The sequence below is a fragment of the Nelumbo nucifera genome, chromosome 7 (genome assembly GCF_055504915.1).
Source record: "Nelumbo nucifera cultivar China Antique chromosome 7, China Antique-T2T, whole genome shotgun sequence".
Lineage (NCBI taxonomy): Eukaryota > Viridiplantae > Streptophyta > Magnoliopsida > Proteales > Nelumbonaceae > Nelumbo > Nelumbo nucifera.
Window position 1 is genome coordinate 10,384,142 of NC_142655.1, and position 71,910 is coordinate 10,456,051.

Sequence of the window (71,910 nt, forward strand, 5' to 3'; positions counted from 1 at the left end):
AGGAAACTCAGTAGCTACGGACTTCAAGGTTCTCTCCCAAATTTTACTGCCTTGGATACTCTCCAACTAATGTAAGTAAATTAGAAAGAAACAATTGTGAAAACTAAACAACTAGAAATTTTACTAATTTGTAGTTTGCTTTATCCTTTCTTCTTGTGGTTTGCAGAGATTTGAGTAATAACAGTTTAAGTGGAGAAATTCCTAGTTTCCTAGGAAACTTTCCTTCCCTGAACACACTGTAAGTATTTTCTAAATAGGAGCATTCTTCCAATTTTATGGAGTAATTTTCTTAACATGGAAATTCTTATTTTTATCCATCTATTTGTTTTTTCTATATCTTCTTTATTGTAGAAATTTGACAAATAACAACTTCAGTGGATTAATACCCTCCTCAATCACCAATAAGACCAACTTAATATGGGAGTAAGTAAACCCAGAGCTCATATATTGCCCTTGTTTTTGTTGTCTGTTTTGTCTTCACCAGCAACAGTAATGTTTGACATATATAATTTGTTACTACTAATATATAATTATCATCATCAACTTATATTATTTCATGTTTGTTTTGTCTTCTAGTGTAACAGGTAACATGTATTTATCATGTGCTTCCAATCCGTCTTGTTCTTCTAATTCCAGCAATGGAACTTCGATTTTGCCACCTCCGACCAACAGCCACCGCCAAAGCAGGATTAGTAAAAATTTTCCTATCATCAATGGGGTTGTAATTCTAATTTTGGTTCTTATTTATTGATGAAATTCGTGTATAATTTTATATGATACGATCTGATATGGATTCGGCACGGCCTGGCCTAATTTGTGTACAATCAGTTTATTGCTTTACCGTCAAGGTTGTAGAGTCTGAATAAGGCCCGGCCTGGCCTGACCCCTACTATTATTCCCATTCCCAGGCATATATTTTAGGCCCAATATGTGGACTGGGCTGGGCCCGGGAAACTATTGAATAAAACAACATTTTCATCTACGTCAAAATGATAAACGAAACCATCACAACCGCTGTTGCCGCCATTGTCACCGCTGCAGCCTTCAAGCCCTCCCCTCCTCTTCTTTCTTCTTCTTCTTCTTCTAAACTCTTTCAGCCTCAAATACCTCTCATTCTATCTTTATTTTCTCTTATATTTATATGCATCTTACTTTAATTGGAACCATGGACTCAAAAACTAGTGGCCAGAAGGGTTCTGTTTCTGGGTCAGTTTTTAAAACCTTTGACTTCAACCACTAAAAGGAACACATTATACAAGACATATGAAGAATCCATTACAGGAAAAAGTCTTAAAAGTCTGTTTGGTAAGAAAATAAGTTTGTCAATACAAAACTAATCCAACTTTACAATTTATATGGACCATTTTACGGTCTACATATTTGCATTTACACTAATTATTTGCATCGTTTCCAAATGCAGCCTAAACATAACATACGCAAAGAAAAGAGAACTCCTCCCTCTCCTCCCTCACTTGTCTACATGGCGTACGTGAAACACCCCACAACGATGCTAAAGACGCCTTTATTTCTCTTATCCTTGTTGCTAAAATCCCTCTTGAGTGATAGCCGTCCTTCATTGAAAAAGAAAATTAAATTAAAAAATATATATGGTATATCACCATCCTTTACGTCCATGGCACGATGTATTGATGTAATTGGCGTCGATGTTCACACCACTGTAAGTTGAAGTCAATGGGACAAAACGCAAATGAAAATTGCAAGTGTGAAATCGGAGACAACAAATAATTAAAAGCTCAATTTGGGATCGATCTCTCTCTAGCTATCTCCGATCGCTAGAGGAGAGACCACCAATCACCATGATCAACAATCTTATTCTTCTCCTGCAAATAATTTTGGGCCACTTGGCAGTCCTGCCCATGCCAACGCTGGCCGCCGGTAAGTTCGTAGGTTCTGACCTCCTTTTCCTAGCATTCAGTATTTCTACTTTTGTGATTGACTGATTGTTGATAATAATCCAATATGCGATCGAATGCAGTATTCCTGAGCATAGACTGTGGCTCCTCGGATTCTTTCACTGACGCGAACAATATCACATGGGTCAGAGACCATCCCTACATCACAAGCGGTGTAAACCAAATCGTTCAAAGTGCCGATAACTCATCAGTTGCTCGTCAATACACAACGCGGAGAGTATTCCCCATCAGAAAGAAGAACTGCTACTCCATAGGCGAGGTTGGGAAGGGAGAGCGTGTTCTTCTCCGTGCATACTTTTACTACGGGATTTACAGGGATGAAACATCGTCTGCACCGACTTTTGATCTTCAGTTCGACGGCAACCACTGGGCTACGGTGGATAATAGCAGTGCAGACCCATTTTACTACGAAGCGATATATCTCACAAGGTTTGCTAGCATAAGCGTATGCGTTGCTAAGAATGAGGGATATCCTGACGACGTACCATTTATTTCTGCAATTGAAGTAAGGAGCTTGCATTTAGGCATGTACAGAGGAGTTGATTCGACTTATCCATTGTATATCTACGATAGATCAAACTATGGCGAAAATGAAACAGTGAGGTACTATAATCAACTCGATCGAGATATCTTTCAAACTCCTTTAGTCTGTGTTTGGTCTTTGGATTGGTTTAATTTGGGAACTGGCCGGCCGGGAAGGGGGTTGAAACAGTTTCAGGTGGATTAATTCCAGAACGACTGCCCCTCAACCCCTCAGATATTCATTACGATTCAACTGAAACAAGTGATTTGGATTTGAGGATCCTTTCTTACTTCTTCCATCCTGCTTTTCCGTCTTCCTCCGTCACCGGAGTCTAAGATCAATCCAATCTGGATCTCCTGGACTTTATGATTTGTACCAAAAGTTGTATACTAACCTTTCTTTTTTGGTAATAGTAATACTAACCATTGAGAAATTCATCTCGGGGTGGTTTTTACTGGTCAAACTCTATAAAAATGAAGTTTGATGAGTTTAATTCATCTCGGGGTGGTTTAAAACCACCCCCTAAATTTTGATGAATTCTCATTATTTTTTATAGGGTATAACTTGGTATAAATCGTTACATTTAGCCCTCCAACCTTCTTTTCTTGTTACCTCTGCCCAAACCAGATGCATATTTTGCACACGGCTCAGCTATGAATCTATTTGATGGTAATTATGATTAATTCCTATTTAATACAAAATTAATTTGCACTTTTTATCTCATTTATATTCACTACATTAAAAAAATGATGCAAAATTTGCATCACCTTCCTCCTAGTATTTTTTTTTTTTTTATAATTTTTTGGCAAATCAACTTCCTCCTATTTTCAAAGTTTAATTTTGTGTCATATAAAATAGGGACCACATTATCTTGCTTCCTACCTCAAATTCCGGACAAAAAACTCCTCCAGACAAAATAACCTTCCATTATTTTTTATAAGGTGGGACCCTGGGACTACATTTTTCTTCTTTACTTTATCAAACAAACAAACAAACAAGAAATTAAAGGTCAAATCTAAAGCAAGTAAATACTGAAAGTGCTGCTCCCCTTAGAAAGTAAGATATTTATATCATCTATTAACGGTTTGGATAATTTCCCCTAAGGCATAGCCTATTTGCAACGCAATTTTAATTGTATTTATGTTAGTGCAAAAGCATGGGAATCCAAATGAGTTGAAAGCAAATTCTGATTTATTTTTGTTTTTAAATATAATAATGCTTTTTTTATTGTATTCCTCTGCAATTGTATTAGTGCAAATGAAATTGGATTGCACAAAACAAGCCTAAAAGATTTTAATTTTTATTTTTGAAAAGATGATATTTGGTGAGAAAACCATACCAAGTTGAAGGTTCTCTCTCTGTCTCTCTCCATCAAACCAAACATAATCTTAAGGTGCAGAAAATTCTAAGTCATCTCTATCCGTTGTTTTTTTCTTCTTGTAGGTACCCTAAGGACAAATATGATCGCATATGGTACCCACTCCCAAGTGCCAAAGATTTTGTTACCGTCAAGAACAACATCAGTATTTCGGTTAAAAACCTTCCAGATGAGCCTCCAGAGACTGTATTACGGACAGCACTTTATAACCAAAACTCGTCCGATTCTTATCTTTGTATAACCTTCTCCAATTTGACAGCCAACATGTACACCATTTTCTATTTCTCCGAATTGTTGAAACTCAATTCCTCAAAGCAGCGTTCGTTTTCGATCTACATGAATGGAGAAAATATTTCCCCTCAGATAATCCCACCTCATAAGAAGGGTTTGGAGTACAACTTCACTACAAATAAATCTGCATCTGGGGACGAATATAACGCGAGGTACTGTCTGAACCGCACAGCCAACTCCACTCTACCGCCAATAATCAATGCACTGGAAATGTATGAAATCGGAAGTGTATTAACAGATGGAACAGACATTAAACATGGTGAGTGGACATTGATCTCCATCTATTCTCTCTCTTCTTAGTTAGGTCCACAAAGAGGCTGCACTTAGATGATTTTATCCCACTTCCCATGTTTCCATGTTGGGAGGGATGTGCCAGGTGATCATCTCAGCTATTTACTAATTGGCAAAAGCAAAACTTTTTAAATTTCTTCAAAATCAAAGCTTAAACACCTTCATCAGAGTACATCATCCCAGAATGCTGGCTTTGAAATTTCCAGTCAGGGTTTGCAAGTTTGGATCTCCTACTTAAAAACTCTTTCCAAATCCACATGACCCTATAAATGCTCATGGGGAATATCTCACTTTGTCATTTATGTTGAATGATCGTTTTGCAAGTTTGGGAATGTTTCCACCCTGGCAAGATGTGAGATAGCTGGGACCAAAATTGGGCACTGACCTCTAGCTTATTTGGTTTTATGCGAAATTTCATAAATGAAACAGAATAGACAGAACCAGAAGTTGAAATTTTCCAAAGGATTGTGGCAGCCGGATATAATCTCTGGTCTCTCCTACATCGACTCTCACATCCTACCAATTAAGCCACCTTCAGTTAGTTAATTTTCCACTGTACTGAAAATATTATTTAGGCTTTTATCTAAATACAACTTCCTCCCTCTTTAAGTTGAAATTCTTCAATTTTCAGCTTAATCGAAATCACTATTATTTATTTACTTTATAAATTTTCTATCTAATGTAAAGAGATTTGCAGGAATTGAAAATTAATTTGGGTTTATTTCCTCTTTTTATGCCAGTAAAAGCTCTGTCTTTGCTACAAAAGTTTTTTGTTCAACTTCAAGATTGGAGTGGTGACCCCTGTCTTCCAAACGGATTTCCCTGGGACTGGGTCCAATGTACTGATAGCGATACACCTCAAATAATAGCACTGTAAATCTTGTTTCCTCATATTTCTTTTCATTAGTTTCTGGTTCACCAGTTATCTACCCCGTTTCATTCTTTATTTTCTTGTGTTTTCTCTGTTAATGTTTCTTTTTTTTACTACCAAAGATAATTAAATTATTTCCACAAGAAAAGAGGTAATTTAATTATCCATTCTTTTTTTTTTTTTTGGAACAATTCATAGGAATCTCAGTAACTACGGACTTCAAGGTTCTCTCCCAGATTTTAGCGCATTGGATACTCTCCAAATAATGTAAGTAATCTGGAATGAAACAACTGTGAAAACTAATTAAACTACTGGAGGTTTTACTGATTTGTAGTTTTTTTGCCTTGTCCATTTATATTATGATTTGCAGAGACTTGCATAACAACAGTTTAAGTGGAGAAATTCCTAGTTTCCTGGGAAACTTCCCTAACCTCACCACACTGTAAGTATTTCAATTCCTAATTAGGGGCATTCTTTGTGAAATAATATTCTTAATTTGAAACTTTGTATTATTATTTGTTTTTTTATCTTAGAAATTTAGCAAATAACAACTTTAGTGGATCAATACCCTCATCAATCACCGATAACACCGAATTAAAATTTGAGTAAGTAAATCCAGACTTTACATATTTTCCCATGTTTTTGATTGTTCTTTTTTTATTCATTGACATATATTGTAGTATGATATATCATTATCATCATCAGCTTATATTATTTCGTTATTTTTGGTGTAGTGCCACAGGCAACATGTATTTATTATGTACTTCCAATCAGTCTTGTTCTAATTCTAGAAATGCAACTTTGAGTACTCCACCGCCACCCGGAACTTTGATTTTGCCGCCCCCCACCAACAGCTACAGCCACAGCAAGATTAGTAAAAAATTTTCAATCATCAATGGGATTGTATTTCTGCTGGTGGTTCTTGTTTATTATTGAAATTCCAGTATAATTTTATTTGATATAATATGTATCAGTTTTAATCCCATTATTAATGGGAATAACAAGAATTGTGTGTTTATGTGCAGAAAAATTTGGCTAAACCACCTTTTTTTGTTTATATAAGGTTCTCTCCACATGACATGTTAGTCTCTATAGGCATTATTGGATTTTGCGTTTATTAGAGATTAACTTTGATTAATTAATTATATAATTGGGCACATTTATACATACACTTGATTTTTCAGAATGGGTTTTCAAACTCTAACCAAAACTTGTTTTTTTTCTTTTATACCTTGTTCCACATTGGAAAATAGATTTGTATTAAGCTTTTTTAAGTTGGAATTTATATATACAAAAGTATGAAAAAGAGAATATAGAGACTTGCTATTGCATATGTGCATACTTGCATACATGTGCCCCTTTCTCCATTGTGGTAATTAAATGAAATCTTTAAATTCCAAAATAGTAAGAGAATTTTGAGCAGTGTTTTAGAATCACACTTTGAGCCTGAACCATTTTTTCCTGTGTATAGGTGACTAATTCAACCACCCTGGTGAAATGGATCAGCCTGTGACATGTTATATGATATCCATAATTATATAACATATACATAACAATATAATTATATACATACTTTTTTAAAATAGATAATTGTTTACCGTATTGTATATTTTTTATTATAGAGATTTAAAGCTTAAAAGGTGCTTTTGGCAAAAAATAATGGGCTAAGGTTGCATTTGGCATTCCTTATTTTAAAGATTTGTCTCTTTTTTGCTGTTAAAATCCCCTATCAACACTGAGTTTTTAACTGCAAAAAGAATACAAGTCATTAAAATAAGCAATGTCAAATGCAGTCTAAGGCACCTTTAATGCTTTGCATTGCATAGATCATGAAAAGTTATCCAATATTAAAAAAGTTAAAGATAACCCTAATCTGACCACCAAGGGCAAAGTTATGGCCTTGAGAATAGATTTCATATTTAAATTATAATTTGCAATTCTTGATCCATTGACTAGGTCAAATAAGTTAACGGTTAAACCACTTGGGTCAACAAATTGCTGAACAAGTCAATAGCTTTTATTAGGTTTGAATATTAGATAAAATAGGTCTAAAAATGGTAAGATATGGCCCAGTTGCTTAAAACAGTCAAATGCATTTCAAAGCTTAGTCAAAGTCCTAAAACTTTTTGAAATAACCTGTGTTATTCCTTCATTTAACCCAATTCGAGCTCTAATTCAGGTTCTTTCCTCTCCATAACATTGTCTTTCTCCGTAATCGATTATGACACTAAGCTATTTTTCTTGTAGTGCCAATAAGCATTGTAGGCATCAACGGTGATGGTGGTGTTCTATGTCATTTGCAAGTTGAAGAGGAATGGTGGCTTTTCTGTATTTTGTCAACTAAAAGGGAAGCTGAGGAAGAATGATAGGACGGGAGAGAGAAGATTAAGGAGAAGAGAGAAAATGGGGAGAGGAAAGCTACCGCCATTGGTTTAATGTCAATGGCTGTGATGAAGAGGGGAGAGAAAGAAGATGGGGAAGAAGAAGAAGAAGAGAGAGAGAGAGAGAGATAGCAGTATTGAAAAGTTGAAAAGAGTATGGACAGATTCTCAGGGCTCTTCATTATCCACTGGGGAACGAAGCTATTTAGTAACTTGAGTTATTGAGGTCCAAGGTTGGTGATGAAGAAACAAAGAAAAAGAAGAGTAAGAACATCCAAAATAGCCTAGTTCTTGGGGTAAAATAGGTAATTATCAAAACATAAAATAATATCTGCTACTTTTTAGACTTCAAATTTGAAAAATATTTTTTTAATTAGCTTTGACAAATCATACTTCAAAATGGGGTCAAGGATGGGATTGCTTTGGCGGGGCGGGGACGAGGATGGGGATTAATAGGAATCATTGATCAAGGTCAGGGTCAGGGATGGGGATTGAGGTCCCTACCCCACCTTAACCCCGATTATATATATCAAATATTATATATATACACTACAAGAAAATTGACCTTTGGCAACAGTCCAAATATTGTTTCCAACACTGTTTTCAAAACTGGACCAAACCAGACGGTCGGACCGAAAAAATCAGGAACTGATCACCTGACCAGTTCCGTTTTCCTCCAAAACCACTTTTTCCCCAAAACCGTTGATTTTGGTCAACAAACCGCTGAACCGGACGGTTAACCGTTCAAACGATTTTGACCATTTTACAATTTTTTAAATTATTTTATTTTTTGTCAAGATGGGCTAGCCATTCGGGTCAAATTGGTTGGACCGTTGGAACTGGTAACTGGACCCCTGACCGGTTCGATCACCGGTTCGTTTTTAAAAACCATGGTTTCCAATATAGAAAAAATTGTTGCCAAATGTTTTACTTACAACTGAACGAACTGTTACTAACGAAGCCATTGTTAAAAGTGTTCTACAACAACCAAGTCTTGCGAAATATGTTTTTTACGACAATCGGTCCAATTGCTGACAAAAAATAGTGTTTTGCAACAACCATTTGAAACCATTGCCAAACAAATTAATTTAACAACAATGTATAAAAACTGTTACCTATATAGTTATTTAGCAACAACCGATTACTTGTTGCCTAATGGTACCATCTCTAACAATTATGTTAGCCATTGCTAATTGTAAATTTGCAATAGTTGAAGAGTTGTATCTAACAATCATCTTAGACAACAACCTATATAAACTGTTGTTGAATGGGCAACAATCAAACAATTGTTGATAATCTTGTCTGAGAAAATTAAGTAAATGAGTGTGAAAACCCAAGTAGAGTTGGGTTAAACAATAAGAACAACATTGGACGGAGCAAAAAACTAAACAAACAAAATAATAAATTAATCTAAAAGAGGACACCATTTCTACAGTAAATTGCATTCTATGAAACATAAATTACATACATATAAGCATGCTATAAAGGTGAAGAGATCTTACACTCCTTAGAAGTTTTTAGAAATCCTCCTAAGCATTTCTTTCCCAGTCTCAAGATGAGCTTATTGTTCTTGATGTAGATGCATACCAACCTAAATTTTTTTTTTTTTTTGATCGATAACAGAACTCTTTATTAATTAATAATACTTGTCAAAATTAATTACAGAAAATGGGGAGGTAAACTATCTGAACTCCCCAACATCAAAATGGTAACAAAAAACTAAAAATGTGCCCAAAACAAAGAATCCTTAGCCACCCCTTGCTTAGCTAACCCATCATCCATTGAGTTAGCACTTCTCTTCACCTAGTTGCATTGCACCTCTAAGTCCTTATATAGCCAATTAAATTTTTTCTTATTGTTGTAGCTCCACAAGCCACTGATATCTCCTTTCAGCCACCTAATCACCACCTTCGAGTCCACCTCAATCACTAAGCATTTAATGCTTAATTCTCTTGCTCTTTGGATTCCTTCAAGAACTGCTAGAATTTCGGCCCTAAGAGAGTCACCCTCTCCAATTGGCCTAGAGAACATGACAGTAATATACCCCTCCTCATTCTTGAAAACACCCCCTATCCCAGAAGGCCCTAGATTCCTTAAGGTACATCCATCAAAATTCAGTTTTATGAATCCGGCGGGAGGGGGGGTCCAAGTGGGACTACAATTCCTTTTATACATAGCAGTAGTAGCAACCTCTTTCCACTTTCTTAGCATGTCTGCCATAGAGAATTCAGAGAATATCTCCATTGATTTCAGCCAATGAACAACCCTTGAAAGTATCAAATCTGTTAGGTTTTCTGTGGTTCTTTCCTTATCTGAAAAAATTTGTGAATTTCTTTCTTCCCATATTGACCAACACACTACAGCCCTAATGCTTCTCCACATAATCTTCCCCCTTTTTTTAGGCCAACTAAAGAAAGAAGAAGAGAACAAGCATTGCACACTCCCGGGGGGATTCCAAGTATACCCAAAAAGGGAAAACACCCACTCCCAAACAATCTTAGTAACTGGACAAATAACCATAATATGATAACCCGTTTCCCCATCAGCTTTGCAAAGTATACACCTATTGGGAAGTAAACAGCAATTGGGCCTCTTTCTTTGAACCAAGTCATTTGTGTTAACTCTTTCCAGGAAAATTTCCCAACAAAAACTACCAACCCGAGGAGGAATGGGTTTGCTCCAATCTCTTTAACCGGGAATGACAGCCCAAGCGGAGTAGTAGGTTGGACTAGTGTCTCAAAAAACGAAGCACAAGAGAAAGAACCGAATGAATAAGGGGCCCAGATTCTGGTGTCTCCCTTATTAGGGTTCAAGAAAACATTTTCAATGATGGTTAGCAAAGATGACATACACCCCAAATCTGTATCCCTTATTTCCCTTCTCAAGCCCAGATTCCACCTAAACCCAGAAGAAGAATCAGAAGGAACCAAGGAGGAAATGGGTTCATTTTTCAAATCTGACAAAGCAAACAATGATGGAAATTGGTCGTTCAGGGGTAGGTCCCCAACCCAAATTTGCTCTCAGAATTTTATTCGATTGTCGGAGTTCAAATCGTACCTGATCCAAGGGGAGAAAACTGGAAGCAGATCATGAATGGATTTCCATGGAGATGCGGCAGTAGTCCTTGCCAAAATTCCAAGATCCCAGTCATTCTCATCCAGCCCATGTATGCTAGCCACAATCTTTGTCTACAATTTGTCCCTTTTCAATGGGAATCTCCACAACCATTTCCCCAACAATGCCATGTTCCTTTTCCTGATATTCCCAATCCCAAGCCCCCCTAGCTTCTTGCTCCTATTTACCACTTCCCACCTCACCCTATGGTCTTTCTTCTCCACTCCTGGTTCCCATAAAAAATCCCTCATTAATTTGTCTATCCTATTGGAGACCTTTGTAGGAATCTTGAACACTGACATGAAGTAAATAGGAAGGTTGGAAAGGGTAGACCTAATCAAAGTGATTCTCCTCCCAAGAGAAAGATAATTTTTCTTCCAAGAAGCAAGCATTTTCTCAAATCTCTCTACTACTGGGTTCCAAAAGCTTTCCTTCTTGGGGTCATCTCCTAGGGGGAAGCCCAAATAAGTGATATGCCACTCCAAGATAGCGCACCCTGATACACCTACACAATCACTTACTTCCCTTTCCTCCAAATTCACTCCCACCACACAACTCTTATCAAAGTTCACTTTAAGATTAGACATCTGCTCAAAGAGTTGTATTGTCAGTTTTAGGTTTCTGATCCATCTTATAACCTCACCCTCACAAAATAGGATTATGTCATCTGCAAACTGCAAGTGTGTAAGTGGTACTTCCCCCCTTCCGACTCTCTAACCTCTTATTAAGTCTCTAGAATCAACTCTATGTATCAGTCTCCCCAAGACATCTGCAATTAGAGTAAAGAGAAAGGGGGAGAGCGGATCACCTTGTCTTATTCCTCTCCTGGCCAGAAAGAAATCCACCGCAGTTCCATTCACCAATATCGAGTAATGACAACTCTTGATACAACCCCAGATCCATCTACACTATCTGTCTCCAAAACCAAAACTTTTCATTACCTCCACCAAGAAGGACTAGTCAACTAGGTCATAAGCCTTCTCTAAGTCTAGTTTGCAAACCACTCCCTTTTTCTTCAATTTCCTAAAATTCTCTAAGCTCTCATTTGCAATCAAATTTGATCAGTGATCTACCTTCCCTTCACAAAAGCTCCTTGATTGAGTGTGATAATGGCTGGAAAAACTTTCTTAATTCTCAGAGACAGGACTTTTGCAATTATTTTGTACAGACTATTCACCAAACTAATCGGCCTGAAATCCCTTGGATGTGATGTCTCTTTCTTTTTAGGGACCAATGCAATGAATGTAGAGTTTAAACTCGGATTAATGATTCCCCTCCTGTGAAACTCCTCAAAAACCAACACTAGGTCCTTCTTCACAATATCCCAACAATCCTGATAAAATGCCATTGTAAATCCATCTAGGCCTGGAGCTTTCGTTCTATCCATTGAAAATATTGCTTCCTTTATTTCTTCTAAGTCAAAGTTTTTCTCTAACCCCACTCTGGTTTCTAAACTAAGAGTTGGCCATTCCAATCCCTCTACCCAAATCCTCTCATTTAGAGGCCTTCCAAAAATTGATTTAAAATGGGTTGCAAAAGCCTCTACTATTTCTGCTGGTTGGGAAAAGACAACTCCATCAACTTCTAGCTTAGAGATGATATTCTTCCTTCTTCTAGCGTTTGCCACAGAGTGAAAAAATATAGTGTTTCTGTCTCCCTCCTTTAACCATTTACATCTAGACTTTTGTCTCCAACTTATCTCTTCCTGCAATAAGAGATCCTCCAACTTTTTTCTAACCCTCCATCTCAATTCTCTATCTTCTTCTCCAAAAGAACCCCTTTCCTCCTTCAAGTCTAGTTCCTCAATTTGCTTCATTAAAATCTTTTGTCTTTCCTCCACTCTTCCAAATACTCCAAACGGTTCCACTCCTTTATTTGAGATTTTAGGAATTGAATCTTTATGTAGAATCTCATCCCCTCCCATTCAACTAACGGATTGTGTTGTTCCCACCATTCTTTGATATTCTCTATGAATCCCGGATGGATCAACCACATATTCTCAAACCTAAAGGGAGCAAATCCACCTCCTCTTAAGTCCTTACACAATACTATAGGCCAATGGTCTGAAGTGAGTCTAGGGAGTGCTCTAGAATTTAGGTTCCCCAATGCTCCTCCCAATTTGTTGAGAATAAGAACCCATCTAACTTATAGCAGATTGGGTTAGATTGAAGGTTGGACCAAGTGTAGATATTGCTTTGGATCGGGAATTCCTTAAGCTCAAAAGTATCCACAAATTGATTGAAATTTCTCATGCTGGTTGTCACTCTCTGTCTGGGATTGTTGGTTTCCTCTGTGAATCTTACTACATTAAAGTCCCCCCCCCCACACACACACACACCAAGGTCCTTCCCATAGGCCCCTAATATCACTCAATTCTTCCCATAACTTCTTCCTCTTCCTATAGTCATTGGGGCCATATACATTTGTTAGTACCCATTCAAAGCCATCTTCCACCTGCCTGAATTTCATAGAAATTGAATGATCCCCTATCAGTTCTTCCAAACCTACCACCACATCTTCCTTCCACAATGTTATGATCCCACTTGAGGCTCCCCAAGATGGAGTAGCCACCCACTTTATCCCTTTAGAACTCCAGATACTTCTTGCCCATCTACTATCAAAGTCCATTCTCTTGGACTCGTGGATTAACACCACATCCGGATTGAACTTCCTAATTACTTGTTTGATAGTTGCTCTCTATTTGAATCATTTCCTTCTATCCCCCTCGATATCTCTCTTTAATCTCTCCACTTCACTCAATTTTCTTCTCTTAATCTTGCTCTCCTCCTTTCTTTTTATTAGGTAAGCTTTTAGATAATTTGGATTCTTCAGCTTACACCCCAGCTTTCCAACAAATTCAGTTGTCGAATCATCCTTCCTAGTCTCCTTCCCTTTTTCATTTATGTTCTCTCCATAACTAGTCCTCTCCTCAATTCAGACCCATTTGTAACTCTCCTTTGTAGCTCATTTTTCTCGATTTCACCCATTATGCTCTCAATGATTCCCCATATTCTTTCTTCCCATAAAGTTCCCTCCATCCTCACCTCTCCCCCCTTCTTTCCTTAAGGGCTCAGTATGGCCTCCTTCTCATGGGCTTCTGAGACTGGAGTGGAAATGGAATCTGGAACAAGAGAAACAGAAGCCGCATCAGTAGCAAAAGCTAAATGAGCAGGGTTAACAGGGTTACCTGGGTTCGGCTGGGCAAAGGGAATTGGGATTGTAGGCGGACAGATGGTTGTCAAGCCCTGTGTGTCAAAATTGGAGTTTTCTGTCTCCTCGTTTTGGAGGGAAATATTCCCCGTCATTCTGTTTTCACAACGACTGCTCCCCTTACCCGATTGTTTACCATTCTATGATGTATTCTTGCTCAGATCTGGGTTAACGTAAGCTAACACCTCGGTTTTCCATACAGCACTAGCGCTTGAGAGAGGCTTTTCCAGTTCTGGGCACCATAATTGCCCCCCACCTCATTGATTGTGAGTCTCTCTGTTTTCAGCCTCTGTGTTGTGCATCCCTGCCTCCTCGTTCCCTTCTTGTCCTCCCACCAAATCTCCACGGAATAGACAGTCCAAGTTTAGGGACTCCCTGTTATGATCCTCTTGAGATCCTTCATGTTCCAAGCTTCCAAAACCTGAAATGTCATCTGAACTCTCCTCCTCAAAGTCACTGTCTGAACCACAGCTTATCCACCCTTGGTCTTCTACATCCCTCTCTTCTTTCTTATCCCTCAAATAGCGCGGATTAGGGCGATTTGCTGCGCTACTTTCCTGTTCCTCAACATCCAGTCGAGGGACCCAACACAGAGATCGAGTTTCTCTCTCTGTTCGGCATTTTTCCTTTTGTTTCAGTTCGGCCAACGCTGTTTTGGAAGATGATAGATTGGATTTTTCATCTATCATCTCCCTCTTTCTTTCCCGACCCACGTGACAACTTAAAGTGTCCTGTGGGCCTCTAAGAGTGTTTATGCTATCCAGCTCACCCAATCTTCGAACCGGCTCAGAGTGTGCGCCCTGGTTATTACCATCCGAACCCAAACCCCTTCTTGCCACATCAGCATAGGACTGTCGACCATAGACAAAAGTCTTTTGTTCAAAAAAATTTGAATTACTTGCTTTAAATGGAGTGCTTTGGGACTGGTTAACCTCCTGCGACTGTTCCCCTTCTGTTTTCATTGTACCAGTCTTCTTCTTCAGCCCCTGAAAGCCACGTGTACTCCAACTGGCCACCTCAGCATCTCCCTTTTCAGCTGTTCGTCTTCCCCAAAGCGATGCCTCAGCTTCTGAGGAATCCAAACTTTGTGCCAGGCACCATCCGAGCATATCTCAATCGAACAGGGCACTTGTTCTGGTTTCAATCCTGCAACTCTAAGTTCCACTGCTCGCAAGCTCCTCTGGTTTATCTCCAACACTACTCCACCCAAGGTTTTTGCTATTTTTTTCAAAGTTGTTTCGTTCCAGAGGTGAAAAGGAAGTCCTAGCAACTTAATCCGAAAGCTACCTTCTTCTGGTTCGATTTCATTACAGATTGGGACCCATTTTTGCATCTGTACCAATCCGCCATCGATCTGTATCATGTTGAAGCTCCACTTCTGAACATCAACTTCAGGACAGCTTTCTTCTCAGAGAAAGGCAATAGTGTAGCATCACCTTCCAGCTTTAACTTTTGCGCCACTGCATCTAGGATTTTTGTCCAGTCCTTTACTTCCCTTTCAGCCGTTAGAACCATTCTGTGCTCCCAATTTTTCCTCCCTTCTTCAACTGTTAATCTCCAACGTACGGTTGAGCTTGCTACCATTACTTCTTGACAGACAGGGTTCTGGTCCAGGTTGGTATTAGGTAACCACTGGGAGGAGGAGTTACTTCCCTTCGGTGATTCTTCTGCTGCCTCACTCTCAACTTTCAAGAGGAAAGATTGAAGACTGCCAGCAAAGGAGGCCCACCCTTGTTTCCTCAGACCTTCAGGCTCGCAAGTCATCTGCTTTTTATTAATGCCAAAGTGTTCTGAAACTGTGAAAAACCAGCCTCTCTCGTTCCTCTTCAGAACCGCTTCGTATCTTTTTCCAGAGTAGCCGAAAGAATTTTTCCACCCTTCTGCCTTGATGGAGTTAACTGTTCCATCTACGAAGCCTTTCAGCCAGAAACAGGCTTCCTTTGGTAAAAGGATTGTAGCCCTACTACCTTCCCTAACTTCCAGGTACTCTTTACCCCTTGCTCATCCCTGCTCGAAGATGAATCCTTTCCTCCAGATCTTTTCTCCACCTTCCCACCAGCCTAAAACTTTCCTCTACCGCCATTCCTCGTTACCCAGTAGTCTGTCTAGCAAGGCTTCCCTACCTTTCCCTTCCTTTCCCTACATACCAACCTAAATTGTGTACGCCCTACATGGAATCCATAGAAATTATCAACTAAGAACCTTCTCTCTCTCTCATTCAAACACACACACACACACAGAAATGTGAAAATAACCATTTGTTAAAGAAAAAATGTCAGACGACTCACATAGCTAACAAACAGACTCAAGTGATGATCCCTTGGACTAGGGCTTGCTATTGCACAATCAATACATCTCCCACACATGTCAAACCATAAGCTGAGGTTAGTGAAACAAAAACAAAACTAATAAATGCTCTAACCTTACAGCAAACATATGGACATCATCAAAGCCAAACTATAGCTAATAAAAACCATAGTGGATATCGCCTCAAGCTACTTTACCCTTTCCTGTTGTCACAAAGAAATTCCCACCAGAAAACTCATCAATCAATTCCATCAAACCCCTCCCTTCTGTTGATCTTTTGCAGTTAGATGTCTTGGGAGGTACATATGTCACCAGCATTTGTGATCTAAGAAACCATTCTTTGGGTGTCCAAAAGAATGCAACATGATTAACAATTGATCTTCATTTACAGATTACAGCTGGATCAGACTCCTCAGATCCGCATCATCCACTCACACGCCACTAAAGGATCTCATATTTCTTAGTGTAAGGACCTGGAATCATATAAACCATCACCCAAATACTCGACAGAGAGGAATATCCCAATTAGAGTTACGACAATGTGTTAAGCCTTCTGCTTCACATATTATTCTCATGTATGAGTTTGCAGGTAAAGATGGGATTGATCCCGTGCCTTGTGTACTAGTGTTCTCAATTTTTAATAAAATATAGCCATCTAATGGAAATAGAGGAACTACAGCATGATAAACATGTTCACAGAAGAAAGTGAAATCAGAATGGAGGCCAATTTATCCTCATCCCAGGTATCATCATATGGCATACGTGTTAAGACTAAGGCATCGTTCGCTTTTCGATAAGTTACTTACCCGGGTAAGTACACTTACCTACTTACCCGGGTAAGTGTTTCCTAGGAAAGACTTATCTGAGTAAGTGCATTTATCCATGTTCTTTTATTTCCCATGTAAATAAGGCAATGACCATTTTATCCATAAAAATCCATTATTAAAAGGGGCATTTTTGTCCCATTCAAATGTTGGCAATTTTCCCCCAGGTGGGAAAGTAATTTACCCACCTAGGAGATGGGTAAGTGATACCCAAGAAAATAAACTTTCCCTGGTTTTTATATAAATCTGAAAAAAGAACATGGGATTCTTGGTCAATGGGAATCAAAATTCCATCGACCAACTTTCCCCACTCTCAAAATCCAGAAAAAGAACGCCCCCTAAGAGCCACCACTCGGTGCCCTGATCATAATAATATAAAGCAAGACTCAACTGCAGGGGACCGCCCAGAATGCAAAATGCAGGGTTGCTGGCATAACAATGGAGAAAATCTGTGCCAAAAACTAACCATCATTAGCTTAGTTGAACATACATATTATTGATTCTCCAACGTGAATTTGAGGAAGGATAATCCCATGGAAATGTCATGTTTGGCATACAGATAGTCCAGGTCATTTTACTTCTTTGGGTAGCCTTACTAAGATTTACATTGAGCTGGTAGAATGATGTTTGTATTTCCTACTAATTTCAGATCTGGTGGTGGGCTTTGTAGAGGTGGAGGGGTTTGAAGTGATTAGGAATGAAGAATAGTAGAAAAGCAACTAGAAAGATTGCTGTCCACCAAGGAATGAGAGTAAGAAATTAGAAGAGAAAAGAACTTTGGATGTTATTGTTGTTAGGAGTTGTATATATAGGTGGCAAGATATAAATGTGATTCTTTCTTGATATTACTTTAGTAGGGGCAGTTTAATCAATGTACATCACATTATAATACTAAATAAAGGTGGGCAGTGGTTAGGAGATGATAAGTATTGTTTGATCTCCTCTGATTTTAGCCCTGTTTTTTTATTCTCCCTTTCTTCTTTGCCTATTCTCTTCTTGTTCTTTCAACCTGCTTTGATTTCATACCTTTTTTCTTCTTATTTTCTCTTGTTCTGAGGTTTATTCCAGGCTGGTTATATGATATCAGAGCACCATTAATCACCTGGATAGATTTTAGTTATTCTTCAACCTTGCACATAGGATACTCTTACTTCTGCAAACAGAGGAATCACCATTAATCACCAATTGACTTTAGCAGTTGAGTATTCTATATGTTGCTGTATTTGGATGATAGAATAAAGTGCGACCGGAAATTTGTTAAGTTTATGAGGTTATCTGTTATTCAAGATTTGTTTTATTGAGTTTTATCGATTGAGAACTGTTTCTTGTTGAAGTATGCTGCTGTTAATTGGTGTTTCTTGTGGTATAAAGACAAGTTGTGCAGGTGATAGCTTGTAGAGGCAACTTGATGTGTTTGTTAGAAAACAGTGGTGGTGTTGGGTGTTTTCAGCATTGGTTTTCTTATCATGGCCTCATCTAGTGGTAGAGATTTGTGCATCACCTGCAAAGGAGGGAGACCCATAACCTAACCATTACAATTGATGCTACTCCTTTAACACGGTCTTTTTAATTAATCCTGGCCTTTTACATACTTCATAAACCCAAATTTTCACTTTTATGAATTGCAAATGGGAATATTAGATACCCAGTCCCTAGACCAGAAAATACAATAAATATTAATTTTACTATGTATAAATATATAATTATAAAAAGATTTTAAAACTGTTATTCATAAATATTAATTTTTCTGAAAATTATTAAGGGTGGTTTGTTAGTAGCAGATAACTGCATATTAAGTGTGGTTGGATGGTGTTCCAAGTAGGAGGCAAACTTCTAGGAATAGAGTCCATGACAATGATACAAGTGTTACCAAGCAGAACAGTACATAGGACAAGATGGCCAATAGAGCACCAAACAGTCCTACTTTAGGCCAGATAGGGATGTATCTTGAAGCTCATGGGTTGGTCTTTGGTCTAACAAAAGATAGGTCAGGCTTAGGCTGAAGTGCTTCACTGAAAAAATAGGTGCAATGGGAAACTCATATATATTTGATTTTGCCATATTCTATTATTAGGAAATGAAACTACAATGCCTAATTGGTAAAGGGAAGAACAGAAGAACTTACAAGCCTAATGTGGGATATAGCATCGATATCATGTGTTCTTTTTCCACAGATCTGCAGAACTTCTTCTCTTGCCTTCTCTTGCCAGTCTTGATGCATAGCTAAGACAATCATGGTCCAGGTCAACCAGACAGCTGTTTTTTCTTGGTCAGCAAAGTAGAATTATTTGATTTCTTGTCCCTTTAACCACTCATTGTTAGGACAGTAACTCTCTATAACTTTTAGTACAATTTATCTGGAAAAGTTTTATTCAAACTCTGTATTCTGGAAGTTGTTTTGGTTAGTTTATCAAAATTTGTTCTGATAATTTATTCAACCTCTGTATTCTGGAAGTTGTTTTGGAACTGTTCAATAGGACAGCTAAGACCTTGGCCTCTAAAATAGCCAGAATGACCAAGGACATTTCTCAGCCACTGCATCCACCTTATCATTACTTCATAGTCCCACTCAACCAGTAGCTAACTCAAACATGAAGAATATGCCAATGCTAAGCCTTTCTGCCTTGTAAGGAGTAAATGGTTCAGATATAAGACATATTCCTTATCCCAATCAACTCTAGAGTATCTGGGGTTTTCTAACAACTGACCATCAAAATTAAAGTTGTTTACCTTTCCCTCCAATGCAACCAACTTTGGTTTATGTGCCAATAGGAAAGTCTTTCTGTAATTAGATAAATAAGCATATTAACCTCCTGTACTAACTTATTTCCATACAAATCCTACCATTGATATTGGCTAGGGTGTTTTGACCATTTCCAATTGAGGAGTTAGATTTATACAAAACATTTCATACAATTCTCTCTCTCTCTCTCTCTCTCTCTCCTCTAATGGATAAAAATGTGCTTTGGCTTACTGAACTGAGAATAATTCTTTGAATGTAGTATTTCGCTTGCTTTATTAGTACAGTTTTCTAATTTGTTCATAATATTCTTGTTGGAGAAGCAAGATGGCAAGAAGAATGTGTTTCAGTTGTTTGCTGATAAGGTGAGGACCATAAGGATTTATAATCTTGATGAGCTGTTTTATAGGAACCTGGATTGAATATATCAGAGGAAAGGATTTTGTTAGCTTTCTGAGGAATCATCCAAAGCTCAAGGAAGTACTGGAATTTGATAAGAATTTAGAAGCAGAAGATATTGCTAATGTTTTGTTAAGGAAGAACCTTTTAGTCAGATGTGTTCATGTGGTTAAAACTGTTTGGCCTGGGAAGAAGAAATTATCTTCTTGGCCTGCACATTTAGAGATCTATTCTGTAAGTCACATTTTTCACATCTACAGCCACAAGCCAGCAGCATGTCTCCTTGTTAGCATCTATACAAGGTTTTTAGCATTGGAATATACTGTCGGTTCTTTGATTTCTGTCACTTGAGCTGCTTCTGAACCTCTAAGAAATGCCCACCATTCCTCATCTGCTGCATTCCGAGCTTTACATTGTTGTCTCTCTCTCTCTCTCTCAGCCGTAATGACTGTATTAGCACCTGAGAAGATAATAAAACTTGTTGCTGCCAACCCTGATATTGGATCATGAGACCCATCAACAAATAACTGAAATTTTGTCTGAGCAATTATCAGTATGAGGATTCGTTTCTGCTGTACTCTTTTCATACAAGTCCTGAATGGTGTAGCTCTCTACCAAGGTCACTTTGGGATTTGGATGTTTATTTTCATGAATCACTTTGTTCCAAGAGTCCCAAATCAGCCATATTGCAATAGCAAATCTCTGCATCATAACATCCTCTTCATGTTTGGACCAATCTTTCAAATTGTGTTCTTGTCATTCATCAACTACTTCATGGATGAGTTTTTGACCCACATCATTAGTGTTAATGCCAATCCGTAACCCCATCCATATAGATCTTGCAAAATGGCACTGAAATTTTATATTATTTACAGATTCTTTTTCTTGTCCACATAGTTGTTATGGGCCCGCGAATAGGATCTCGTCAGGGGTCGGTCCACGGGGAAAACCTCCTGTTTTCCCTTGTTCCTCCCTTTTCTTGAAGAACCTATCTTGGCACCCTAATGGTGAATAATATCAGCTCTCCTCTGCTCTCTTTCTTGATTGAAATTTTCCATGCCTTCATTGAATAATATCAGCTCCTTAAATAGGAGATTACAAGAGATAAGAGTCCTACTTTTAGGAAGACTCCTTGCTAATTAGGAAGACTCCCTACTAATCTATCCTACTGAACTGATAAGATAAGATAAGACTCCCTTAATCTATCCTACTGAACTGATAAGATAAGATAAGACTCCCTTAATCTATCCTACTGAACTGATAAGATAAGATAAGACTCCCTTAATCTATCCTACTGAACTGATAAGATAAGATAAGACTCCCTACTAATCCATACTACTGAACTGATAAGATAAGATAAGATTCCCTACTAATCCATACTACTGAAAACAATACTGAACAAATAAGATAAGAATTGTATCTAGCTAGAATTAGATAAGATGAGAATCAGCAAATCTTGCTCCCTTTACTGCTGCTGTCGGCAGTGATATGTCTTCCCAATAAAAGCGTCCACATCATTACTCCCCTCCTGGACTAAGAGCTTGTCTTCAAGCTCAAATTCAAGATGGGTGTCTTGAAACACCGTCAAAGGAATCCCGGATAGGTCGAATGATTTTGCCCTCCTGGATCGGGTTCCAATGAAGAGGGTTCATCCTCAAACAGCTGCAGTGAGATACCAAGATTTGACCATGCGTAGCTGCATTCTTTGTCGTGGGAAACTGCAGCCTTAAGGTACTTTTGAGATGTCTTGAACTGTAGAGTACAAAGATTGTGAACGCCAGGCTGGTGCCACTGAACTGCATCATCTGGATCCTCTTCTATTGCCTGCTTTAGTGTGTACAGAGCTCGCCCTTCCACTTCCGTCAAATCATAATGTCCAGTTTCAAACGTTGCTGCAATTTCATGTTGAGCCTTGTGAACCATGGCAAGTCCTGCCCATGCTATCCGAAGCTCAATTATTGCAGAGTCCCCTTCTCTGAGTATTGAAGCCATTTCATTCTCAGCCCATGAAAGTTGTTCAGTGGAATCTTGAGACCTTTCTGCATCCTTGATACGATGAAGCGCAATAGCATATCGAGTTGACATGCAATTAGGCTCCAGTTTTGCTGCCTTCTCCAGGCACTTTCCAGCACTGCTATGATCACCAACCAAATAGTATGCATTAGCAAGATTTGCCCAGATATGTGCAGCCCTAGGATCTGATCTGACTGCAGCTAACAAACACTCTTTTGCAACATTTGCAGCCGCAACATGAGGCATACAAGCTCCTTCACCAGCGATGACGACCTTGGAGTAGTTGCTCTTATTCTTCTTTGAACTCTCGTCGATGGAATCCTCGACGAAACCGCATTCCTGCTTAATCGGGACATTCTGGGTGTTGCTAACCTGCGCTAGGGCAACGACCTGCGGCTCGCCGGACGATTCTGCCATGTCTGGTCGGCGACTGTTTGTGGTTGCAGCCCCTTCCTTGTTAGAGAAGTACAACTCCATCAAGCGTCGTAACTCTCGGACATCATCCTTGACTTCGCATACCTCCGCGCAGTTCTCCACGAGCCTGTGCTCTAGTTCGTGGACCCTAGACGTCAACTGCTCCAGATCGCCCATGATGTTTGGCTCTGATACCAAATTGTTATGGGCCCGCGAATAGGATCTCGTCACAGTTCGGTCCACAGGGAAAACCTCCTGTTTTCCCTTGTTCTTCCCTTTTCTTGAAGAACCTATCTTGGCGCCCTAATGGTGATTTGTTCAAGAGATCACCAACTCTCCTCTGCTCTCTTTCTTGACTGAAATTTTCCATGCCTTCATTGAATAATATCAGCTCCTTAAATAGGAGATTACAAGAGATAAGAGTCCTACTTTTAGGAAGACTCCTTGCTAATTAGGAAGACTCCCTACTAATCTATCCTACTGAACTGATAAGATAAGATAAGACTCCCTTAATCTATCCTACTGAACTGATAAGATAACATAAGACTCCCTACTAATCCATACTACTGAACTGATAAGATAAGATAAGACTCCCTACTAATCCATACTACTGAAAACAATACTGAACAAATAAGATAAGAACTGTATCTAGCTAGAATTAGATAAGATGAGAATCAGCAAATCTTGCTCCCTTTACTGCTGCTGTCGGCAGTGATATGTCTTCCCAATAAAAGCGTCCACATCAATAGTACACAAAGAACATCCTTAGAGTGAGAGCCTTTCTTGTCCACATAGTACCCCCCCCCCCAACAGGCCTTCCATAGGAAAATTTGAAATCTGTAAGGAATTTGTAACTTTCAGATTCTCAGTGATGGTGAAGGGTTGTACATAGCAACAAATGTCTGATAAGCAAATTGTACAGAAAACTAGGAGTATCTTGTTCCCTTCCAAAGCACCTTGTCTTCTAGTAGTGTTGAGATTGAGACAATCTGAAGGAGGTACATCCTTTATTAAAGTAGAATGCGCCTACCCAAAAATCAAATGATATATACCTTGACCTTCTAAGAGTTTAGTCCTTTTTTTAATTATACAACATTTACTAAAATTATGAGTAAAGCATACAAGAACCATGGTACTTCCACCTCACACATGATATATACCTTTTGCAACCCAAATACTTTCAATTTAGGCCTAAAGCTACAATAAAAGAAAATCAAGAAAATTCCAATATCTTTAGGGCTCAAACAAGAGGATCTGTAGGAAGAAGAAAAAGATAAAAGGAAAAGGAGGTGACAGCTACTACAGAAATGCTAACATCTATTTTTTATAATCTTCTTCTCACCCTATATGTTTGTAGTTGTCCCAACTCCCACTGTATTCTTTACTCTTAGTCTTAGACCATGTTCTCTACCAACTAAAATGTCTTTTTTTTTACTTTTTCTCAAGTTGACCAGATGAAGCATACTGTTCTTGAAATTTGAGGCATAAGTCTCATGTAACACATGTGAGACCACTGAGGCAAGGCAATTTGGCCCCACCTCGCCTTAACGCCCATAACTCAGTGCCTTTTGAAACAATGCTGATGACCTTCTATACTTTGTTCAATAGAATGCCCAATTTCCTTGTTCAGTCTTCTTCCCACCATGCATTCCTGACACCAAAGTGGCTCAATCTCGCATACATCACATTTTCATGACAAATAGAACCCAAGAAAACCAATAAGTTAGATACATTACAATGAAATATGTTATTAGATATTCATTAGATGGTGTATAGAATTTTGTGGGGATCTAACAGTTTATTCACATTTCACATTGTCTTGAAAATTTAATTTTCATACTACCTAATTACAAATTCTTCTTATTCGTCATTACTCAAGGTCAATTTGTAGGGCAGTTTATGATCAAAAGAAATTAATTCACCTGGTTTGATGAATCTTTTGGCAGAACTAAGGAAATTTCTCAACCTCATTCTTATACCCTCCCCCCCCAAAAAAAATAAATAAAAAAATAAAAAAACTTTTTGGTGACGTTTACAAGTCTTGCCCATTAGAAGCTGTGAACAGCTATTTGCATGCTTATTGAAACTTTTTCTAAGTGTTTGTGGTGCCTTTTTTGTATCCCGTCTGTATTGTTTCAAGCCTTTTCCGATCTTGTTCCCATCATTTGTGTCTGTGTTAATCCTGAAGCTTGTCTATGTCACTTTTAATGGGAGTTTTTTTTTATGAATACTTTTATTGGGAGTTAATTGTTCCCATCATTTGTGTCTGTGCAAAGAGACATTAATTTTTTTTAATGTCAAAGAGACATTAAATAAAGACAACCTTTTGAAAAAAAAAATTAGATAATGGAACATAGTCAACCAAAAAAGTTGTAATTCCTATGCACCATCTGTTTAAAGATTGAAATTAAGATAACTGGAAATGCTACTCCTGTGTACATCAGCTTTAGAAAATGAAATGCAAGAGTCTACTAAACATTTGGCGGTTAAAGTTGGCTATGATTAACCAAATGAAATAATAATACCATTATGACAAGCAAAAAATAAATGAGACAACTACCTGTAATTGAAATAAACATTCAGAGGATTTGCAGAACATGCGCAAGTCCAGAATGTTTGATAACTCTGGTTCGATCTTTCCTGAAACAAACAAAAAAAAGATAAACATTAAATTGGGCGAGAGAGAAAGAGATATCCTAAATTGGGCGAGAGAGAAAGATAAACATTACTTGAATGTGTATGACAAATAGAGAGATTTATAACCTAAATATGCAATAAAAAACCAGCAACCTCTGCGGATATGGAAATTTTGGTTACCTCAGCGTCTTCACCCTATTTGACTTGTTCGACCACAACGCCCCTGTCTTAATCGACCAAAATCATGACTTGTTTGACCACCACAACCTAAATCTATGAACCAGAAACGAGTGAAAGAGTCGGAGGAGAGATTAAAGTCGATCCTCTGATAGTGATCTAATTCTAGCGGAAGACGAAGAGTCAGAGGAGATATTAATTTGTAAGGGTAAGTTGAACTATTTCATGGTGTTCTAGTTGAAGTTGAAGAGGAAGAATCGGAAGAGATATGTAGGGAGGGGGAATTGGAATTGGCAAGTGATCATAGAGGGAAAAAATATAAATTAAACACAATCGAATTCGTTGTTGGAAAAGGGAAGTTTCTAATTATGTTTTCTAACAAAATATTAAGATTTATTAGTATGCTAATAAAAAATAGTAATGATTATTTTAATTAGTAACTAAAATAATTTGGGGTTCTTGTCTTAGAAACTAAAATAAGTTTCTAATTATGGTTAGGGGTTAAAAAAAAACTGAAAAATTGAACCAATCGAAACCGAACTGAAAAATCAGTTAACCAAATCGATCGGTTCAATTTCGGTTTTGATGTTTTTAAAAAATCAAAGGTACTGGTTTGGTTTCAATTAACCAATATAGAAAGTTGAGGTTAACCGAACCGACCGTTATGCATATATTTTATATATATTTATGTATATTATATATTTTATATATATTTATGTATATTATATTTTTTATATATTATAAATTAATAAATATGCACTATATATAAATATATTATTTATTATTTATTATTTAAAATATAATATTATATATATTATTATAATATATATTATAAAAATTAAAAAATCGAAAAATTGATGAACCAAACCGATGATTAATCGATTGGCTTTAGTTCGATTCCGGCTACCAATTTTCCAAAAACCGATAGTATCGGTTTGGTTCCAGAAATGTCCCAACCAAACCGTGAGCACCCCTCCCCTGATTATGGTTTCTTGTTTTTGCCTTCGGGTCGTAGGTCACCGGTTCGGCCGATTAGATCAAGCAGGTCAAATCGTACCAGTGTCTATATAGTTTGTATACACAATTAGTATGCAACTTACAACCTAGTAAATGGGTCAACCTATTCAATGGACCAACTATCTAGGTTGGATAATTTTTTACCAAGCCAATGGGTTTTGACCTGGGTTTCACTCAAACCAGACCTAGAATCTTGACTATGTAATGGTTTGAATGGTTCAACTGACTGAGTTAACAATAGGTTGAAAACACTACTTTGTGCTTAGATATCTAACTGAGATGATTTTTATTTTTTATTGTGTAACTTTTTGAGATCTATATACCTAGGTGCCTTGCCCCGCTATTTTCACGAAACAAAACCTTTTTTGGCCTTAAATCACATTTTTTGGCATTTCTATAAATAAAAAGATAAAAAATGAATTAAGAATATAAATTAAATATACATATATTACATCTAAAAAAATTTAACCCATCCGATCTGAACGATCAAACCGGTGACCCATGGCCTGGAGGAAAAAGTAGTCCAACCCTCCAGGGGTGCAAATGATTTGAATCATTGATCCGATTCGATCCAAGATCCAATATATCTTGTTTTGTCATAATCGAACCTCCACACTTCAGATATTTGAATTGGATCGAATAGAAAATAGGATCCAACTATAAATTGGATCAGATTCGAATCACCCCTATCCAATCGATCCAATATATATGTCATTTATTTATTTATATAAATATATATAACACATATTTATGTTATGTCATGTTATTTATTTATTTATAAATATATTATTTATATTCAATTTTTTGTAAATTTGTTATATTATTTATTTTTTATAAAAAACATGTATATGAATGATGAAAATAGTTGAAATATACTTGCATTTTTTGTTTTGCTTCATTTAAATTGTTATATTTATTTTTATTTTAATAAATTATTAATTTTTGAAAAAATTAAATCAGATCGGATCAGATGATACATTTGTTTGATTATTTGGGTCAAACATGTCAATTACATGTATACATATAAGTTTAATTTTTGTTTAGTTTATATTTATATTTTAATTTTAATTGTTTATTTAGACAAATTCTAAATATTAGGATTTAAGTTGATTTTAGTGTGTAATTTGTGACCCAAGGATCATGATTGGTTAATGATATCGGTTCATTTACGGTTAACACTTATAAACCAAACAAACGTTGGGAATTTTCCCATATATATATATATGTTGATGTGGCACGTCTAACCTATTCGACCCAAGGTCTCATTACTAGTTAAATTTGTTATCATAGTTGAACTCCAAAAATAGAAATAAAAGGTTAAAACCCAAAAGAAGTGAGTTTTCTTCCCTTTTTTGCATTTCTCTATATTTATAACATCTCAATCATTATATTTAAATATTTAATATAATTTTTACATGTTTTTTTTTATTTTTTATTTTTTATATTTTATTATATTATTTTAAAATTTTTTCTATATATTATTATTTTAATTGTGATGTCATAAGTTGATCCTATTTTGATTAATTACTTACTTGGTTGTCTAATAATCAAATCATTGTAGTTAATCCAAGCGTGACTCATTAAAATGAATTTTTGTTATTTATTCCATTTGTTGATGTATTAAATATGTTTGTAACTACAATTTTCAATGATTTTAAGCTTTGTTTCCAATTCATTGCTTTAGCAACAGTCATAGATAAAATAAGCAATAATTTGGTAGTTTTGGTTGCCAATTCATTTGATTTAGCAACAATGTTGATGAATTGTCGTTAGTGTTTGTCTTTTGGCAACAACTATTTGAAAATGTAATGAAGTGCCTGTTGCCAAAGGTCAATTTTGTTGTAGTGATATATGATATTATTTATAAATATCAAAATATATTTAAAATATTATTTTATGTTTTAAAATTATTATTTATTTCAAGTAAACTTATTTTCTAAAAACATTGTTAACTAAAAAAAATTTGAGGATTTAGTTCTCTAAGGGGAACCCGTCTTTGTCGAGGATCGGGAATAGAGGACAACTTTTCTCCCCAATGGAGATCTGGAATGGTGACGCGGATTAATTTCATAATCGGGAGTTGGGGACAGGGAATATGTTCCCCACCCTGAAAATTGTTGACCTAGTAAAAAAATCTCTCACCTAGGTCGTTGAATCATTTATATGCAAACTTTTGGAAGCCATAACTTTGTTGACCTATAACAATTGCACCCCACTGCAGAATTCTTAATTCCATTGTTGACCTATAACAATTCAAAATGTCAAACAGCCCCACCCTAAACACCAATACTCGCCTGTGTATTGGCATGAATTTCGAGCTGGCACCTACCCCAACTATACATTTGGGCTAAGAATTCTAATGGTGGGCTGAACAGTCATTCTCTCAAAATTAAAACAGAATTAAAAAGTATAAATTAAATATAAACTAATATTCATATATTGCATATATTACACCTAAAAGATAATTATACATCTATATAAATATATTAAGATGAAATGTGTACAAATGAAAGCTTGAGGATGCAAGAATAACAATATTTTTTTTCCTTTTTTCCTTATAAATTACAAGAATGCCACATAAAGACAAACCCCCTTATGTGATTGACTTGTAATTGCCCCTATGTTATTCGAAAATTACATGACTACCACATATAAGACAAATCCTCCAACTTGTAATTGCCTCTATATTATTCGAAAATTACAAGACTACCACTCTAAGGAATTCAAAAATTATAGGAATGACACATATAAGACAAATTTACTCTCTTTACAACAATGACTCTACGGTATTTGAAAATTACAGCAATGCCATATATTGTTATTACGATTATGCCATCCTATAAAATAAAATGTCATCCCTCTTTTCTCATTCTTAATTCTCTCTCTCCTCCTATTCTTTGTCTCAACTTTTTTTTATTCACTTATGCTTTTATTATTATTTAAGCATTTATTTATTTAATAAAATTAAATAAATTATTTATAAATCAATAAAATAAAAGAAATTTGACATTGAGAAAAAGATTTTAATAGGCATTTATTTATTTATTTTATTAAAATATTTATTTAATTTATTATCATTATCTAAGTATTTATTTAGTTAATAAAAGTAAAAACAATTATTTATAAATCAGTAAAATAAAGGAGATTTGACATTGAGAGAAAGATTTTAATGGACATTTATTTATTTATTTTGTAAAATTATTTTTTTAATTTATTATTATTATCTAAGCATTTATTTAGTTACTAAAAGTAAATAAATTATTTATAAATCAGTAAAATAAAGGAGATTTGACAATAAGAGAAAGATTTTAGTAGACATTTATTTATTTTACTAAATTATTTATTTATTTATTTAGAAATAATTTACTAACAAATTATTCTCTCCCCTTGAGCCCAATATTTAGGTAGGGTTGTCAATGGGTTGGGTCCAACCCAATGGACCCGAACCGATTGGGCCAATTCTAGTTCTGGGAACTGGAACCAACGGGTTGATTTCGGGTGATATAGGGTCCCAATTACTATCGGTTTGGAATAGATATAATGTACAATATATTAAATAAATAAATTATATATATATACTATACATATAATATATATAGAATATTTAACATATATTATACATAAATATTTATTTTTATTTATTATAAACAGACCCGATTGTCTTGAGAACTGATCGGTTCAGTTCTGATCCAAAAATTATAGACCCAACATTTCATGTTGGATTTTTTGTCTTTCCACATTGTTAAATAGTTACTTATTTATTTTATTACAATAAATAATTGATTTATTTATTTTACAAAATTAAGTAAATTATTATCCATATATTTTTATTTATTTGATTTACTAAAATTTTAAATTAGTTAATAATTTATTTTACTAAAAAATTATTTCTCTTTCTCCCCGAGCCTAATAATTTAGGGCTATCAATAGGTTAAGTCTACTTTGGGTAGGGGCAGAGCTAGGAATATTTTATGACGGGGGCTAAAATCTACGTGGATTGGGGGGTAATTTAGAGCTATAAATAGGTTAGGTCTAGGTTGGGCAGGAGCAGAGATAGGAGTTTTTTATGAGGGGTGCCAAAATCTAAGTAGATTGGGGGGTTAGGGGGAGTAAATATGGATGGCCATTAGGGGAGCAACCATTGGGGTGGGGAGTGGGGGAGTGGGAAAATATACATGAAGAGTGGGGATTTGTTGGGCCATAGGGGGGCCATGGTTCCTTGTGGTCCCCTTGTCTTCACCATGGGGTTGGGATTAAACCTATTCATAGGCCACACTAGGCTTTGCCTTTATATCAACAGAACATATTCAGGCCCAAGCCTAAGCATAACCGGACCATCAGGTCTAGATCTCGAGCCCAAGCTTGACCCCCATATAAAGCCCAAAGCCTAGTTAGGAAATTGAGAAAAAAAATTTGTATTCTATATTTAACAACAAAATTGATTTATTTATATTAAATTGACTTCAAAACTGAAAATTTTATTTATTTTATTAAATTAAATATATTATTATCCATAAATCTCTACTTATTTTAAGTAAATCCTTTTTCCTAAAAATATTAATTAAAAATTTTACCTTTAGAAAATTCATTTTTTCCTACACACTAATTTACTTTTACAAGCCCGTGCCCTCCACTGCTATTTTATTGATAAAGTATGTGTTATGTACATAACTATTCACACATATATGCTAACATGACATGGTTTGGCTCGTTTTAATTACCATTCATGGCCAGTTTTTAACATATGGGATTATAGTTGATAAGGACAACTTTTGGGTCTTATTATCAATAAAATTAATCTTTTTAACATAATTTTTATAATAGAATAACTTTTTTAAAAAAATATAAAAAGGGTAGAAACACTATTCATCTCCTTCCTCTTTCAGACTACTAGACAAATCTCCCCAAAAATTTACCTTTCAAGGAAATAAAATAAGAAAATGACAATGAATTTTAGAATAGGAGTTGTGTTAGAAGATGAATTGCTAGAGGACTCCAACCCTCCAGTAGGACCAATATATATTCTACCGTGAAAATGTTCTATTCCAATTCCTTGGGACCATGGTGAGTCCCGATTGGTGTCATGGGATTCAAAGTTTTTGAGGGCCCAAAAGTTACCTTTATCGGCTACAATCCCTTAAAATATTATTAAGTACTGCTATATTCACACTTTGTACGATTAATTGCTGATTGTACATGATCCTTGAATACAATTTAGATATCCTACCCACATGACACTACACTACACCTATAGATTGGAAACATCTCTCCATGAATGAAAACATGGAAATAGGAGAGATGTTTTCAGAGTTGTCGTTTATCGATAGAAGATTTGAACTGTCTTGAATAGGAAAAACTTTAGCTGTTGGGGTCCAACAACCTATGCTGTTGAGAGAATTTCTAGGAATGCCATGTTACCTTGAGAATGGGTAAAGTATTAATTACATCTTAAGTTATTTTTACTAAAAACCAAAGCATGAGCGTGAATAGGTGAACTACCCAGAACGTGCCCAGCATAGAAACTGTCTCAACAGAAGATTTTGTAAGCTTAAAATCACATACAGAAGTTTAATGTTTTCTCTCTCTCTCACAATGTAGAGAGGTCAACATGACCAACATTTTAGTTCTTCTCCTGCAAATACTTTTGGGTTTCTTGGTCGTATCTAAGGGTGTCAATGGACCGGTTATGGATTGGACCCGTCCAGTCCAAAATCAATTTGGATGGATTGAATGAACTAACAAGACATATTGGATTGGACCAATTCAGTCCAAAATATTTATTAGATTGGATTGAACCTGGTCCGCTCATAATAAATTTATATTGGATTGGGTTGGATTAATCCAATATCTGGTCCATTGATATAAGATAAGAATATAGGTATCAATGGACCAAGTTTGGGTTGAAACCAATCTAAATCAAAACGAATTTGAACAAATTGGATGGTCCAAACATTGAATTGGACCGGTCTAGAATGGTCCAAAATATTCATTGGACTGGATTGGACCTGATCCATTTATAATGGACTCACGTTGGGCTGGATTAGATTGGACCAATCCAGTCCAATTCACACCCCTAGTCCACACCACACCTATAGAACGCCACTATGGGTGTGGATTGGTCTCATCCACACAATTTATCTACAGTTTAGAATAGTTGTAAACTATGGTGTGGTGTGGATTGGTCCCTACCACAAAATGCTCACCAATTTCTCATCCACACAACAGTACACCCCCAAAATAAGTTCATAATTACAAACTACTGACACTTTTAGATCTTAATTTTCTAGATCCATAACCTATGTTGCTTTGAAGGGAAAGGTAAATCAATTAATTAATGAACTTAATTAAGTTTTGCTAGTTATTTTTTAACTAGCAGAAGCTGCATAACAACTCTTAACATGAGTTGGTTGCGTTTGACCTAGGGCCTACGGCTTAATTAATATTTAGGCCTCAATCCTAAGCATTGCCCAAATGGAGGAAGAATCTAGGTTCTGTACCCATGCATAAACACAAGTATGATCTCATATTGGTTCAAGCTTACTGAGTTTCTGGAATATCTATGCAAGGAGTGAATATTAGGGACGTCAATGGCACAGATTTGATATTGGTTCCTAATGGTGCACGATCTGGTTGCTCCTAGTTGGAGGGCAGCTCGGACGTTGGGCACTTAGCTAGCTGGCTGAACTGCAAAGAAGAAGTGCTAAGAGAACCCGGGGTGGTTCACCCGGCGTGGTCACTCCGATGCTTAAGTTAGTATCTTAATGTGCGAGTTAAAAGCTTGAGAATGAGAGAGCTAGAATGCAATAAATCGCGAGTACCTTGTGCTATGGGGGTAGGTGCCCTTATATAGTTGAGTTGTTGTGGGTCTCACGAAACACCTCTGAGATCATCGGCCCGCGCTGTTAGGAGTCCTTCCGTGCTAGGAGGTGGACTTCGTGCTAGCTGATAAACCTTATTGTGTCCGCTCGATCTGGGCGGGATGAGGATAAGACCTATAGTCGTGTAGTGTGATCTTGAAGAGTCCAAAGACAGCTAGCTTGCTTCTAGAAGTCCGCTACATGTCATCTTGGTAGGTTGGTCCATCTCGAGCTACTTGAACCTCTGTCCTAGCCAAAGTGCCCGAGACACCCGAGGTCACTTGGCCCACTGAGGTGGCAGGAAATGCTGAATCATAGTCTAGTCGGCAGGTTGCATCCACGTGTCCGTTGTTTACATGCCAAGTCACCCTTCATCAATTGCCCCCACTCCCCATACCAGGGGTCCTGACCCAGTGTTGGAAGGTCATGACGAGCTTAGGTGGGTTTGGCCCGGTCTTCTCTCTGGCCGAAGTCCAATATGGAGGTTAGACCGTATTGACCCAGCCGGCTCGACCATAAAACCAGGTTGCGTATCGGGAACATGCGGACGTCACACAGATTACAAACCCCACGGACATCAAAATGCATGATCAACTGATTTCGGCCTTGGGAGCTATGTAGCCGGTTTGATGAGAGTTGTTGGATCAAATAGATCTTAGCCATCTGAGATTGACTACTATAGTTATAAATAGGGGTCTTGGGGTCCCATTTACCTTGCCTTACTTCAGGTGTATGCATTTTCGAGGTTGTGCTCCTGCTTCCAAGTCGGTGGTCTATGTCCTGTTTTCGAGGTCTCTCCCCCTTCCCTTTGGTCTTAGGTAAGCCTTTTTCCTTTGTCTTAGTTCCTTGTTTGTTTCTTACCTTCTAGTTTGGTATGTCTAGTAGTAGCACGGGTAGCTTGCTTGATACGAGTAGTGAGTCCAGCAGGCCGAGGTGGGCACCTCGGTCCAAAACATAGAGTCTGGTCCAATCGAGATGGCCACATCAGCATACAGCTCGGGGTCCAGCCCAGTCGAGGTGGACACCTCGGTTTAGGAGCGTAAGGATTTTGGAAAGAAGGCTTCAACCTCTCATTGCACTTGTCCTGCTCGGGGGCTGGATCGCTTCGGTCCTTCTACTTGAATGCTGGAGAGGATTAATGCACTGGCTTCCCACTTTAAGTTCCCCGATGACCACATTTATAGCCTTCCTTTGGAAGGGTTTCCTTGGGAACATGATCACGACGAGATTATGGTCTTTGAAGAGTAGCTAGTTGTTGGGATGTGCTCCTCGCTTCACCCCTTCATCGTCAAGGTCGTTAGGTTTTTTGACATCACCGTAAACCAACTTCATCCAAACTCAGTTCACACCATAGTCAGGACCATTTCCATATTCCATGGCTTCGAAATGCCTTTAGACATAGACATCTTTAGTTCGATTTGTTCCATCAAGAAAAACCTTATCGGCCTCCTAGGAGTGGATAAATGCAACTACTATATTTCTTACCGACCTGGGTACAAGATCTTGCATGACTATCCTAACAAGGTCCCAGCCTGGAAGAGTAGATACTTCACTGTTACCGTTGCTGGGGGGTGGCCTTTCTTGATGCACTAGAGGACGGGTATTAGTGACCCCGGGGACAGGCTCAATAGGAAGCTGAAGAAGGATATCCGCTTCTTGGTGGAGCTTAGCCTAAAGTTGGAGGATTTTTTGATTGAGGAGAAACTTGTTAAGGCCAAGTTGAGTCCTCTGGGTAGGTCGCCACCTCGACACACACACACACTTAGCTTTTCTTATCTTGTCTTCTTCTGTTACCACTTTGGCAAATCTTGGTATTTGCTTCCTCAGGCATCATGTCGAGTGTTCCTACTACCAACCTCTTCGCGGGGATGAAGAAGAGGAAGATGGCTCGAGGTGACACCTCCCATGAGCCCGCTGTTGAGCCCACTATTGAGCCCACAACCCCTATAGCCACCGAGGATCCCCTAGTCGTCAACCTGGTCGTTGAGGACTAGGAAAAGGAGTCTCCGCCTCGTTGACCTGAGGTAGTCCCGACATCTGAGCCCCATATCGCTACCTCCAGGGAAACTCTTCTAGTGAGGGCCCCAAGGTGGTCTCGAGCATCATGAACGCTCGAACTAGCCTCATAAAAAGTAGGGACAGGGTCTTCCCCAATGAGGTCACCAAGTTCACAAGGCTGCCTGTCGGTCAACTTAGGACCAAGGCTGCTAATCACTACATGGTGGTATGTCTTCGACCTTGATTCATCTTGCTTCAGTTCGCTCCAACTTTCGTACTTAGAAAAATTTGCTTCCATTGCAGGTGAACTCTCTGATCCACTCCCTCACACAACGGTCCGAGTTGCACCTAAAGAGGTATTGGCTGTTGAGGTGAAATTAGATCATGTCGAGACGTTGCTCATGGAGTGCTAGAGCCGCTTGATGAAGGTAGTTGACTCTTTTCACAAGCTTGAGGCCACAATGTGTGCAAAGAATGAACTGAACCAATGACTGGCGAAGGTGGCCGAAGAGTTGAAGAAGGAGGTCGAGGAGTTAAGGGCTGCTTTCGACGAACGTGAGGCCATTCTTACTCAAGGCATTAAGGATGTCAGGATCGCTATTGTCGCTGCCTATAAGAATTCATCGGAGTACTATCAGATGAGGGAGGAGGTCGACTTAGACGCCTATCGGAAGGGCTTCAAGCTGTGTAGGTGGTTGACTAGGTGCAAGTTCCCCGAGCTTGATTGTGGAGCCATCACCACGGAGATGGTCTTAGAAGCCGACCAAGATCTGGGCTCCGAAGAGGAGAGTGACAACGGGCTTGACAGGGGAGCAACAGAGAAGGACTCGGACGCCGCAGTCGATGAGGTCGTTGAGACTGGTGAGGTTGTTGTAGATGACGATGTGATGGAGGTTGAACCGGCCCATGAAGATTGAACTTTGCCTCTTTTCTTTGGACCCCCTTGTACATATGAAATCTATCGAGCCTTTGAGCTCGGTTTAGTAGAATTTTCTTCTTTCTTCTCCTTTTTTTCTGTTGAATATACCAAATATCTTTTTCTTTTAAGAAGTAATGAAATACTTTTTGTCACTCCACATACAATAATTGGTTACCCCGAGGTGCCGAGTTAATGAACTAGGCACAGTAAGGAATAACCCGAAGTTAATGTGAGCAGAAGTAGACAATCATTGTAGCATATATGCTCAACCTGCCTGTGCACCGGTGAGTCATAAGTTGATTTTGCTTGTGTTGCCCATATGCTTAGGGAGTGACTGGGTCTTATTAGTCACTTAGCACCAAGGTCACTATTAGCTCGGCACCGTGGCCCTTGGGCTTTGGGAACAACTCGTAGTCCACTCTCCATTGAATCATGTAGCCGACGTTTGGCCTGACCAGTTCGCTGGTCATCTGGAATTGGGAAAAATCTTGCGGATTCTTTGCTCCCGAGCTCACAGGTAGTATCTTTTCAAGTTGTTGCTACATACCACGACATGCTTCGCTTTGACCTCCTTCGCCAAGTTCAGCCCGGCTATCAGTGCCTCGTACTCCGCTTTGTTGTTCAATAATTCGAATCAAAACCGGAGAGCATACTCCAACTTTACTTTGCTCGGCCCGTACAGTATGAGTTTAGCTCCATTTCCTTGCTAATTAGACGATCCATTGGCATGGAGGATCCAGGGCTCCTCATCCCAGGTTGGGGCTTCCCTGACTGGAACCGGTGCCGCACTGGTTGATGCCTCCGACGTGTTGGTCGGCTTAGCCACTTCAGGGGTTGGTGTGCTGAACATGCATTCTGCGACAAAACCGCTAAGACTTGAACTTTAATAGTTGGGCATGGCTCAAACCGGATGTCGTACTCGCTCAGCTCAATGGTCTACTTCATCGGTTTGCTTGAGACCTCGGGCTTCTGTAAAACGTTCCTCAATGGTCTATCGGTGAAGACAACGATGGTGTGAGCTTGGAAGTAGGGGCGTAGCTTCCGAGCTGCGATGATTAGGGCATAGGCCAACTTCTCGATGTTGGGGTACCTAGTCTTAGCTGCCTGCAAAACTTTACTTATGTAGTAGACGGGCCTTTGGACCTAGTCTACTTCTCGGATTAGTACCGAGCTGACCACCACGTCACTCGCGGATAGATATAGTCTAAGCTTATCTCCAGTTTCAGGTTGGGTTAAGACCGGTGGGTACTTAGATACTTTTTGAGCTCGTCAAATGCGAGCTGACACTCTTCGGTCCTTTCGAAGTCCTCATTTTTCTTTATGGTTTTAAATAAGTGTAGGCACCGACTTGCCGATTTAGACATAAACTGGTTTAAGGCAGTAACCCAGCCAGTTAGCCTTTGTATTTCCTTTGTATTCTGAAGTGGTCTCATATCGAGTATGGCCTTTATTTTTTCTGGGTTGGCCACGATGCCACATCGGTTTACTATGTAACCAAGAAACTTGCCCGACGTGATCCCCAAGACACATTTGTTTAGGTTGAGATTCATGTTAAATATTCTTAAAATTTGAAAAATAGAATTTAAATCATCAATTAAAGAAGTAGAGAATTGGGGCTTTATGACCATGTCATCAACATAACATTCCATTTTATTTCCAATCAAAGGTTTAAAAACTTTATTTACAAGTCGCTAGAAGGTCGCTCCAGCGTTTTTTAGTCCGTAGGGCATTACTTTATAACAGTATAGCCCCAATTCGGTTACAAAAGTTGTTTTCTCCTAGTCGGCTAAGTCCATCCTAATTTGGTTGTAACTGTAGTAGGCATCCTTGAATCTTAGCAACTTCTATCCCGAGGTTGCATCTACCAGGTGATCTATTCTGGGAAGGGGGAAGCTATCCTTCGGGCAGGTTCTGTTGAGGTCGGTGTAGTCGATGCACATGTTCCACTTGCTATTGGCTTTCTTCACGAGCATAGGATTGACTACCCAGCTAGGATACTAGACCTCTTTAACGAAGTCTACTACGAGGAGCTTCCCAACCTCCTCATTACAACCCTCCACTGCTCCGGGGTGAGGTTCCTTTTTCTTTGTCTAACTGGCCTGACTAAAGGATCCACATTCAACTTACGAGTTATTATGCTAGGGTCTATGCCAGGCATTTCTGTAGCCGACCAAGCAAAAACATCCAAATTATTGAGTAAAAAACTTTCTAGTTGTGACCAGAGTGGTTCATTTAGGCGTGCGCCAATCTGGAGCGTCTTCGTGGGCTTGGTATTAGAGACCAAGACCAGGACCATCTCTTCCATGGGAGCGGCTCGCTCCTCGGTGTGCTTGGGGGGTGGCTCCAATTTGACGTCGTCCGCCAACTTCGCCTTGCCCTTCAGCATGACCACGTAGCACTTCCATGACTCTAGCTATTCGCCCCGTACTACCCTCACTCCGTAGCTCGTTGGAAACTTCATTGCGAGATAGTAGGTCGACACCATCGCACATAGGGCATGCAAGATGGGCCGACCTAGAATTGTGTTATAGGGGGACGGAGTCCCAACCACCAAGAACGTGTGCTCGAACCGTACTGTGTTGGGCCTCGCTCCTGCTGCAATCGAGATCGTGATTCTACCGAGGGGCTTCACCACGTTCCCGCTGAACCCAACCAGGGGTGTGTCTGCTGGTTGCAAGTCTTTCCGCTCTAGCTGTGGTTTGTTGAATGCCTCCAAAAATAGGATATCTGTAGAGCTGCCTGAGTCCACCAATATCCGCTTCACCTTGAAAGTCGTTGATCACCATTTTGACTATGAGGGTGTCGTCGTGTGGGTACTGGATCCCGTGAGTGTCGTCCTCAGTGAAGTTAATCACCTCCTCCACCCGAGGGCACTTCGGTGGGTTTTCTTCTTCGTGTACGAGCTCCCGGACTGATAACTTCCCTGTTGTCGTGCTGTACCCCGCTACAATGGATCCACCGGTGATCATGTTGATCACCCCGTAGATTGTCCTATCCTTTGGTGGCAGTGGCTACCAAGGTGGTTGCTGGTCACGATCGTTCCACTTGCTCGATTCTGGTGCATCACTCCTCTTGTCAGCAGGTTGATTTTCCACTTCCCTGTCTTTGTACTTGATGAAATGCTTTTAGTATCCTCGGCGGATTAACTCTTCGATTTCATCCTTCAAGTTGTGGCAGCCTTTAGTGCTGTGTTTGACGTCGTGGTGGAAATGGCAATATAGGTTGGGGTTTCTAGTGGCTAGATCTCCTCTCATATTGGGTGGCCATTTGACGTAGCTTGTGTCCTTGATGGCCATCAAGATTTTGCCCTGCTTAGCGTTCAAGGTGGTGTAACTGGATCTCTGGATAGGAGGGGTCCTAGATCACCGACCTAACCTATAACCCAAGGTGGTGACTTCTTCGACGACTTGCTTCGCCTGATGCGCAGGGACCTACTTTTCTTTGGAGACTTGCTCTTTCATCGCCGGTGCTTGCTGCTACTACTCTCGTCATCTTCTCTCTTCTTCTTTCTACCCTAGTGTAGCTCTAACCGGGACCCGAGAACCTTTTCAGCCTTGATGAATTTATCGGCCTCATTGAGGAACTCTCCATAGTCTTTGGAGGGTTCAACTCGAGATGCCAATGAAAATTGGCATGGTGAACTCCCTTCTGGTCCGCGGTGAGCTACACGGTGCAGTTGAGGTCGGGTATCTACAATCTCTTTGAATTGAATTTCTTGATGTAACTTCAGAGGGACTCGTTCTCCCATTGTACCACATTCAAAAGGCTCGTCGCGGACTTCAGGCACTTCTTACTAGTCACGAAGTGGGTTGTGAACAGGTCCACGAACAAATGCCAGTTTTTTATTGATCCCAGAGGCAGGTTCCTATACCACGACTAGGCTGTTTCTCTGAATGTTGTTGAGAAGGCCATGCATAGGCTTGCGTCGTCCGCTCCGACAAGTAGCATCAGGGACTGGAAGCTGTCAACGTGGTCATTGAGGTCGGAGTTCCCATCGTACATCTCTAGGGCGGGTGTCTTGAAGTTCTTCGGCCTTGGGGCCGAAATGATTTCCGGTGCATGAGGGGAAGGCCGACTCAACAAAACTGGAGCCGGCTGTGCAGCTACCGAGCTCACTTCTTCCCTTCCCTTCTCTACCACTGCTGTTGGGGCACTGCTCTTTGCCGAGTTGCGGCGTGCTCTACGATGGCGTCGCTTCTTTGCAGCCTCCTTGTTGATGCTATTTACCATGGTGCTGGCTAGGACCAGACCCTGGTATTCTCCTAATCTCGGATGTTGCCGCGAGGAGGGAGCTGATCTCTGTTGCTAATGTGCTCATGAGCGTGGGGTGGGTCCTGACTGCTACGGGGGATAGAGGGGTCTCGAACTGAGTCCGCACCTCTTACCCTAGGCTACTGGTTGCTGACTTGATTTTCTTGGTGCTCGTGTTGTGATCGTTGTTGTTGATCAATCTTGCTCTGACGGCTGTGCTGGGGCCAATTTCTCTGGTTTATCACTTGGCGAGGTGGTGATGTACGCCGACCTGCTGCTAGGTCCCGAGGTGGGGTCTGACCCCAAGGAGGGGTTGGGACCTGAGATGGCCCTGTAGCCCAGGGAGAAGACTGACAGACACTCTACTAGTTCTGATTCTGCTGGAGAGGGGGGGGGGGAACTGTTGCTGATAGTAGAACTACTGGTACTGGTATTACCGGTACTGGAATTGCTACATCTGCAGCTGCATGAGTCGGATGCTCTACACCAGCTCATGGAACTGCTGCGCTTTTATCCCAGCCAGAACCACAGACAACTCTGTAGTTGGGAGAGTGGCACTCACATGAGGCAAAGGAGCGTTGGCCGACTGAGTGACGAAGGTTTGGCTTTGAACTATTTGTACCCCTAGAATGGTCAGGGGATGGTGAACTGGCCAATGGTTACCGAGGGAACCTCAGTGTTGAGTGCAAGTTGATTGTGCCCCCTAGTGACGAAGGTCTCGACGTTCTTTCCAATGTTACTTGATGATGCCATTGATAGAATATTGTAGGAAGAAAAAGTAACTAGAAGTAGGAACTTAGCTTTTGTGTAGCGATTCCCATAGATGGTGCCAATTGATGGTGCACGATCTGGTTGCTCTTAGCTGGAGGGCAGCTCAGACGTCGAACGCTTAGCTAGCTGATCGAATTGCAAGGAAGAAGTGCTTAGAGAACCTAGGGTGGTTCACTCGGCGTGGTCACTCTAATGCTTAAGTTAGTATCTTAATGTGCGAGTTGAAAGCTTGGGAATGAGAGAGATAGAATGCAATAAATCGTGTGTACCTTGTTTTATGGGGGTAGGTGCCCTTATATAGTTGAGCTGCCGCGGGTCTCACGAAACACCTCAGAGATCCTTGGCCCACGCTGTTAGGAGTCCGTTCCTCATCGAGAGGTGGACTTCGTGTTAGCCGATAAGGCTTATCGTGTCCGCTCAATTCGGGCAGGATGAGGATAAGTAGGGGTGTCCATGAAAACCGAACCGAACCGAGAAAACCGAACCGCAAAATGTGGTTAACCGAACCGGTCAGTTTGGAATTTTTGAAAAACCGAAGGACCGGTTTGATTTTCGGTTAACCTATAAAAAAACCGACGGTTAACCGAACCGACCAGTATATATATTTATATGTATATTTTATATATTTTTAATATATGTCACATATTTTCTATGTATTTTATATAAATATATATTCATTATATATAAACATATACTTATTTTATATTTATAATGATCTATGTACAAATATATTATATATTTTTAATATATTACATATCATTTATTATTTATAATATAATATTATACATATATTTATATAAATATATATTATAAATATAAAAAACTGAAAAATCAAAGAACCGAACCAGTCAAAATTTGAAACCGACGGGCCAATTAACCGGTGGTACCGGTTCGGTTTTGGTTTAGCAAAATGAAAAAACCGGTACCACCAGTTCGGTTTACAAAAAGGGGCCATGGTTCGGTTAACTGAATCGTGGACACCCCTAAGGATAAGACCTTCAGTCATACAGCGTGATCCCGAAGAGTCCCAAGATAGCTGGCTCAGTTCTAGAAATCTGCTACATGTCACCTCGGTAGGTTGGGCCATCTCGAACTACTCAGACCTCGGTCTTAACCGAGGTGCCTGAGACACCAAGGTGACTTGGCCCACTGATGTGGCAAAAAATGTTGAATCATAGTCTAATCGGCATGTCACATCCACGTATCTACTAAATTCGAGTCAAATCCCCTCCTCAATTCCAATTCAACCTAAACCGACTCCAGTGCACCTAACCCAAACACAAACCCTTTCCAGCTAAATGGAACTAGATACTCAACCGGATTGGATCAAGCTGAACCTGAAAGCTGAATGTTGCAAGGCCATGTTTACATGTATTGCATATTGCAATGCTATAATGCTACAATGTCAACTAGTTGGGTTAGGCAGTTGAGAAAAAATAATAAAATTATGAATATTGGCAAGAAAAAACCTCCAATGACCAATGAGATAGGTTCATTTACTCAAACAGATAAGATGGACAGAAACGGTAACTGTCCTTGGAATTAATGTGCTATCCAGTTGTGGTAGCTCAACCAAATGGGCCCTATTCAGTCATTCTTTAAACGACTCAATTCATTTGCTCCTCGTACAGCTCTCCTCATACGAACCTCACGGACACATCTCATTATGTATCGAGTATATTTTCTATATTTATGTGTATAGAAAATGTAAGGTGCGCTCAGATCCCAATTCTTTGCAAAAACCATGCACTTTATTTTTTATTTTTTAAAATTTATTTTTGGCATGTATTTTTATATGCACTTTTTATTTATTTTTAATAAAAAAAGAATTGACATGAAACACTCCTAAATCGAAGTACAAAAGATACGATATCAAACTATCAATACTTTAAATTTGCTTTCCGGATCCATTGACAGCCTCACCAATAATATTCTTTTCAATTAAAAAGGTGATGCTGGCCAATTTCAGTTTAGCAGTATAGGCTGCATTTGGAAACGATTCAAATGAAGTGTAAATTCTGGTTTAGGGTAAATTTGCACTTTGATTCATTTTTGCTTGTGTTTGATAATACTACATTTATGCATTGACAAATGACAGATTAATGCATATTTAAATTGATAATAAGATGTAAAAATACATCAATAAAAAAGAAGTTAATTTGTATTTAAGTGGATTTTTGATAAGAAAAAGCATATATTTTATTGAAATTCATATATTTTATTAAAATGCAAAACTAATCCAGCTTTACAATTTATATGAATCGTTTTATACTCTACATATTTGCAGTTACACTTATTTGCATCGTTTCCAAATGCAGCCTACCCAACCAGTTTGAAGTTAGAACCTGCTTGACACTAGATATCCCTTGATAGGCCTGGCCCACACTAACTCTAACTCTAAGTTAGCCCATGTCTCAGTCCGGGAAGGCCAGGCTTGGTCAAGCCGAGAATACAAAATTATCACTCTAACTATCATAATATGATTTTCTCTTCAGATATATTTTTATATTACCAAGATACCCCTCAACATTGGTCGTTTTACAAATGAACAGATTGCTACTATGGATGATGGACCAATCGAAGTAACAAATTGTTTGATCATTGACGGCATATAATATATCGTATGTTGTATTGGTGAATTGAAAGGATGGTTACGATCGACTTCTAGATTATTCATATATTAGAGGTACTTTTTGCCACAGTAAAGGTGTCCAAAAGAAATATATAATATATTTGTACATAGATCATTGTAAACCAAACACAACTTAAAGGTATCCAAAAGTCGGGGAAGTTTTAGACATTTTCATTGAGGAGGTTTTAAATGTTTACTTTATGATATCAAATTTATCTATAAAGCCCTGTTTGTTTTTACTTGGAAACATGAATTTACTTAGACAAGTATTTCCCAGGTTTCACTTGGGATGATTATAAATACATATCATGTAAACTTGTAAGCTGTGACAACTAAAAATGAAATATTTTCTAGTATACTAGCGACAACTAGGACGATGAGTTAACTAGTAGTGGTTTTTCCTCCAGTTGTGAAATGATATCATTCTCTAAACTTGTATGCCCAGTTGAGGTTGATGTAGCACTCCATAAGCCATAAGGTTCATCTATCATGTATTCCACCTCTTCGGTGTTCCGTTGAATTTGAGAATGCCCTGCAAAGCTCCTTAAACCTTCAAGTTTCAAGGCAACTTCTTTCATTGTTGGTCTTTTCTTTCTCTTTAAATTCAAACATCTCTTTGCAAGGTCAGCAATTTTTTGGAGCTCCTCTTTTTTACCTTCGTTTATAACATGAGCATCAAGAATCTCAAAAAGATGGTTCTCCTCCATTTTAGAAACAAAATATGTGACCAAGTTCTTCCCTTCTGCTTGTCTAGTAGAAGAAATTGGCTTCTCTCCTGTTAGAAGCTCTACAAGAACAACCCCAAAACTATAAACATCGCTTTTATCTGTGAATTGGCTTGACTGAAAATATTCAGGGTCTAGGTATCCAAATGTCCCTTGTACAATGGTGGTTAGATGAGTTTTATCAATTTCAACTGACCTTGAAGTCCCAAAATCTGAAACTTTAACTCTACCCTTATCATCTAAGAGAATGTTTGAAGACTTTATGTCTCTATGATAGATTGGCACAGCAGCTGCTGAATGTAAATAAGCAATTGCTCCGGCAACTTCGGTAGCAATTCTTAAACGGTTGTCCCATGATAATGGAAAATCTTCATAATGATGGATATTATGGGAAAGTGTACCACCAGAGATGAACTCATAAACTAGTAGAGGAATTTCTACCTCTAAGCAACAACCTAACAATTTAACCACATTCCTGTGATTGATCTGAGACAATATAATAACTTCATTTATGAATTGTTCAAGTTGGCTTTCATCCACTATTTTAGATTTCTTGATTGCTACGATTCTTCCATCTTGTAACATACCTTTGTACACAGTACCTTGACCTCCTTGACCAAGAATTCGATCCTCATTATATTGATCAGTTGCCCTTTCTAATTCTTCCGCAGAAAAAATCTTTATTTTCTCAACATTACCTTCCTTTGTTGAAACTTGTTGGTGCAATAGCAATCCACCATTTCTTTTGAAATAGCTTTCTTTGCGATTCTTGATCTGCTTTTTCTTAAAAACTTGGTATAACCAGTAACTAGCAAGTATGAACACTGCACCTAAACCCACACCTGCATCATCCATATAACTTGGCCAGTCAAAAATCAACCAAAAAAATAGTAGTTGCTAATTTAACAAAGCATATACGTGTCAAGTTTCTTGTAAAATCTCCAACTGCCCATGCCTCAAATACACATGTGCTTACATGTAGTGTTGCAAAAACACAAATACACACATGGGAACATGGTGGCCCACTCCCTTGCAAAGAAGGGCCTAAATCTATCTAGTTGTTTCCTATACAAATGGGATTTCCTACACACTCTCCTCCGTGAATATAGGATGTGCCAAACTAAGTTGTGTGATTTCTTCTGTTTCTCTGTTAGTATCCTTCTTTAAAAAAAAAAGCTTTAAGAAGAATTTGCTAAAGGTTTGCAGTGCAATTTTTTTGGGTATTGGTGCAAAAATTTGTGGGTGCAAATGATTTGAATGGAAATCAAGTAAAACAAAAGCTTAAGCAAAGTAAAGCAAAATCCAAAGATAAAGTGAACAGGAAATTTGCATTTGTTTCTCTCTTATTTTTTCTAAACCAAACAAAGCCTTATTGTATTACCTATGAGGACTTGTGTCACCAGTAATTTTGTTCGGGAAGGCGGCAGAGGGATGCAACCCTGTCCTTTCCTTTTTCCGTCCCCCTCTGTACCAGGTGGGCAAGTGCATTTGAAGCTCCCAGGCGTATTTGTGCAAACCGCCTGCTCTGTGCAGTCATGGCTTTCTGGCTTCGCACATTCATCTATGTCTGCAATCAAATTAAGTTCTTTGTAGAAATATTGTGGAAAAAAGAACAAGGAGAGGGTGGTTAAGTAGTTACATACCTTGGCATCCATCATCAAGATAAGGGTTGCCTAGGTAGCCTTGTGAACAATTGCAAAGATATCCCCAACCACTGGGGGAGTTTAAGCATTCACTGTGGTTGCCGCGGCAGGCGTAATTGGGATCTGTAGTTGAAGCATTCTCACACCAGAACCTCTCTATTGCCCAATCGAGTACTACCGGAACTTTTCCTCCGTTTCTGGTATAGAAATCAAAACCCCGGATATCGGCCACCGAAAAGTAGTTGTACCATTCGTAGTCAACAAGGAAATGATACTTGCATGGATTGGCATCCAGGACATCGGTGTCTGGTTCATTAGGGGTTCTGGTGTTAATAGAGGAATCAAAAGTCTTTACCCCCTTAGGGATGTTCATCTGGCAACAGCCATACGACTCTGTACATGTTCCATTGGTCAAGAGTGTCATGTTTTCGCGATCGTTGGCACACCCATATGTGTACCATGTACTAAAGCGGACGCCTGTTGGACTGCAGCAGAAGAGTTTTAAATTTGTTAGAAAATTTTACAAGTCAGTTTAAAATAATTAATTTTTTTTATTCTATGTCATTTCTTACAAGGGTTTGATGTTTTCTGTCAAAACTAAAACAAGGAAGATATGACCGTTTCCCAGATCAAACGGTTCAATCATCCGGTCCGTTTCAGTTTTCAAAATAATGAGAAAATATGACCATTGACTTAGTTTTGACCAATCAAACGTGTACCATGTACTAAAACAAGAAAAATATGACCGTTTTCCGGATTAAATGGTTCGATTTTGGTCCAGTTTTCAAAACAATGAGAAAATCTATCAGCTTTGAGCAATCAAAACATAACCATGAATTTTGATAAATATCACTCTCATTATCACTTTATAAGTTTTTCCGACATCATGCCTTTCTACTATCAAACCGTCCAAATTACAATCATGACAAATAAGACAGAGACTCAATATAATTGGATCCATTAGTTTCAGGTCTTTCAGGTATGCCTGAAGACATTGACATCCTTGTCTACACGAGTTGCATCATGCAACGCAAGAGTTAATTGAAAAATGAAAATGCAGTTTATACTTCAAGATAACAATCAACGAGAGAAACAAAAAGGAAGAAAAGAATAACTAAAACATAAAAGAAAGACATGATACTGAAAAATTGGTAACCATTAGGTGGATTTTCATCAAAATATATAGGGGTTTGATTGATCAAATCCTTTCTGCTATTATATCTTTCCGTCATCGTAGATTTTGAAAAAGAAAAAAGAAAAATTCACAAAAAAAAAAGAGGTAAATGATTTTGAAACTCAATAAATTTTATATTGCATTAGATTGTTAAAAGTGGGAAAAAGTAAGTAATATTTAAAATTTGCTGAATTTTTCCCTATTTCAGCCTTGTTGCGATTTTGACAGCAACAGGTTATCGAAATTACTTAAAAGCTGCTTTATGAAAAAATTGAGGAAGGAAATCGAAAGCTGCTTTTTTTTTTTTTCTGGAAACGAAAGCTACTGGATCAGGTTATCGAAATTAACCTGTTCCCAACGGGTATATAGTCCGTCATACGCGCGTCAGCGTCGCAACCGATGACTGTGTATCTGTTGCGGGTCTGGGAAAAACTGAAGGGCAAGGCCAACCTACGGAAACCGAAGAAGCTGTTGGAGGAATTCACCTTACCCGATCGGTCGTAGCATGCATATTCGATTACAGAATATATGCGCAGTTGGCCTTGCACTAGTGATATATCTATGACCTCCTTCCAATGATCACGATCTTCACTTACTCTCACAAACAATTTGGGAGGCGTCGAAGCGTGGTCGCATATTAGGTTGAAACCTTCCCTGTAACAGCTTGGGTCTCCATCTCTAAGACCGAAGGGGTAGGGAACGGTGATGTTGCCGCATTTGACTTGGCAACCAGGCTTTACAACCGACGGAGTTGATGATATAGCCACCGTTGCTGGTGCAGGCCATAAAAAATGAAGCTGAAGCAGAAGCAGCAGGAGAACAGTCAAAGCCATGGATTTTAAGCAACCCTTGTTTTACTTCTCCTATTATGTCCAGTTGTCCACTCGCTTTCTCTCATTTATAGGTGAGCTGGGTCAGTTAGTTCAAACGAGCAACTTGTAAATGGACGAACCACAACCACATTAGTTGATTACGATGCTTTCTCCCTTTTTTTATGTTATTAGTCCAAATTGGTTATTGAAAAAATAAAAAAAAAATGACGAATGATAGAGAATAGCTAAGAAAAGACAAAAAAAGGAGAAATCCGCTGCACCCATGGTTTTTAGGCTTTTAGCCCAGCCGTAAAATAGTCTGGATTCGCCGGAAGTCGGCTAGGCCACATCGGCAAGGCATGAAAGTTTTTAGGAAGAAATGTGCGAGTAAAAGATATCACTTTGGCTGTTTGAACTGTTTTGGAAATGATGCATAGCGCTAAGGTTTAGTCGTTAGCTTTTAGGGAAATTTACTGAACATTACCATGAAACTTGGGGTTGTACCCCCAAACTTTAAAAAGTGTCTTTTCCGGTACTCTAAATTTTTAAATTGTGTCTAATAGATCTTACTGTTAGATCGTCAGTCAATCCGTTACATGGTATCATGTATGTATTAAATAATTTTAAAATGATAAAATTATTCATTATGATATTTTTCTAACCATTTTATCCATTTTGTTAGAGTGTTAAAAGAAGGGAATAGGAAAAAGAGTTAGAAAACAGACAGGTAATCATTCGGTTACAATTGATCGTTGAATGGGGGATAATGTTGAACAGGGGAGCAGGAGCTTGGACATTTGATTGGTGTCCGATTTCATAACTCTTCTTCTCCTTTTATTTAATGTGCACTTAATGTTACGTGATGGTGTTGACTAAGGATCAATTAATATGGTAGGAACCTATTAGACAATTTAAAAGTTTGAGGTACTATAAAGACACCTTTTAAAGTTTGGGGACTCCCTCGACACAACCCCCAAAATTCAGGGTATTGTTCAAGAATTTTCTCTAGTTTTTATTTGAAGTCAAGGTGGGCAATACTTTGGGTTCCTTCTCTTCGTTTTTAAGTTCCAAAAAATAAAAACATGAAACTAACGGGAGTTTTACCATCTGGTGACACTCCATACATGTGGGTAGGGTCTATAATCTGAGCACAAAACGTGTTTTTTTGTTATTCGAAATGCACCCTCTTCCACACTATTTCAATTGCAGGCGATCCGGACTTGTGAGAGAGGTTGAAGGCCTGTCAGTCTCACTTAACGCTTCACTTTATTTTTATTTCTATGCCCCATGCGATGCATGGATTTTGTTAAGTAAAACGGAGATAGAAGTAGACTGTTCACTGGCTCTTACATAAACCTAAAGTCCAATATGTACAACATGACCCACATTACACCCCCAACCATTACGATAGGGATGTCAATGGGTTAGACCCAATTGAAACGGTTATAATGGTTTTAGTTTCATGACTTTATTTTGATTAATAATTTTTTGGTTCTTGTCTATCCCAAATCAATTTAGCCTAGAACTAGTTATTTTATTATATATATATACATTTTTCTTATTTTTTTTTATAATTTTTATCGTATTTTTTATTTGAAATGATAAATTTAATTGATAATAAATAAGATGGTATTAGTTAAAATGCTTAGTTTATTAATATAGAAATAATTGTATGCTTTTCTGTCATTTTTTATTAAGGCTATATTATCAAAATTATATAAGTTATTATTTAAATAAATAAATATAATTTTTAGTATAATTGGATTTGGAAACAATAGATCTGGCTATTAAATAAGATAATTATGGGTTTATGACTTTGCCCTGAATAATAATTGGTTTGACACTATTCTTACTTAGAGCCAATCCAAGTTGTTAATGCTTGCTTGAGCTCATTGGATCTTGCAATGCATAGGCCTTGGTGAAACTTGCTATCAATGTTCCTAACTCAACCTTTTCTATCTTTTGTTTCCGTAAAGGAATAGACTAGTAATACTTGCTTTAAGGAGGACCGCGAACTCTCCTTACATAGGCCAGATGCAAATGCTCTTCACTCATAAACCCTGAACCATAGATACTTTCTTGAGATACAACATAAAAACAAATAAAGTAAATTGTAGTTTAGTTTAGGGAACAAATAACTGAAAAGTTGATCGTATACGATAGATATATTCTCCCTGAAAATCTGAGATGACATGTAGTAGGAATTTGCGAAGGGGGATTAGAACAAATATATCCCCTACATTGCAACTTGGCACATATTCTCATCATAAAGACTTAAGGATTTAAGCCCTTAACAACCCAAAGAATATTCTAGAATTCTTGAGTAATTGATTATTTAAGGAGTATTCTAGAGTTCTTGTTCATACATGAAACAAACCCTCCTCTCGTCTATAAGGCTCAATTTGGAAAGAGTATAAATACAAATCTATACAATGCAAATACATACAAAATACAAGATTTTGCACTCTATAAATTAAATTTGTATTTATACCCCCTTTCAAACTTAGCCTAAGTAACAAAGTTCATGACATGAAAAGGAACTTCTATCATTTTAGTCGTTCCATTAGGGATCTGTTTGATTTATAGGAAAATGTAGTGAAAAGTGAAAAGAATGAAAAGATCGAGAAACTTTCACAAACCTAACCTGTCCCTACTTTTTCCTTGAAACCAAACACAGGGTAAGTGTTTTATATTTTCTTGGTAAAACACCATTTTATTCTTACTAAATAAATAAATAAGACACTTTCTATTTTTTAATGTTTTTATTAAGTTTCCGTCACTTACAATGTTTCTTTCACATCCCTCCTGACACTCTATTTAGTTTTTTACTTTTTAATATTTTACAAAACAAAGATATAATTGTATATTCTGCTCTTCAAATATTTTAAAAACAGGGTTAGGTATCACGTCCAAATACTAAAGTCTACAGTTCTTTAACTGTTTATGTTCCACGGTTCCACCTCTTCTTTCCAACCCAACTTCTCCCACTTCCATTTATGTCCTCAAAGCTCAAATCTTTCTCTTTCTTCTCCCTTAAAACGAATCTCTCTTTTGTCTGGACCAATTTGAATCGGGGCCTAAAATATAAGTTTGTGCCTGGCCTAGTTGATTACAATGTGTGACTTATTTTTGAAGTTTCATCTTTTGAAAATATTATATTTAAATACATGTATATGGATTGTATACATATAATTTAAGTTTCAAAAGTAAAAAAAATAAAGATGAACAGATTAAAATGCCATGCTGATTTAAATGTGATAAAAAATTCACTAAAAAATTTTTAAATGTTTTACTTACGTGATTAAATTTAGGGATTAAATATTTGGACAACCACCATTTACAATCACGATATTATTCAAATATTTTAATTTCACTCTTATGGTGGCAAGTCACGTATGGGCTATATATGATTAATATATTTACCACTCAAATATTTTAATTGCTATTAATATATATATCTATACACAAGTTGAGCTGGATTCTAATGGCCTATGAGCAAGAACGGTTAGAGGCCTAAGGTGGGTCCTAGAGAGACTCTGCTACTCACGTCAGTAAAGCCAAGGTGGTTGGTTAAGCCGAGTTATGTTAAAGAGCCAAGCTAGACGTATGAGCTAAAGAGGGAACGGGATCTGCTCCTCACATAGGAGCGCCTCACATGCACATCCACCGTGCATTGGAAACATCTCTCATGAATAATAACCTATAAGTACGGTAAATGTTCCCAATGTATGGCACACTGTGCGTGTGAGGCACAAGTGAGGCACCCTGTGTGAGGAACAAATCCGGTCTCGCTAAAGAGCAAATTAACATATGAGTATGAGTACTGAGAGTTCAGATTAACGAAGTGCATAGATAATTCTATGCACGTTGAGCCGAGCTAGGCCGGCTAGGGCGTGGGTGCAGGTGTATGTGTGTGCCATACTTTATATATTTTTTTTCACCGGTTGGTTTGAAACCGATTTGACTGTTTAAAAAATTAATTTTCTTTTTTAAATACTTTTTTCTTCATGTTTCTTCTTCTTTATGTCTCTTCGAACAAATCTCTCTGAAAGGATACATTGGTGCCCATTTGGGTGATTGAAATTACTTTATAAATAAAGTGTTGGTTGACCTAGTGAATACACTAATACACGCAACACAATTTTCCTTCTTTGTTAATTGTCCATTTCTGAGCATCATTCTTTGTGGTTCGTAAAGGTCTAATAAGCAAGTGCACACCTACTAATAGCCTGTGGGCTATTTTATCTTAGTGATCGATTTGCATTAACCCGACTGTACCAGAGGAGCTAAATGCGATTTTAAGGAGAGTGACCAAGTAATATGACTCGATCCTCATATTCACTAAAATTCTTAGTTCACAACAATATTTTTGCAACACTGCTTCAATTTGATTTTAGAAAGCAAAAGTGTTCCATCCTACCTTCCTGTTTATTATTTTTATAACAATCTTAAAACCGCATTTATAAAACCTATTTCTTTTAATCCTCTCTTGGGAAATTGGATACTGTTAACAATTCCCGATTTTTCTAAGAATGAACATTTCAATGGAACCAACTACAAGTATTGGAGACAACGCCTTCTATTTGCCTTAGAATAGTTAGAGATAGCCTCCGCTTTTGACTAAATTGAACCCATTGAACATGGAGGAACCAACCCATTATGTTGTTGTAGAACACTGGTTCATGGCTGGCAATCTCTGCAAAAACCATATGCTGAATTGCTTGACCAATGAACTGCACAATATCTACTATTCCTACAATTTTGCCTATGAAATTTAGAATGCTTTGGACAACAAATATGCTCTACAAAATGTTGAAAATAAAAAAAAATGTGATTACAAATTTCTTGCATTTTACCATGAAGACATAGACGTGTCTATCCAAATAGATGAGTTTTATGTACTTATGAGGGAACTAACTAAAGAAGGCATGATATTGTTAGATGAATTTGTTGTTATTTCTCTTATAGAAAAATTGTCACATATATGGAATGATTTCAAAAATAGTATAAATTACAAGAGCAAAGACACTATTTTGGATTAAGTAGTGGTCCAAATCAAAGTAGAAGAAAACATTAGAAAGAATGATGAAGTTCAAATTTCTAAAACCAATCTGGTGGAGAAAATGACTACAAATTTCAAAAAGAGCTTCAATGTGAAACATGATAAAAAATTTAAAAAAGAGCAAAAGAAAGGAAAATGCTATGTATGTGACAAACCTAAACACTATAAGAAAGATCGTCGTTGTCGAAAGAAAAAAAAACTTTGGAAAACCAAAAGCCAACTTGATTGAAGATGTTATTGAAGCCATGGTGACCAAGACAAACTTGGTTGATAAACCGAAGGAGTGGGTGTTGGACACTAGTACTACTAAGCACATATGTAGGGATTGCAGCTCATTTTATGAGTATACAATTTAGGCTGAGGGAGATCAAGTCTTTAAGGAAAATTCATAGATTTCGAAGGTCATCGATAAAGGAAGTGCTTCTAAAACTAATTTCGAAAAAGTTACTAATGCTGAATGATGTGTTGCATGTACCAGAGATCAGACGACATTTGGTGTCGGGTGCACTTCTTAACAAAGTAGGATTGAAGTTCACATTTGTAGTAGACAAAGATGTGTTAATTAAAAACAATGTACTTGTTGAAAAATGATATAAATATTGGTGGGCTATTTGTACTAAATATTTCTGATATCATTATGAATTAGAATGCTTATTCTGCTTCTTATATTATGGAATCTTTTGATATTTGGCATGTTAGACTAGGACATCGTAGTGCTCCTTATCTAAAAAGGTTTTGTAAATTAAGAGTTTTGAATGATTTTAAAACTGAAAAATGCCAAATATGTGTAAAAGAAAATTTTACTAAAAACCACATAAAAGTGTAAAAGGAAAAACTAAATTACAATAATTTATACACGATGATTTATGGAATCTTAAATTCCATGAAGCTAAAGAAGGAAAAAGATATTATATAACATTCATAGATGACTACTCTAGGTATATAAATGTTGTTTTACTTAGATTAAAGAATGAGACCTAACAAGCTTTTATAACCTACAAGGCTGAAGTAGAAAATTAGTTAGTAAAGAAAATCAAAACCCAAAATTGATAGAGAGACTAAGTATGATATAGAAACAATTAGAAAAATCTTTGAAGAGAATGGAATTATACATAAAACTACGACCCCTTACAAACCTGAATCTAATGGAGTCACAGAAAGACTTAACAGAACACTAAAAGTATATTAATTAGTTCAAGTGTACCTCCAAACCTATGAGGGAAGCAATCCTAACCATTGTCACCTGTACAATAGAATACCTCCCAAGAAGAAATGTTAAATACCATTTGAACTTTGGCATAATAGGAAACTCAACTTAAACTAGCTAAATGTTTGGAGTAGTTTGGGGTTGTTTAGCTAATGTTGGAATACCTGAACTTAAAAGAAAGAAATTGGGATTCAAAAACTTGTGGTTGTGTATTTATTGGATATGCACAAAACAATGCAACGTATATAATTCTTGTAATAAAAATAATAGAAAATGTTATAGAGTACAACATAATTATCGAGTCATGAGATCCAAAATTCTTTGAACATATCTTCTTAGTGAAAATGAAATAATAAATAGGGAACTACCCCAAGTTTATAACGAAAACCAAGAACAAGAGTTAAATGATCAAGAAGCTAGTATTTCACTTATTTAAGGAAACGTTTATTCTAATAGTAAAGAACTAGACTTAAGTAGAAGTAAAAAAAAAGGAAAGAAACAAACTTGGAACTAAGACAATAACATCCTCCTATGCAGTATTTTGGAAAGAAGTCATAAAAAGTGAAATAAACTCTTTAATCACTAATCACACTAAGGAATTAGTGGATCTCCCACTTGGAACTAAGGTAGTAGACTATAAGTGGATATTTAAAAAAAAATTAAAGTCAAATGACATAATAGATAAGTTTAAGGTCAAATTAGTTGCTAAAGACTATAGACAAAAGAAAAGTATAAATTTCTTTTACACATATTCCCCGATTGCAAGGTTAACTATAATTAGAATCTTGTTTGCTATAGCATCCATTTACAAACTTGGTGTTCACCAAATGGATGAAAAAACAACTTTCTTAAATGGGAATTAGAAGAAAAAATTTACATTAAATAACTTGAAGGCTTTGTAGTACTAGGACAAAAGAATAAATTATGTAAGCTAATTAAGTCTCTATATAACTTAAAACAAGCTATCAAATAATGGCATGAAAAACTTGATAATGTGTTAATGACAAATGGATATAACAAAAATAGTTTTGACAGATGCATCTATAGCAAGTTTGTAAATGATGAGGAGTCATGATTTACTTGTATGTTGATGAATTCATTACTCTAAAATTAGCCGAATCCGAGGCAAAATGGCCAAGGAACCTACTAACAGATATATTGCTTTGGCCACATTCAGTTTCATTTATATTTCTATATTGTCATAGTCAAGCAGCAATAGCTAGAGCCAAGAATAAAACTTACAATGGTAAAAGAAGGCACATCCGCTTAAGGCACAACTTGATAAGACAATAGCTTAACAAAGGTATACTCGCACTGGATTTTATAAGGTCTAAAAAAACCTTATAGATTCATTAAACAAATCATAGACTTCTAAGATATTTTATGAGGTATTGGTAGGAATAGGGTTGAAGCTTGTTATATAAGTCATTGGTGATAGACACCCAACCTATGTGAAAGGAGATCTCTAGAATTAGGTTGAATGAGTAACAAGCTACTAGATGACTTGGGAATGCATTATCAATTTTTGACCCATTACAGATGCTGAAGTCCAAAAAACATCACCATGACTACTTCTCTCACCGCAATGCTCAGGTTATCCAATCATTCTTGTAACTTTGAATCTTATGGGAGATTGTTTGAGGGAGATTCAAAATTTCAAGAATCTCACCTCCTTTAATTTTTGCTTTTTGTCTTTTCTCTCTTATCTCTTCTTGCATGTAGGTGAAGAGCTCTTGTCCCACATTGGTTAAGAAAGAGATGGTTTTGAGTATATTAGCAGGTGTAGGTGTATGCGGGGGTGCTTTTCACACACGCGCACGCTGAGCCAAGTTGGGTCGTTTGTGGGCATGGGCACGGGTGCGGGTGTGGGTGTATGTGGGTGCCAGACCCTATCATCTTCCCTCTTTGACTGCTTGATTTATAACTGGTTTGGCCATTTAAAATTTTAATTTTCCTTTCTAAATGTTTTTTTCTTCGTATCTATTCTTCTCTATGTATCTTCGAATAGGTGCACTCACAACAAGAAAAAACATCTTTAGCAGCAGCTTTTGACCTGACTATTTGGTGACTACCGCTGGAATTCAATATTTCAAGTGGCAGTCATTTAAAATTATCGCTAGAGACCAAATGATTGCCACTAGATTTCCTCTCTCGCGCCTCTTCCCGCCATCTCTCGGTCGTCCTTCTCTCGCTCTCTCTCTCACTCAGTCGTCTCTCTCCTCTTTCTCTCTCTCTTCCTCTCTCTCTTAATCATCCCTCTCTCGCTCAATCATTATCTCCTTCTCTCACTCTCCCTCTCTCTCTCTCTCTCTCTCTCTCTCTCTCTCTCTCTCGCGTGCACGCACTCAATTGTTCTCTCACTCAGTCGTCTCTTTCTCGCGCTCGCGCTCTCTATCATTATCTCTCTCACACACATGGTCGCAAATCAGCAAAATTTTCTCTTGCGGTCTCCCTCTTAGGCACATCCACATCATTCAATTCATAGGTAAATATCTCTCTCTTCCCTCTTTGTGATTGATGATATATGTTGCCTCTTTTTCTCTATTTGTTAGTGTTGTCGCGTGGTTTGGCCGAGGGCAACGAGGTAAATTTACTTTTCAAGTTTCGAGAGTTATCCGGGGAACCTAAGGCTTCGAAAGAGGTTGACCGAAGCCGAGAACTGCAAACCGAGGTGAGGACTATGGTAGCCGAGGACTACTGGTCGAGGCGAGGTCCCTGGTGATCTGAGGCACTGCAAGACAGAGAGTGTCAGAGGCCTCGGGGTGGATACCCGAGGCGGAGGCTCCGACGCTCAAGTTACTATGAGGTGTGAAGCTGGGGGGAATGCGAGAGTGCTCCTGGAGAAAGTCCTTGGGTGCACCAGATCTCCTATAATTAATGCTTGGCAGGTAATGTGTGTGCAGGAAGTAAATGAGTGAGTAAATGTTGACGCTTAAGAAGGTATTTTTATGAAAGCACTTTTATCATAAAAGTACTTTTGTAAGAATACTTTCTTAAAAGTGCTTTCGTAAAAGTACATTTATAAAAGTGCTTTTAACAAAGTACTTTCATAAAAGTACTTTTCTAAAAATACCTTCATAAAAATACTTTTATAAAAATGTTTTATAAAAATGTTTTATAAAAATAATTTATTAAAAATTCTTTCAAAGAATATATTTTAAAAATTAAAAAAAATAAAATAAAAGACAAAATAATCACAAATACTTATTTAAGTACCTATTAGAGAAAAAAATGCCAAATGCTCACTATAAAATAATTACTTATTTCAAAACATAAACACTTAAAAAAATTGAATGCCAAATACGAATAATTACATCCCACGGATGGACTCTTGGATCCCATCGGAAAGAGCCAAGTCCAACTTAGTGACTAGTTGCCTATTGTTCAGCCGGGAATGATCGATATTGGATATAATATGTTAAAAACCGGGATCCAATGAGCGGTTTTACTCATTTTCACGGACTCAACCCCGGGTCAACACTTTATTATTAATCATTTATCATCATATGATAATGATGAAGACAACGTAGCTAAATCATTTATTTTAGGGTAGGCGTGACGATCTTTAATTTTAATACTAAACATCACCTAGACGGCTTCGGCGTCCACGCAACTGTAAATTGAAGTCAATCCGCCGAAACGCAAAAGAAAATTTGTGTTAAAAGCTCTGTCTGGGGTATCTGATCTCTCTCTCTCTAACTCTGCCTCTGCAGAGAGACCACCATGACTAACATTCTTGTTATTCTCCTGCAAATACTTTTGGGCCTCTTAGTCTTACTCATGCCAACACTGGCTGCCGGTAAGATTTTCTCAGCATCTAATATTTCCTCTTGTGTGATTGTCGATAATAATCCGTTCCGTTTCATTTACTTTCTACTCTTTGCGATTGAATGCAGTATTCCTGAGCATAGATTGTGGGTCCTCGGATTCGTTCACTGACGCAAACAATATCACATGGGTTGGAGATGAAACCTACATTAAAAGCGGTAAAAGCGAAAGTGTTCCGAGTGCAGTTAATTCATCAATTGCTCGTCAATACACAACTCGGAGAGTATTCCCCACCGGAAAGAAGAATTGCTACTCCATACAGGTGGGGAAGGGAGAGCGTGTTCTTCTCCGTGCACATTTTTACTATGGGATTAAAACGGATGAAACATCAACTGCACCGCAGTTTGATCTTCAGTTCGATGGCAACCCCTGGGCTTCAGTGTACAATATTAGTTCAGGCCTCCCCTTTTACAAAGAAGTGATGTATCTCACCAAGTTTGAAGCCATAAGCGTCTGCGTTTCTCGGAATGTGTTCAATCCGGATGACGTGTCATTTATTTCTACAATTGAAATAAGGAACTTGGATTTAGGCATGTATGGCAAACTTGGTGCGACTTATCCATTATTCACGAGAAGGAGAACAAACCAAGGCGGAGATAAAAATGTGAGGTATGTCTATGTCAAATGCAACATATTTTCCAATTTCTTTCATTTGTCGCAAATTCAAACTGTCTCTGTGGAGAATTTTAGATCTAGACAATGAAGAAAGAACGACAAGTAATGCTCATTTTTCTTACTAAACACAGACACAGTCTTCAGTTATTTGGAAAAAAGGGTTCTGTCGCATATATAGCAAGAGTTTCCCTTGGGCTTTGTTTGGGTTTTGGTATGAGAAGGGAAAATTTGAATATTCTAAAATATTTTTTTCTTTTTATGTTTGGTGTATGTAGACCTGGGAATTGGGTTGGGTGGGTCGGGTTTGGGTTGGATTGGGTCAAGTTACTTTGGGTCGGGTTGTCAAATGGTAGACCCTAACCCTAAATGTTCGGGTTAGGGTTGACCCATGGGTCAATTCGGGTCATCCTAAAAAATAAAGAAAAATTATATGAAAAATATCAAAATTAAAAGAATTAACCTTAAAATTCCAAATATAAAATAAAAAACTTGAACATTTAACAATTTAAAGAGTAAACAATAAAAGGTAAAGACTAAACAGAAAAAAATTAAAGAGTTGAAACTTCTAACAATGCATAAATAATCCTAATTAGACTTGACAATCGGGTCAGCGGGTTAACCCATAATCAAGGTCATTTTCACATTCGAGTAGCTAAATATGAGATCCTAACCCTATTTTTTCGGGTTGGATTGGATTAGGTTCACGGGTTGGGTCAACTTTTTGCCAAGTCTAGATATATGGGATGGAAAAAAGGTGAGATATTCCCTGGGAACAATCTCACCTTTGATACTTACCTTTGCACCTCACATCACATCACCATGTAATGGGAACAATCTCTCAAATACAAGTAGGGGGAGATGTTCCCAATGCACACTGAGATGTGCATGTGGGGCATGCAAGGCACTGATGTGACGTCTAATGTTTGGGATGTGGGTCCTACCATTTTGGTGGAAAACAAGTGGAAATGGATGGATAAACTTATTTAATAGAAAAAACACTTCCTTCTACTGCTCTTCAGAATTAATATTAAAGCCATGACTCATTAATAAATTATTAATTATTTAATTAGATAATAACAAAATAATTTAATTACAATTAACAAATGAATATGAATTAGTAAAACAAAAATGTTCATAATAAAATACTAAATAATAAAAAATATGATTAATTAATTAATTATTTCATAATTAACAAAAGATAGTTAATAATTGTTTAGTTATTAATTAATTAACTTTTTTTAAGCTTCGAATTCAATGAAGAGTTGTGGGAATAGTTGAATGATTAACCAAATTTGCTTAACCAATGGAGATAGGTTCTCTGTGGGACCTTAAATTTTTTTAATTATAAGTATTTTATTGAAATAGATTAAATAAAAACAAAGGAAAATTTATAATTAAAATATGATACTAAATATATTTTAATATATATAACATAATATATATAATCCGAATTGAGTTGGACAGGACTTCACTACCCATCCCTAGCCAAGGACGTGGCTTGGCGAACTAACCATGATGACATCCAATCTTTAATATCGTTGACCTGAATGTCTCTTATTCAAAGACAGAGAGCAACCTCTAGGCTCTAACGAAACTGGTTTCATAATGTCACTTCTTTTCCCATTTCTATATTAACAAAGCCCTTCTTTACTCCAATAAATGATGAATGTATCCTTCTGCCCCTCTTTACTGCTGCAAGTCAGCGCATTTGCCACATTAGATTAACAAAGGCATTGTTTGATGCCGCGGTATTGTGTGCCTGTTTCGAGTCTATGTAGGCGTTATATAAGCTTCAACGGTCAAAAACATATTTGGTAAGGAGTAAGGAGGATCAAAACTCAAAAGCACACCTCCTCAAGCGGTTGGGGACTCTCCTCTCCGTCTTTATTCAGTTGAAATGGGTCCTTACTAAAACGTCTTTCTTTCTGGGTTGGAGAAAATAAAAATAAGCATGTAGCGAAATAGAATAGAAAAGATTATGGATTGTGGCTACGCTCATGGCATTCTAAGTATGTGTTTAGTATCGGTGCTGCAGATATATTGATGTGTGGGTTGGAATTATTATATTTTCTGAGAAAATGGTGTTTTTTTTTTTTTCGTTAGGTAAGACATTTATTATAGGAGTAATAGTAATATTTTCTGTTTGATACCAGTGCTCTATATTTGTCTTTATTTTCAGCACTGATATCCATTATAGGAAGTTCACATCACATCCTCATTGGCAGCAATGAACTGCAATATTTGAAAACATCAAATTCGGTATTACTCCAAACTACGTCTTCTCGATTTTCATGGCATGATCTGAAGCACCGTTTTTTATGAAAAAACGATTCTAAATAATTAAGCATTTCTTAGAGCACCATTTTTTTTGATATAACACTGATATGTCATTGTTTTCTGGAGCAATGACATTAGTGCCAAATAAACGTTAAATTTTCAGGGATGACATTCAGCGTCTGTCATATGTTTTGTGATTTTTTCCCATCATTCATGTCTCTTTACAAACTGAGCCATTTCTTGTTAATTCATCTTCATTCATGGCAGTTTTCATCGGAAGTTCTGCCACAAAGAAGAGAATTAGGGCATCGACAGTCATTATGTTAGGGTTTTCTGCCTTTGTTCTCAGTTGAGCATGATTCAAACCTAGACAACCCTCATTAATTAGATGTGGCATTTTTAATGAATTAGACCGAGGAAAGACGCAATCCTTCATTAGCAACCAAAATTTTCCCTTGTTATTACTTAATTAGAAAAGAAAAAGGTCCTAACTTCCGAGTATTCTCTCTTTATAGGTTCCCAGATGATAAATATGATCGAGTTTGGGAACCAGGCGATATATATGATCGTTTTGCGCTCAGATATGCAGGAAGCACTGAATTGGTTGCGAACTATAGTGAAGTTATAATTGCAGATCTTCCAAATAAGCCTCCGAAATCTGTGTTACAGACAGAAATTAAAAGCTCAAATTCGTCTGATCCTGGTATTGCCATATGGATCGTTGATTACGAGGACATCGGTGAGGATGAGATCACACTGTACAGCGTTTTCTACTTCTTAGAATTAGAGCAGCTAAATTCCTCGGAGCAGCGATCTTTCTGGATTTATCTGAATGGCGGAAATATCACCAATCCGATAACCCCACCTTATGGAACTGCTTTGGAGATTGATTTAACCACAAATATATCCTATTCTGCCAATAAAATGGGTACAAGTTACGATCTTCTACCACCATCCGGCTCGACTCTCCTACCAATGGTCAATGCAGTGGAGATCTTTCAAATCGGCAACGCCCTAGAAGCTTCTGGAACAAATGGGACACATGGTGAGTCTTACTTTATAGACCCGTTTTCTTGAGTCTCTATACTGTTTGGGTATTTTACCATTTCTTTTCCTTTTATAAGCTTCTTTAGTTTTACAGAATTAACAACAGAAGGGAAAATTTGGATTAGTATCTTGTAGTTTGGGTCTAATGTTATTTTGGTCTTTGAATTTTAAAAGGAAACAATTAGTAACTGAATTTTTAAATATGTCAATTCAATATCTATAGTTAATTAGCGATTAAGTGGCATTTGAAAAGGATATAAATACCTTTTGAGTGTCATCTAATTTTCTTTATCAATTATTCAAATGTTGACGAAAAAGGATTTGAGGCTGTTATTTTTTTTGTCATGTGAGCATTCTGGTGACTACAACTTTTTTGAATAGAAGAGATAAGGATTTGAGGCTGTTATTTTTTTTGTCAATGTTTGATTGGTTGATAAAGAAAATTAAATAACACTAAAGAACATTTGTATATTTTTCAAATGCCACTTAACAACTAATTAATGGCAAGTAAAGCTTGAATTGTTGCATTTTAAAATTGGGGACCAAAATGACATTAAGACCAAAGTACAACATACTAATAAGAAATTTTCCCTTACTAAAAAGACTTTTTAACCCTTCACTACTCTTCAAATTTTCAAAGAGAATCACCGATGTTATCTAGTTCATTAGTCAATTGTAGTTACTCATATGGGGAAAACTAGCCTTCTTTGCCCTTGACTTCACTAAGTCCATTGGTAGTAGTACAAGAACCATTTACAAAAGCAAAGTCACTTTGAAAGTAAGCATTCAATCACCAATTCAAAAGAAGAATCTATCCCACATTATAAAGATTTGGTTCTTAGTTCAGTTAGAATTTTCTCCCTCTCTCTCTCTCTCTCTCTGGCTTAGGAATGACAATGGGAAGGGGTGGGTTGGGTTTTACTTGCCCCATACCTGACCCCGAATTGAAATTTCTTGCCCCAAACCCTAGTGGGTAGGGGTGGCCACAAGCCGAGCTCTTCATGAGCTATTCAAGCTCGGGTCAACTCGATTGAAATCGAGATTCGAACCAAGCTCAAGTCCAATTTACAAGCTCGTTTTTTAATCGAACTAAGCTCGAATAACTACATGCATAATAACAACAACAACAATATAAAATTATAGAAAATAATATATAATAAAAATATTATATATAATATTTTTGCTTTTATATAATAATAACTAATTATAATTCTTAATTTTTTAAATATCAAATAAAAATATATATATATTTTATTTTTATAAAACATTTTTCTTAGTCGAGCTTGAGCCAAGTCGTGCTCAAGCTCGAGCCTTGTATAGACTTGGCAAATTGAGCTCGAATAACTAGCTATTCGGCTTGTCTCTACTCAAATCTATCCCTACTAAAAATCTAAGCTCTATCCCCGTCCCTACAAAGAGCGGGGATCCCTGACTTTGCCCTGCCTCGCCAAAGTCATTCTTACTTGTATACTTATAAATTTATTATATTTTAATTTTTTGAAACCTACCTAAAACTATTTAATATTATGTAATATAATAGAGTATAATATAATATAATATAATATATATTAACATATATTATCAATTTTATATGAATTGTGTTATATAATATAGTTAGGGTGGGGTGGATAAATACCATCTCTGATCCTCAGAGTTTCAGGTTTTCTTGGAACCATAACCTGTGGTTTTAAAAACCAGCCGAGACCAAGGTGGATGGGGCGAAGCCCCACGGGGATAGGTCAAATTGCCATTTCTAGTCTCGCTACCGTTTTAATGGTTTTTGTATCAATAAAGGCTGATATATAATCTCATTGTATTCAGATTTTAGGTTATGATATAGAATTTTATTTAATTACAACTTCTTTATCTAAGTTGAAATTATTCGATCTAAAGCTTCGTAAAAGTGCCTTTTTTTATCATTCTCTACCTGAGATTTACAGGAATTGAAAATTAATTAATTTGGGCTTACTTTCTTCTTCATTTTTTATGTCAGTAAAGGTGCTATCTTTGCTACAAAAAACTTTTGTTCAACTTCAAGATTGGAGCGGTGACCCCTGTCTTCCAAACGATTTTCCCTGGGACTGGATCCAATGTACCTTTGGTTCTCGCGAGACAGCACCACAAGTAACTGCATTGTAAATCATGTTTCCCCATATTTTCTTTTTGTGTTTGGGCTGGGAATTAAAATTTTATTTTTGCAATATACCTTATATAGTTTTAGTTTTAGTGTTTTTTTCTGGAAGGCATATAGTTTTAGTTAATCACATTATTGAGCTATTTTTTTTTTCAGGTTTACCAACTATCTATCTTCTTTCATCCTTTATTTCTTTATAATTTTTCTTTTAACTATGTTCACAACTAAAGGAACATCGTTAGTTCTATTTCTTTTGAACAATTCATAGGTATCTCGGTAACTATGGACTACAAGGGTCTCTCCCAGATATTAGCCCCTTGGATACTCTCCAATTAATGTAAGTAATAAATTGGAAATTGCACTAATTTGTAGTTTTTTTAATAACATTGCCCTGATTTATGGCATGCAGAGACTTGAATAATAACAGTTTAAGTGGAGAAATTCCTAGATACTTGGCTAACTTTCCTAATTTGAACATGCTGTAAGTATTTCCTGCTGAGGGCCAATTTTTTCGTTTGGAATTTTGCATCTTTCTAACACTTCTTTTATTTGTTTCTTTTTCTCTTCGTTGTTGTAGAAATTTGGCAAACAACAACTTTAGTGGATTAATACCCTCTCCACTCACTAATAAGAGCAACTTAACATTGGTGTAAGTAGATCAATTGTCCTTGTTTTTTCTTGTCTTTATTGTTTCTAAGTCTCAGTTTGAAAAGAGCAAATATGTAAAGTGCAAAATCTTGTATGTATACTCAGTTTGAAACCATTCAGAAGGAGTACAAATACAAATGTGTAGAGCTTAAAACATTGTATTTTATATGTATTTATATTGTACAAATTTATATTTATACTCCTTTCAAACTGAGCCCTAAAAACAAATATATATTGTACAAATACATGCAAAATAATATAAAATACAAGATTTTACACTCTACTATATTAAAATTTATACTCCTTCCAAATTGAGCCTAAATAACAACAATAATATTGGCTTTCTCTGTCTTATTCTTTTTATGCTACAGTTATTCAGGTAACCCGAATTTATTATGTCCTCCCAATCGGTCGTCTTGTGATATTTCTGGTAATGGAACTTCGATTTTGCTACCCTCCACCAACAGCCAGAGCAACATCAGTAAAAATTTTCTGGTCACAATTGTGATTGTAATTCTAGTGTCGGTTCTTGTTTCTTATTGAAGTACCTGTAGAATTCTATAATGAATTAATTTTATCTTATAAAACTAATTAAATTAGAGACTTGAATTGTACAAAATAAATGACCAGGTCAATTGACAAAATCAATTATGTTTTTGAAATAATGATAAAAGTAATGAACGAGAAAGAACTTTAATTTTCTAGGACAAAATTGCCCTCAATTAAAAGACTCGTCACAAGACTTTTTCCCCTCTCATTCTTAGCATCTCTCTCTTCTATAACTGTCCAAATACTATTCATCTTCTTCTACCTTTCAACACTGAACCAGGTGCGACAACGATCATATTCTCTCCAATCCGATCTCTCTCTCTCTCTCTCTCTCTCTCTTTCATCATTTCTCTTTCTTTTCCCTTCTTTTCTCTTCCCTCTTCTTTCTTCACCTTCCTCTCATTCTTCTTTTCGGCATCACCATCAGACCATTTACCAGAAGCTGGTTCGATCAGCGGATTCCTCATCACCAATTCTGGCAATTTCCCCTCAGATCCTGACTGCTTCGTAATAAAATGTAGGGGATTTAACTTGAAAAGCACGAAAATGAAAATAAAAAAAACGAGAATGAAATGCAGTGAACAATAACAGAGCTTACCTGGTCGTATTTTGGCCTAGGTTCGTTTGCTACAGCAAGGGATACGACAATCTGTTTCGATTTGTTATTTGTCTTCAAGAAGAGACATCAGTCTGCAATATGATTAGCAAGGTGGTAGGAAGAAGTGTTGCTTCAGTCATAGCTCGTACTCAAAACTTATCAACCAGTGGTGCAAAACAACTGCCACTGCTACCAACGGCATCGCTTAGCAAGAGGTTCCGTGTATTATTGAGAAAAGACGAAATGGATAATGAAAATGGGTGCCAGCATCGTGGGACAATAAGGATTCTAGAAAAATGGTGATAAATCACCAAAGTACTTGTAATACTATACCGAAGTAGTGATAGTAGTGACGGGCCGAACCACCACTATACTATTGGTTATAGCAGCGAGCGGAGATGGGGGAGTGGGGGGGGGGGGATAACGGAGGGAGAGGGGAAGAGAGAAGTAAGATATAGAGTGAGAGAAGAGGGAATAGGAGAGAGATTGGAGGAAGACTTACCCAGGAGGGGGAAGACAATGAACAGTAATAATGGGGAAATTTGGTCAAAGAAAATATTTTTTTTATACCACTCACTGTTTATAAAATGTTTATCTTAAAAGCATAACTGATTTTGTCAAATGACCAAGGTCATTTATTTTGTAAAAAGTCCATCTTAAAAGACACTGTAGCTTTGGAGAAATCATGCATCAATCTATCTACCTACAAACTGCAGTGGGTAGGGGCTGTTTGATAACAGCCATTGGAGCTCCAAAATCTCCTTAAAAACCTATTCACTAAAGCACAAAACAATAAACCTTTCAGTTCAGCATCTTCAGCTCTTATTAAACAGCCCCTTAAATTAGTTGATTTGAGAGACAGAGAGAGTGAATCCAAATCCTGGAATGCTGTGGAGAAGAACCTCATACCATTGATTGTTATTGTTGTTATTGGTAGACAGAAGTTAACTGTTGCTAAACACATAATTGGAATTTCCAATAATGAATCAGGAAAAGGGAATGGACAAATCAACCTATATTTCTAAAAAATAAAGTAAGTAGTTAATAAATACAATCGAGGCCTTAATTTTCTAGATCCATAACCAACGTTGCTTTGAAGGTAAAGGTAAATCTATTAATACTGATCTTAGTTAAGTTTTGCAAGTAAGTTTAAACTAGCAATCAATTCTTTACTTGAGCAAATGAGCAGGTTGTGTTTGATCTAGGGCCCAGCGCTTAATTAATATTTGGGCCTCAATCCCAAGCATGGCTCAACTCGGTGAAGAACCTGGGTTCTCTAGCCTATGCAAACACAAGTTTCGAGCTCACATTGGTTCAAACTTGCTTGAGTTTGGGTCAGGATTGAATCAGCTTTAATTGGTTCTCAGTTGAGGTTGATCCACTCCAAACCATCGGCTAACATTATGACATTGCAACATTTGTAGAAATAGCCTTGCAGAGTTGGTTTTCAATTTTTCATCTAGATGAGCTTGACCCAACCCGGTACAATATCCCATTTAGTTTAGTTGGATTGGGTGGTATAGATTTGGATCGGTTTAGGCTGAGCTAGAACCCATACCAAAGCTAAGCCATTGACAAACCTAGAAAGATATCTAACTTCCAACCTGATAAAGATTTTTGAGAATGAGCACCCTCACATATTTATGCAATATCTTTCAGGGTATACTATCAAAAATATTTTTGCCTCTAATTTCTAGGCCAGCAATTTGGCTGTCTAGTTTACCCATAACATTATTCAATATTTAAAAATAAAAAACCATAAACCACTGTCTGGGTTGAAATGATTAGTGGTTCAATTGTCTAAATCGACGGTTTATTAAATGATTCAATGGTTTTTTTTAAGCAAATCCACTTGAGTGGTTCGACTGCCTTGGCCAACCACTGCTTTAAAGCCATGTGTTAAATGATAAGAATTTTAAAAAGCGAGCTGCTGCTCGAATCTTTGCCATTTACCCATTCAAAAGCTAAGTCAACAATTTATCATTATTTTTTGAGTCATTTACTAAAACAACCCTATAATTTTATGGATTAAAACTTAACTTGTATTTTTATATTTTATTAAAATACCTCTTATAATTTGCAATCAATTTATTTAATCAATTTTTCAATTAGATAAAAAGTAAAAAATAACAATTTTGACCCTCACATCCATTCAAATAAATTTAATAAAACTAAAAATGAAGATATCAATTTTGCCCCTATTAAAATACAAACAACCATTGGCCCTATTTGATTAATTTTGTTTTCTGTATGAAGTGTTAGAGTACTTTTGGAATAAATAATCATGCATCCATGCCTTTGAACATTTTCCAATATCATGTTATCATTTTTAGATGGCAAAACAAAAAATTCTCATTTCTTAACCAAAGATTGATTAAGTAAATAGGTGGCAAACTATAAGGATATTTTTTGTAAAATGAACTCTTAAAAATATAGGGGTGTTCTAGTAAATTAATGAACTTATTTTTTTTTTGTAGCAACTTGCTGGTGGTAGCTAGCTTCATCAAGTTGCTACCACTATCGGTACAAGCCATCCAATAAATTTATTGGCACTTTAATGCACAAATTAAATTATTGCACGTTGACTTGACTCTTGACTCATAGTGTAGGAGTCTCCTGCCTTAGAAACGGTGTGTTGGCAACGCAGTGTTTCTTAACTCAAGGTGTGTCTGATTATGGCCTTTCTGAGAGGAGAAAACCATGATCTGACTGCCAAAGAGCACCTCAGGCTCAGGACGCTAAAGACTCTCGTAAGTGATAGCTAAGACCAATTCAACTATAGGTCACAATCCTTTGAATATTCAAACATCGAGACATTTTTGTTTTTTTTTTGGCAAATATCATGACCATTGACGCAAGCAAATTTTAGTCAATCGGGCAAAACGCAAATCAAAATTATAAGTGTGGAATCGTGGAGACAAGCTAAAAGCTCAATCCGGCCGGGACCCGGACCTCTTTCTCAAGTCTCAAGTCTCAACCCCGGCTCTGTAGAGAGACCACCATGATCAACATTCTTGTTCTTCTCCTGCAAATGCTTTTGGGTTTCTTCGTCCTATCCGTGCCAACACTAGCTGGTAATTAAGTTCCCCTTCTCATGAGCAACTAATATTTCTTCTTGTGTGATCGTCCATAATAATCCATTCTCTGTTTCATTTGCTTTTCATGCTGTGCGATCGAATGCAGTATTCCTGAACATAGATTGTGGCTCCTTGGGTTCTTTTACTGACGCCAACAATATCACTTGGGTTGGAGATGAGCCCTACATTAAAAGCGGTAAAAGCGAAACTGTTCCGAGTGCAGGTAATTCACCAGTTGCTATTCAATACACAACTCGGAGAGTATTTCCCACTAGAAACAAGAATTGCTACTCCATTGACGTGGGGAAGGGAGAGCGTGTTCTTCTCCGTGCATACTTTTACTATGGGAATTGCAACAACAGTGAAACATCATCTACACCAACTTTTGATCTTCACTTCGACGGCAACCGCTGGGGAAAAGTGGACAGTTGCAGAACAGACCCATTTTACTACGAAGTGATATATCTCACCAAGTTTGATGCCATAAGTGTCTGTGTTGCTCGGACAAGTCCTGATCACCAACCATTTATTTCTGCAATTCAAGTAATAAGCTTGGATTTAGGCATGTATGGTGGAGCTGATCCAAATTATCCATTGTTCTTCAAACGAAGAATAAACTATGGCGGAGATAAAACTGTCAGGTACGTTATGTCATATGCCAAGTCATGCATATCTTCTTCCAAATTCTTTGTCCGTATTTAGACTTTGGATTAATTTGGGGGCTGGGAAATGGGGTGGAAAGTGGAAACCGTTTTGGTGGATCCAAGAATTACTGCCCTCAAGTTCTCAACCCCAGATTGTTTATGACTCAACTGAAATCGGCGGATTTGAGGATCCTCTGTTTTTGCAGGTCCGGATCTCCTACCCACACATGAGGAACATCTCATGCTAGCTCTTGCATGTTATTAAGCATGGGAGATGTTGAGATGTTCCTAATGCATGGAAATAATGTTTCTGACTCCGGATCTTCTGCCCACTAGAACTTTGCCCATGCCTACCCATAATATACTACCCCCGTGAATTGGGAACATCTCCCCCTGCATAGTACTATGCACAGAGGATGAAATGTTCTCCATGTGTGATTGTGATAAACTCAATGTTTCTCATGTGTGGCTGCAATCTCATGCGGATAAGGGTAGGTGTGGGTAGAATCAGCTTGGGTAGGAGATCCGGACTTCAAAAAAAGCGGGTTGGAATTTTGGATCAGACTTCTGACATAACCTAACCTGGGATTCTACATGGGCCACGGTTAGATTTCATGTCCACTGGGTTTATGCCAAAAGCCCCATGCTCTTCTATCTTTTGGGCTGGGTCTGGGTCCATAATCTAGGTTTAGCCCGATTTGTAGCTCAGCCCAAACTTGATTCACTACATGATCGTACTTGAATATCCAAATTTAATCTGCAACTATTTCATTGTGTTTAAAATGATTAAAAAAATTAAAAAATAATCAAAAGAATAGTTATTTTTAATTTATATATAATAATGTATATAAATACAAAGTATTAAAATTACGAATTATAAACTTTATATAATTATATACAATATATAAATAATATTTTTTGTGGGACATTGTATGTGGTTGAATCTCCATCTGATCCAATTGCCCAAAAAATTTCAGGATAATCAGATTCAGAGTCAGAATGCTGGGATCAATTGACAGCCTTTAAATTACTGGTGCTAAATAAGTTGACGGCATTTCATATTGGGCCTAATAGGCATACTACAAACTGACCACCTAACTTGGCCAAGGCCCGAGCCCACCTAAGTCTAATGTGTGTTAAATTTAGGGTAAACAACGAACACCTCCCCTGAAGTTTATAACAATCATACAAATCTCTCTTATAGTTTTATTTTAACAAAAAATCTCCCTTTTATTTATGATAAAATTAACAAATACCTCCCTTCCGTTCAATGATCAAAACAGAAAACGTTAAAGAAATGATCATTTTTTTAAATATCTATTTTACCCTTTTCGAACACTGCTCATCTTCTTTCCCGTTCAAAGCCAAAAGCAAAGGCAGTGGCGACACCCCTCTAAATCCGATCTCTTCCTCTTCTCTAATCTTCTTTGGCTTCTTGTTCTTTTCAGTTATTCTTGTTCTTCTTCTTCCTTTCCTTCTTCTTCTTCTAGCATTGTCCCCTTCCATTGCCCTTGTTTTCTACCACCACCTCTGCAACTCTCAGCAACGGCGGTACTTCATGCGAAACCTCTCCCTTTCCACCATTCTCTCCCTCTTAATCTCTCTTTCCTATTGCCCCTCTCTCCCTCAACATAAATCAATCGAAAAGGCACTATTCCTCTCCTTCCCCGTTCGTTCGAACCTAGAAGCAGATCAATGGCGGCGACACCCCCTCTCAGCTACTCCCTTCCTCCCTCTCTCCCTTTCTCTCATTTTCTTCTTCTTCTAGTCAGTTAACCCCCTGTTCTTTCCAACAACGTAATTTCAGGAGAATTACCGAAGACAATCCGAGGGTTGAAGAACCTTGAGTTTTTTAACCTTTCTGCTAATGCCTTGGCGGGAAAGATTCCTCAGAACCTCATCACTGCTCCTCGAAATCTTA

At 37.5% G+C, this 71,910-nt stretch overlaps 5 protein-coding genes and 1 pseudogene across 7 annotated transcripts in view; 4 read left to right on the forward strand and 2 right to left on the reverse strand.

The window, feature by feature from the left end:
• Positions 1–1,365: 1,365 nt before the first annotated feature.
• Positions 1,366–6,363, forward strand: LOC104608877 (uncharacterized protein At1g24485-like). Its single transcript, XM_010274997.3, has 8 exons — positions 1,366–1,896; positions 1,997–2,537; positions 3,901–4,385; positions 5,158–5,290; positions 5,487–5,555; positions 5,659–5,730; positions 5,822–5,893; positions 6,023–6,363. The coding sequence occupies exons 1-8, from the start codon at positions 1,818–1,820 to the stop codon at positions 6,222–6,224; spliced, it is 1,653 nt and encodes a 550-aa protein (XP_010273299.1). The 5' UTR covers positions 1,366–1,817; the 3' UTR covers positions 6,225–6,363.
• Positions 6,364–13,543: 7,180 nt separating this feature from the next.
• Positions 13,544–25,852, reverse strand: LOC104608876 (uncharacterized). 2 transcript variants are annotated; one of them, XR_737171.3, is made up of 3 exons: positions 25,508–25,852; positions 25,251–25,330; positions 13,544–16,773 (listed from the first exon to the last, which is right to left on the reverse strand). XR_737171.3 is itself a non-coding variant. In XM_088892120.1 (3 exons), exon 3 carries the CDS (start codon positions 22,865–22,867, stop codon positions 21,848–21,850), a length of 1,020 nt encoding a protein of 339 aa, XP_088748246.1. In that variant the 5' UTR covers positions 22,868–24,341; positions 25,251–25,330; positions 25,508–25,852; the 3' UTR covers positions 16,780–21,847. The 2 variants fall into 2 exon arrangements, 1 of the variants encoding a protein (XP_088748246.1); XM_088892120.1 differs by lacking the exon at positions 13,544–16,773 and adding an exon at positions 16,780–24,341.
• Positions 25,853–44,178: 18,326 nt separating this feature from the next.
• On the reverse strand, positions 44,179–48,361 carry LOC104608937 (putative wall-associated receptor kinase-like 16). Of its 2 annotated transcripts, none has more exons than XM_088892040.1 (4): positions 47,840–48,361; positions 46,318–46,802; positions 46,056–46,241; positions 44,179–45,516 (listed from the first exon to the last, which is right to left on the reverse strand). In XM_088892040.1, the coding sequence occupies exons 1-4, from the start codon at positions 48,322–48,324 to the stop codon at positions 44,318–44,320; spliced, it is 2,355 nt and encodes a 784-aa protein (XP_088748166.1). In that variant the 5' UTR covers positions 48,325–48,361; the 3' UTR covers positions 44,179–44,317. The 2 variants fall into 2 exon arrangements, with proteins under 2 accessions (XP_088748166.1, XP_088748167.1); XM_088892041.1 differs by having other exon boundaries at positions 47,982–48,134.
• Positions 48,362–58,217: 9,856 nt separating this feature from the next.
• On the forward strand, positions 58,218–65,664 carry LOC104608874 (uncharacterized protein At1g24485-like). Its single transcript, XM_010274994.2, has 8 exons — positions 58,218–58,371; positions 58,469–59,009; positions 61,808–62,337; positions 64,333–64,474; positions 64,742–64,810; positions 64,883–64,954; positions 65,051–65,122; positions 65,493–65,664. The coding sequence occupies exons 1-8, from the start codon at positions 58,296–58,298 to the stop codon at positions 65,662–65,664; spliced, it is 1,674 nt and encodes a 557-aa protein (XP_010273296.1). The 5' UTR covers positions 58,218–58,295.
• A 3,342-nt stretch (positions 65,665–69,006) lies between these two features.
• The window catches only part of LOC104608875 (uncharacterized protein At1g24485-like), a 10,010-nt gene continuing 7,106 nt past the window's right edge, over positions 69,007–71,910 (forward strand). The window contains exons 1-2 of the mRNA XM_010274995.3: positions 69,007–69,342; positions 69,452–69,986. Of these exons, the coding sequence (XP_010273297.1) occupies positions 69,270–69,342; positions 69,452–69,986 (608 nt within the window). The 5' untranslated portion in view covers positions 69,007–69,269. The remainder of the gene's footprint in view (positions 69,343–69,451; positions 69,987–71,910) is intronic.
• Positions 71,766–71,910, forward strand: part of LOC148790154 (putative LRR receptor-like serine/threonine-protein kinase At4g37250) — a 1,503-nt pseudogene continuing 1,358 nt past the window's right edge.

Bases quoted from the DNA above. Each gene is read 5' to 3' on its own strand.
- LOC104608877 (XM_010274997.3), top strand. From the start codon at position 1,818: ATGATCAACAATCTTATTCTTCTCCTGCAAATAATTTTGGGCCACTTG. The intron at 5,731-5,821 runs GTAAGTATTTCA...TTTTTATCTTAG, and splicing joins TTCCCTAACCTCACCACACT to AAATTTAGCAAATAACAACT. The intron at 5,894-6,022 runs GTAAGTAAATCC...TTTTTGGTGTAG, and splicing joins AACACCGAATTAAAATTTGA to TGCCACAGGCAACATGTATT.
- LOC104608876 (XM_088892120.1), bottom strand. From the start codon at position 22,867: ATGGGCGATCTGGAGCAGTTGACGTCTAGGGTCCACGAACTAGAGCAC.
- LOC104608937 (XM_088892040.1), bottom strand. From the start codon at position 48,324: ATGGCTTTGACTGTTCTCCTGCTGCTTCTGCTTCAGCTTCATTTTTTA. The intron at 46,803-47,839 runs GTTAATTTCGAT...CTTCTGCTGCAG, and splicing joins TATATACCCGTTGGGAACAG to TCCAACAGGCGTCCGCTTTA. The intron at 46,242-46,317 runs GTATGTAACTAC...ATTTGATTGCAG, and splicing joins TCTTGATGATGGATGCCAAG to ACATAGATGAATGTGCGAAG.
- LOC104608874 (XM_010274994.2), top strand. From the start codon at position 58,296: ATGACTAACATTCTTGTTATTCTCCTGCAAATACTTTTGGGCCTCTTA. The intron at 62,338-64,332 runs GTGAGTCTTACT...TTTTTATGTCAG, and splicing joins TGGAACAAATGGGACACATG to TAAAGGTGCTATCTTTGCTA. The intron at 64,955-65,050 runs GTAAGTATTTCC...TCGTTGTTGTAG, and splicing joins TTTCCTAATTTGAACATGCT to AAATTTGGCAAACAACAACT.